This window comes from Acomys minous, assembly GCF_964271855.1.
Source record: "Acomys minous genome assembly, chromosome: 8".
In the NCBI taxonomy this organism is placed as follows: domain Eukaryota; kingdom Metazoa; phylum Chordata; class Mammalia; order Rodentia; family Muridae; genus Acomys; species Acomys minous.
In genome coordinates this window covers 24523535-24595623 of record NC_140489.1, presented here as the reverse complement: position 1 = coordinate 24595623, position 72089 = coordinate 24523535, and positions in this window count along the sequence as shown.

Genomic DNA, 72089 nt, shown 5'->3' with positions numbered 1-72089 from the left:
CTATCTGTGTTTTTTTTCCTCAGAAAATGTGGAATAGTGCTACCTCAAGACCCATCTATACCATTCCTGGGCATATACTTGAAAGATGCTCCACCATCCAACAAGGACACTTGCTCAATTATTTTCATAACAGCTTTATTTATAATAGCCCAAATCAGGGAACAACCTAGATGTCCTTCAACTGAAGAATAAATAAACTGTGGTACATTTACACAATGGAATTCTATGCAGCTATTAAAAATAAGGAAAGCTTGAGAAACGTGCTGTCAAATTGAAGGAACTACAAACAATCATCCTGAGTGAGGTAACCAGACCCAGAAAGATGTGCATGGTATTATACTCATTTATAAGTGGATATTAACCCAACATAGATGTCCTTTGAAAATCTCCACTCATCATGGGATCAGGGTAGATACTGGAACTTGAAGCAGGATTCTGGGTGAAATGCTGAGAATTGTAGAGAATGGTGGGGTGAGGGAAGGTCCAGGAGGGAGCAGGCACTCCACTGGGACACCATCAAGGCCTGGGGATCTGGACATAGGGGGGGGGGGTGCACAAACTGATGCACCAACAATTGCATGCAGAAAGCCAAGGCATCCCTTTTCTGATGTAGCTAATAAACAGTGGCTTCTCCATGTCCGAGGTGGAGGGGGGAACTTCTGCTGAACCTCTGACATGCACTCTCATGCCCATGATTTGGTCATTGCCCCTTGGCAAGATGGCCTTGCAGGCACACAAAAGAAGGGAATGCAGGGTATCCTAATGAGACCTAATAGCCTGTGGCCAGACAGTGGGGTAGGAAGCCCCTTCCCCTTCAGAGGTCTAAGGGAGGGGAATAGGGCAGAAGAGGAAAGGAAGGGGGAGCAAGAAGATAAGAACAAGGGGGAATAACAGTCAGGATGTAATGTGAATAAATTATAATAAATAAAATATACATGAAAAATAATAAAACATAAACAAAAAATGTCAAGTATAGCTTGTGCTGCCCTTATACACTTAAATGTGTGACCTTCCCCTGGAGCAGAGTCAGCATACCTAGGGTGACTCCATTAGAGGAAACTGACTCTTCTTCATCTCCAAATCAATTGCCAATAGCTTATTAGCTAGGGGTGGGTCTCCTGTTTAACTTTCCCCTGCTACTTCCTCATGCTGGAGTTTTGTTCTGGCTTGAACCTGAGCTAAAAAATTCATTTTACATCCAGATCATAGCCCCTCCCTCCTCTCTTCCCAGGCCCACCCTCCTCTTTCTTCCTCTTAGCCTCTTCCTTAGTCTTCAAAAAGGGGAGCCATCCCCAAGCCACTCAGACACATAAAGTTGGATCAGAACTGAGTGCGTTCTCTTCCACTGAGGGCAAGGCAGCCCCTCCAGAGGGAAGTGTTAGAAAAGAGCAGGCAAAAGTGTCCATGTCACTGACAGCACCTGCTCCCCTTACTAGGAGACTCACATGAGGACTAAATTGCCCATTGACTGAAATACATTTAGATGGTCTTAGCCCATCTCCTCCAAACATTAGGCCAGTGTAGAGAGCCTTGTGGAAAAGGTGGAGGGAAGGATAGAAGGACTAGGAAGGGACAAGAACTTTACAAGACCATGAGAATCAAATAGCCATGTCCCAAGATGGACATATGAAGACTGAAGCACCTTCCTCATAATTCTAACATGCTGATAACTACATAAAAGAAAGCAGGATAGCCTGGCAGTGGTGGCACATGCCTTGGATCCCAGCACTAGGGAGGCACAGGCACGTGGATCTTTGAGTTCCTGGTCAGCCTGTTCTACCAAGTGATTTCCAGAACAGCCAGGGCTACAAGGAGAAACCCTGTGTCAACCTCCCCCACCAAAAAAAAAAAAAAAAAGGAGAGAGAGAGAGAGAGAGAGAGAGAGAGAGAGAGAGAGAGAGAGAGAGAGAGAAAGCATGATATTGATGTCCAGAGAAAAACATAGCAATCCTTCAGATATCCTCAGCAACAATTTTACCAATTCAGTGATCCAATAGGCTAAAACCCATGACCCATATGGACATAACTTAAATGTAAGTCTAGAAGATTCTCCAACTTCTTCTCTATAAATAATGAGTAAATTTTATGCTAATTCCTTTTTTTTCTCAGATAATTCCTCTTTTATTCTACTAAACCCTAGTATCTATTCACATGTATATTGGATACAAGATAAAGAGTCTATGACTTAATTTCAGGTCTGCAGAGATGATAATCATTCAAAAAGTATATAACAACTGGATATAAGATACTCTATCACACAATGGAAGTATAGGCAATAAAAGATTCTCTTAGGGTATCAAGTCTCTTCTTGGTAACCTGCTGTCCTTTGAGTGCCACCAGATCTCCCCCTCCAGGGGACATGGTCAAATGGTCAAATGTGAGGCACCAGAGTACATGAGAAAGTCATATTCCACTCTCCACTCAACTGTGGAGAATGTTCTGACCATTGGCTAGATCTGGGTAGGGGTTTAAAGTTTACCACCTGCATTGTCCTTGATACCCTATGAGCATATACAGGGGGAAGTAATCCCCCTCAAGAACAGTTATAGGGGAGGGTAATAAGGAGAAAATGGGAGGGAGGGAAGAATGGGAGGATACAAGGGATGGGATAACCATTGAGATGTAACAAGAATAAATTAATAAAAAAGAAAAAAAGAAAAAAAAGATTCTCTTAGAAGAACTCTTCTCTTATAAGATGTATAGGGTACATTGAGAATGAGGAACTAGAATTTGTTCAGAAATCAGTGTTGGGTAAGAAATGTGTGTCTTCATGACCAAAATGAGCCCTTCTATAGTATGCTTCCCAAAGTGTGTTCTGGAGAACTTTCACTTGCCAATGCTGTCATATGTACTCTCCTTTAAAAAACTGAGAAATTTTGCAGAGACAAACCCACTTTGTTTTATGGACACCATATTTGCTAAATTTTTTACTATGGATGCTGTGCTTACTAAAAGTCCCACGTGGTTTCAATAATTGACTTTCAAAGCATAGATCAAACTGACATACAAAACTCTGATATATGTGGATCATAACATAATCATGAATACCAACATATTTCCACTTAAAAAGAAACAAAAAACAAAAAATATGAATACAAAACCAGCAAAAAATTAAAGAAACAAAAATGTGATCAGATTAAGAACAGCTATCTTAAAGTTTGAAGTTACTGGCATTTTGCAAAGATCATGTTTGCCAACTTCCACATTGACTTCAAGTTTTCTATGAATCTGACATTTTATCTGTAGAGATAAATGGCAAGGTCATTCTTCCATAACACATTTCTAGTAAAAGCTGCAAGCTAATATGTGCTGACTATCTACTTTTCATTCTCTGGATAGTTTCCTTTGCATCACAAAAATAGCCTAAAGAAATCAGAAATAGAAAATCAATGGGGCCTATGTGAATCTAAAATATGTACAAATGTATTTGGCTTTTGGGGGGACCATGTGCATAGTGCATAGTATACCCTTATTTTTTTTCCTCTCCTGGGGTCTCCATGGTCACAAGATGTACTAATCTTTGAGTTATCAGGACAAATCTCTTCCTGGACATTACTATGTTTATATAATTTGGAATCTTAAGAAAACACTGTCAAGTGATCTTGAAATAATGATCTGGCAATTCTCACCTTGCCAGGCTTATAAATACAATAACTGGAGAAGAAAATAGTGGAGTACAGAGCTGCCAAGCTCTGACTGTTGTGAGCTGGAGGCATTTTCAGGATCACTAACTTCAAGAACTATGTTCAGATGTGTTCGGTTTTTAAGGCCACTGTTCTTCCTCTGGCTTTTATTAAATTGTTTTACAGGTAAATCAAAGTTTCAAAATGGAAACATGAAAAGGAAGGAATGAGGAGAATTTGGTGTAAAATACTTCAACAGTATTCTAAGAAAAATAAAGAAAATAAATGAGGGACTAGGGCTTTTGCACTCAGGCTGAGATGGAGTTTGTCAGTACAGTTGACCAAACTGTACCTGCTGGCTATAATTAGTTCAGGCTGCGTAGAAAATGAAACACTGAATTTTGTATAGTTGTATGTCTTAATTTTTCATGGACCCTCATAACAAACACGTGCCTCCAACCATCCTGAGACTTCTAGGAGCCTTGGAACTGAACAGGAGTGGTGCATCCATGAACACAGTAAAATCACTGGGATCCAGTTCTCCCCTCCCGCAAAATTCAAGTACTTATTTGATGTCACGCTGATTTGGTTCTATATGGCATGTAAGGCTGGACCAAGGTAACAAAGGATTTCAGACAGTGATGAGCTATTAATTTCCCCCACAGGGAAGATCTGAATGAAGAACCAAACCTGAAGGGTCGGGGGTAGGGAAGAAGGTTGAACTAGACCTGACCTTCAAGACAAGTAGAGAATCAAGGGCAGATGTAGAGTTTCCATAGTTTTTTTTAATATATATATATATATATATATATATATATATATATATATATATATATGATTCTCTTAAAGAAAGTAGGCCAAAAAAGAAAGAAAGAAAGAAAGAAGAAAAGAAAGAAGAAAGAAAGAAAAAAAGAAATGAAAAGAAACTTCTGATTTTACATGAGTAGCCCAAAGCACAGCCTGTGCCATTTCATCAGGCTTCTCTCTCCCAAATACATGGAAGAATATCACTTTCTCCTTTGTAATGTGTAGGCATAAGGTTATCTTGTAGTTTAAATTGATTTCCTGTCTAAATATTGGATAAACTCTGCTCCCCAATTGTCTATCTGATATGCCAATAAAGCAGCTTACAGCCAGTGATTAGTAGGAGAGAGAATAGGGCTGGATTTCCTGACAGCCAGGAGCCTGGGCGGGAGGTGGGCGCGGTTTGGGGGGATGGGGGATGGGGGGGTGGTCAACCATGGTAGAGGTCCAAGAGAGAAAAAGAAGAAGGAGCTAGAACTGAGGAAAGCTACAAAGTGCAAGTATTGCTAGAGTGTTTTCTGGGAGTAAGACAAAATAGCACAGAGGGCTAAGACCTGACATAAACTGCTCCAGATTGTGTTGTGAAGCCTTGTATTATAAAAGAGTCTCAATTATTTGTGTGATAACTGGGTTAAGAAACAAGCTAAAGAGAAACAAACACTGTTTTATAAAAACAAATTCAACAAATGGCACCCCATGTTGGGATCCAATTGTTGGTGTATTTTTAAAATGTATTTTTATTTTGGGTTCCTTTTTTCTCTTTCTCCCTTTTCCCTTTCTCCCTAGCCCCTTACAACACCCCAACACCAGGTAGGGAAGGAAGAAGGTTACCGGGGGGAGATGACAGTTTTCCTTAGCTGAAACAATAGGAAAAGAGGATTAAAGAATACAGTAACAAAACCGTACGGATACCACTTCTGATGAACGATTCTCCTGGTATAATTAGGATTTCTTCTGCTGGAACCTGGAGTAACCAGAACCTGAACCTCAGCAGGATCCAGAACCCCGAAGCATTTCCTCAAGTGATTCTCTCTAGGAGCATCTGGAAGTGGAAGGATGAACAGCCAAAACTATTCCAAGTCTCCAAAGGCCCCACCTCCAGTTTTAGGCTCATTTATATATCTCCTCCCAGAGTCCGTTCACGCGATCTTTTCAGCTGGCAACACTCAAGCTCTCGCAGGAGGAGGAGGAGGTGGGTTTTCTTCTAGTGGATTAACTTCATCTGTTCTCACAAGATCATTCTGATCCCACACTTGGGGATATCAATAAACAGGTCTATCTCTCCTTCAAGTGTCCTCTCTAAGAAGACAAACACAGACTTCATGGTTATGTGACAAACCTTTCCCCACGAACCATGGAGGTCTCTTTGAAGCAGTTCTTTTGAATATTTTCAGAGGCTTTTAATGGGCTATCCATCACATTACATGTTCATTAAAATATATTTTATTGGATTGTATCTTTGTCTCCAAATTTTACTTCTTCATGATTCGTTCTATGATTACTGAACTCTCAGATGGAATTTGAACTATTACAACTATTAGGAGTTCAATGTGTGCAGAGATTCACAATACAGGACTGAATTGGGAAAGGCAGAAGCTGACTGAAAAGCCGTGAATGCTAGGATAAGCACCCAGGACCAAAACATCAAGAGAAGACTGGAACCCACCAGGAAAAAAGAGAATCTCTGTCTACAGATAGAACTTCCTATCTTTCTAGAATATTTCATGCTTTTATGATCTCGGAGCTTATCAGGTCTGATTCACCAGGGCATAGATCCTTTTGCCATCTTAATAACACCTGGGAAATATGGTTATAGAATCCTTGAACTAATGTTTTATTTCTTGTCTTTGAATAACTGGGAATTATGCTAACACATAAATTATTTGTACCTATGTGCAGTCTCAGGGATAACTTTGGGAGAATCCAAAATAATACAAGATCCTTGATAAATCCTATTTTCCCCACTACACTTATCATTTTCTGAGAATTTATTTTCATGTTCAAATAGTTTCATTTAGATAAACGAAATTTTTTATAGTCTATTTCCTGATATCTTTCCCATTCTATTGAGTTTTCTGACCTCACGCTTTTTTTTTCCCTTTGCATACTGATTTACTATCTACTATCCTTCATTTTCAAATGCCTGTAATAGCTGACATTGGTCCAACAAACATTAGTCATACTGGTGGTAATAGTCATATCCAGTATGTTAATGCACTTCCATTTCTGGGCTACTCTTGTAGCTCTCTCTCTCTCAGATGTTCACAGCGTATTTATCATTCATTTTGCTTCTAATCATGAACTTACATAGTTGAGACTTCATGGAGAAATGACAATGAGCAAGAGCCTTGTGCATAGAGTCCCTACTGCCATAACTCCTCATTCTCTGAAGCATTCAGGGAAAAAGAAGCATCTTGTGCCATTACTCACTGTCACTCCATTTATATTGTGTAAATATAATTTAGTACAGGCTACTTGGAAAGGTGGATATAAAGTGGGTTTTATGACATAACTTAACGTAGTTGAGGAAATTTTTCATTTAATTTTTCTTTATTATCTCAATATCAAAAGAATTTCTTGATTAAGTACTTGAAAGCATATCATATGAATTAATTAATCAAAAGCACTGAATTTCAAACATTAGAGGGGAATTTTATCTGGCTCTTGACATGAACAAACATTTTTTTACTTTTTTTTTTCTTCTTTATTAATTTATTCTTGTTACATCTCAATGGTTATACCATCCCTTTTATCCTCTCATTCTTCCCTCCCTCCCATTTTCCCCTATGACTGTTCCTGAGGGGGATTACCTCCCCTGTATATGTTCATAGGGTATTGCATAAAAAAAGTCATCAAGCTGTCTGAAGGCTTGGAATTTATCTCATGATTCGTCTAAAAAAAAAAAAATTCAGGAAAATATTTTATTGTGACCTCCTTCAGCTCCAGTGGAGGATCTCCAAAAAACAGACATGGGAAAGTAAATTCAAAAATCTAATATTTTATAGTAAAAAGATTCATTCTGCCCTTTGCCCTGCTAAGTAACATAATTTCATAATGATCTCACTTGCTGCAGAGAGTCATCCTGACATCTTTATTATATTTGCCCTTATCTGGCATAGGCTCTGTTCAGGCCAGCAATGTCTCCATTTAATGCTTCAGTTAAACATATCCAATTAAAATATACTGGCCTTTTTAAAGGAGGCCATTTCACATGTTCCTAACCAGAAAGCATGCATTGGATGACATTTCACTTGTCTTGCTGTGGTTGGGGGAAAATTTAGGGAAATTTGAACAGAGATATATCCTAAGCTTAAATCTTTAAGTTTGTTTTGTTGCTACTGCCATCCTGGGTTACTTTTACTAAATAAAAGTAATTATTTAGTATATAAAAATGAGGAAAGTTACTTAATGTATAGCTATTCACCAATTCGTTATAAAGTGACCTTGTAAGGGGAATTATAAGGTTCAGTACCTGCTACCACCTGCTGCTAGGTGATTTGTTGCTCACTCTCAAATTATGTCTTCATATTCTAATTCTCCCTACATCAAAATATGACGATTTTAGGAAATAGAGTAACTACAGAAGGAATTACTATAAAGTTGTGTTAAAATGGGGTTCTTCCATATTTATTATGAGTACTGTTCTTGTAAGAAGTTCAGTATCCGAGAACAGAAATCCAGACAGAATGTAATGTAATGAAGAAAAAAATAGAGTTAGGTACTTACAAATCTCGGAAGGCTTAGGCTGCCAGTAAACCATCAGAATATGAGGAAGTACCAAGGTATAGATTCCTTTCAGGTTTTGATATAGCAAGACCCCATCAACCCTGTGACTTCCAGCCTCTAGAAATGTGTTGTCTGATGGTATAGGCCACATATCTGGGGCCACTTAGTTTCAGGTATTCTGATAAACTAATGTGATACTTCTCACAAGGTAAAGTAAGCATGTACTCTGAAAGACCACCAACAAGAAGACAGCAGGTACAAGAGGAAAGTAAGTTGATACAACAGCTGGCCAACTGATAGCAATTTGAAATGCAGGCATGGAGTTTTTCCAGTATCCACAGGAGAAGATGTTGCAAAGGTTCAGCCATGGTCATTCCGGAAGAGGACCTGGGAGGAACAGGGATGTGTAACAAGGAGTTGTGAAGCCCTTAAGCACCATTGCTATGAGGTCTTTCACTAGCGCTGTGCGTTGGCCTCAGCAGGCCTCTTCAAGAAAGGATGCTCATACAACACTTAACACCCAAGTGGAGACTTGGAATGCATGGTCATTCTCTGTCTCTCTCTCTGCCTAGCAACTCCATTCTGTCTTTTTCCTACAACCCTCACTTCCTTCACCTCTTCCTCCTTCTCACCAGTCCTGTTCTCCCTTTTTTTTTTTTTCCTCTTCTCTCTCCTGGGCAAAACACAAAAACCAATGCACTTTACACATTGCATTCAAAACCTTGATCTAAACCCTAATCCTCAGCTTACACTTGGTTTCAGCTTTTCCTACTTAGCTTGATAAATCTGTTTAAAAAAAAAAGCGTTTCCTAAAATGATCCTAACTGAAACTTGAGGGGCCTTAGGCCTATTTAAGAAAAGGGGCAAAAAAAAAAAAAAAAAAAAAGTCAAATTTGGATGAAACATAAATTTAAAACATGAGACCAGATGAACTATGAACACCTTAAACAAATGTATTATTAAAGGATATTGCTTAACGTTCAAATTTGCTAAAACAAGCTCAGCAAGTGTTTTTTCTTCCTCTTTAAATAACTTTTCTGAATCAATGAAAACCACACTTGAGCTGTTTCCTATGAACGAGTTCAATTTGTAAACACAGGGAAAGGACTAAAAACAACAAAAGCATCCTATTAAAAATCAGCCTATTTGGCAGAATGCCTTTTTAGCTCTTTCAGCAGATTTAAAACTCTTGGCCAAGAGTATGAATTTCTGGTAGTTTTATCTTTCATCGCAATTGTCAGGTGACCTTCATCTCTGTGCCCAGAATTCAGTTCTCTGCCGATTTACAAGGTCTAAGTCAGCCCTTGAACTTGGTCGTGAAAGGACATTTGACACAGAGCGTCATGGAGAGACTAACATGCCTCTTTTTATCGAAATGTTTACTGGAAAGGATACGTAATGCTTCTTCTCCCAACTACTCACACGTTCATTTCAACCATGTTTTTCTAGCCTCCTTCTCCCTGACCTTGAAAGACAGGCATATTAGCTAAGTTTGTCAGACGAGTGTTAGGTCCCCGAGAGAAAACCCAGGAAGCGTTGACCTCATGCTAACAGTATGCAAGGCCAGCACAGAACTCTCTATCAGTCAGCGCCTGGGAAGGCCAGGCAGAGTCCTAGCTGCCTTCCTGAGTGAGCTTGATAATAAAGTTTATCCCGTCATGAAGGAGAACATTGGTCAGAGTCCAGTTGCATGGTTTATGTTGAGAGTGAACTTTTCGACACTGCAAACCTGCCATATCAAATTAAGCAGAATAAAGCCGGCTGTTTGCCCGATTATTTATAACATCACAGGAAACTTGGAATGACTTATTAAAGAATGGAAATATTTCTCTTTCCTTAGAAAGAAGCTTGCCTTTGCCAAGATATACAGCAACTGGCTGGGGATGGGAACGATGCTGAAGAGTTCCCGGTTCCAAGGTTATTAAAACATACCTGGGCTCACTGAAAGCCTCAAAGCAGGTGATGACGAACAGTCTCCGGGCATTCTGGACCGCCACAGTGAGCTGCTTACGCAGCTGTCGCGCTCTACCCATAAAAGCCAAACGTAACAGGAGTATCTGATTCTGCTGACCATGTTGCTGACCATAGGCTTTGGTTAAAGGTGTTTATCACCTGAATAAGCCCAAAGAAGTGCACTTGAAAGGGTGACTGCAAGGAGCTTCACCTTCCTTTGCTCATTTGCTAACTGCTTGGGAACAGGAATCACTTGCAAACGCTCAGCTAGTCATGGGCCCGGGAAACAAACGCTGTACAGACGAAAACTTTGTTTTTCATTTTAAGTTTCCTTTTTGATTCTCTACAATATGAAGCCATAGTAAACAAGTGAAGAATGTGCTAATATAGGAAGCTTTTAGGCACTCAGAATATAATCACCCAGAAATATTAATCCCTATTATTTTGATATACACAGAGTGTATTTAACTGGGTCAAAGAAAATCAACACATTTAGTATTCTTGCTGTTTATTACCTAACTGCTTTCTACAGCTCACACAAGTTAAACAGAGCCATCTGTGACAAATCTGAATTGTAACATTAAGTTTTAAATCAAGACTTCATATCATATTCTCCTCTGAACAATTTTCTAGTGTCTCTTCCTTTACAACACCCAAACAACTCTGTGAGACAAATTGTAATTAGTCCCTCAATGCTAGTTGAGTGACATGGCACATTACAAAAACATGCATATTTTTGCATATTTATCTGCTCTCAATATTATCAATTCATAAACATATAACCATTTTGGCTATTCTGTTTGTGAAATGCTACAATGGCGTTTAAAATTGAATAAAGATACTTTTAAAAAGATACATTAAAACACCAAAATACATGTTTGGTGTTTGAATGCTCAAAATATTGGTTATCAAACAGGCTGCACGAGGTTGTATTGAAAGCATATTAAGGTATCATATGTAACTCAGTACACAATGAGCTGCTGAGTCTTTTCTTCTACCATACACATTTTTATAAAAGAAAATATCTTTCATAAAGAGAAACTAGTTTCTGATTTCACACCTTGCTTTTTTTTTGAAACACACTGGATTTTAGCTCAAATTAATATATTTGTATATGAGCTATATTTTGTGTAGAGACAGTCTTGAATTCTACATAGTTTAAAAACAATATGGCAAGTAAAAACATTAGCATAGATCTATATTCTTCTGTTTCATTTCCCCCCTAAAGCAGCATTAAATAAAATAAATTTAAGATTGATGGAGAATTGATTAAAAAATAAGGTATAAAACCTTACTTAAAAGCTATTTCTACTTATAGCATTTTCTCCACATATTACCATAGAGTTACAGTGCTGTAATAGTTCTCTAACAGGCAAGCAATTAAGCACCTGCTGTTACTCCACAGGATATAGACTTCCTCACATGAACAACAACTTTATAAATAAACAAATCGAAATGAATGCAAGCAATGAGGAAGTCAAGTAGTGCTACAACTTTAAGTCTTAAAAACCTGATAGTGAATAGTCAAATGCTTTGGTTAGAGCTCAGAAAGTAAAACAACAAAAAAGCATCTTTTTTTGTTATTCTATACAACTGATCTTTAAAAAGTAAAGACATAGAAATAAGACTAGGAATTAAGGCCCCTCTAAACAAGTTTTCTTCCTCCATACACTCTAAAAGCACTGAGAAGATGTTTTTGTATAACCATCTAATTGAGAGCCACACAATAATTCTTCACATCCTGATTGTATCCCCCTCCTTCAGATTCCCCCCTCCCTCATCCCTTCTCCTTCCCTCCCTTAGTGTGCTTCTGGTTTGCTTCCTTCAGCATTCAGTGATTACATCCAAATTTCATAAATATGATGTTTGTCAATAGGTCTGAGCATCAATATTGTGTTGAGACACCACTATTTTCTATTCCTTTAACTGTGGTTATTTATTATCTACTATATAAGTCCAGTGAACTTTATTCTGTGATATTTGTATCTTTAAGCATCCTAATGTCCCCTGAAAGCCATTTCAAGGTCTCCTTAAAAGCATCTCTATTTTCCATTCTTACCCATCTCTGTAGAAAAGTCAAATGAGCACGTGCTTTTCCGAGTTGCAGTGTGTTGTGAATGACCAAAGACTGTGGCTTTCTTCCTTACCATCATTATTTCCCTTTTGCATGTTGATGAATTTGTAAGCCTTTCACAGAGTGTCTGCTGGCAGTAATTCTGCTCAACATGGATGGGTACATTAAAGCAGGAATGGAAAACTCCCTTAGAGTTGATATCTACATGTTTTTCAAAGTCAAATGCTTCCAGGTTTGTTTTACAAACTCAAGGACTTACAGCTTTACATACCCAGTAACAGAGGCATATTGATCCATCTTTTAAAAGCTAGAGAAAAATACATCTGGGTGCAGAGGTCAAATGTTTGTTGCTCTAGGCTTTGCCTGTCTGCCAGCATGCAGAGTTTGGGTATGTAGAACCTGTAAAATTAACCCTCTGTTCGTTCTTAGAAATTCTTCAACAGGCATTTGCAGCTCTTGCTGTGAGAACTTCAGATCTTCCTGAGTTCTGCAGTTTCAACAGTTTTTGCTCCTGATCAAATCCAAGAAAACTTCAACCATCTTCCATCTTCTAATGGGTGAGTCTAAGATTAAAATCCCAGGAACAATACTCTATTTGGGGAAGTCAGTTCAGGCTATTCAATCTGTGATAAAGACCACAAGAAGAAGAAGAAGAAGAAGAAGAAGAAGAAGAAGAAGAAGAAGAAGAAGAAGAAGAAGAAGAAGAAGAAGAAGAAGAGACTACTTAGAAAAATTATTCACCAGAACCTAATAATGAATTTCTAGGAGAGAACACAGGATAGATATCTCCTTGGCTGATGAATCAATAGCTCCTTTATATGACTAAAAAAGCAACATTACATGATTCTATTCATATTGTCACTCCACCAATCACAATCCTATATGATTTCCAGTTTGATCAACCACAAGACTTGCAAATGCAACCACTATAACATGAAGTTCCCTATGTAACAGTCATACTCTTTCCCTACCATTTTGTGGTGGGAACAGCTACACAGATAGAACGCTAACCTCAGATGTTCACTGGGGCTAATCTTCGTCTTGCCTGCATTCAAGTCTTACAAGGTTGAAGAGGAGTGGATCTAATGAATATAGAGTCATGGCTTCACCAACAGATATGGTTGGAATGATCCTTTCAGGAAGAGTGTTGTTTCTTTAGAGTCAAGAGTACTTCAAAAGCATAAAAAGCACATCTTGACTCACAGCAACCCACTGACAGATCCAAGGCATAAGATAAAGTTCTACGTGTACTCATTATGTCCAGCCATAGATTTCAGCTTCTACAAGTTTTATTCATCCATTCATAAACACAGAAACAAACAAATAAACAAATAGGTTTATGAGATTTCTGGAAAAGTGATACTTTTAAAACACAATTTCACATTTTTCATTGTGAGATAATTTTCCATTGATTATTGCCTCATAATAATTAAACTTATAGGAAATAATTTTAGAAAGTTGAATCCCTTTAATTTGTCTCATTCTCCCCTAGATACTTTTAATCTCTGTGTATGTGGGAAAAAAGGGTATGAATGTGTGGGCATGTGTATGTGTGCAGATGCCCATAAAGCCCAGAAGAGGGAATCATATGTTACAGTGTTAGAGTTACAGATGATTGTGAGCAGCCCCACAGGGATGCTGAAAACTGAGCTGAGGTCTGTTTTGCCCATTTATAATTAACAAGAGAAAAGTCAAACAATTATTCCTTGCCAGATTTCTCAGATTCCCAGTACAGATTAGCTCTATCACTTTGGATATCATTGAAATTTAGGTATGATTATAACTAATACAGTCTCCTACGTGTCTAACAGTCCTCTGCCAAGAGTAAAAAATACTCTTGTCCTCTGAGCAATAACTCCAGCCCTGCCTCTGCTTCCTGCCTGTTTAATCTGTTGTCACAGTGAATCCTAAGAGAACAAAGAAGAACTCTGCTTCTAACACCTACAAATTCATAAATAAATTCAAAGTCAAATCACCCTTTTTGTTTCCCATGATAGTAGTTAATATCATTGTTAATAACTTTTCAGAATTACATATATATTTAATGATATAGGGATTTTTGTGTGTTGACATTATATTATTTACATATAAGTAATAATAATAAAATCCTCCAAATAATATGTACACAATAATTATGTAAACTATATTTTGACCTACTGGTATAGATAGTGATTTACTTTGCATCATTCAGTTTTATAGATTTGATGGCCTCCTCTTACGTCCTTGAATGTTCCTTGTTTTTACACAATTTTGTAACATAATCAGTACTTAGGAATTTAGTCATACTCATAATAAAATGGAGTTATAGTTGGATATTGACTACTACCTCAAGGCCTCTTGTTAAAGCCTTGGAGTACATTGAGTGTTTTGGGTCATTGTGGACATACTCTTGAAAGGAATTGCAGGAAGTAATCTCCACTCCCCTTTGAAAAACTAGCAACCATGTACCTTTACTGTCCTACATGTTCTAGCCATGATGTTTCAACCCAACCCTAGAGCAACAATGTCAATTGGTCAAAGGCTGAAAATTTTAAAACCATGAGTTAAAATAAATGTTTAGTCTTTCTGGTTTGCTATCTTTGGTTTTGTACAGTTATGGAAAGATGGCTTAAACAGCTGATAGCTGTCCAACTCACAGCCTCATATAAACTGTATTAACTTTCTAGCCTCCATTTTGTTCATGGAGAAATTGGGAGGGAAATCGTGATTATCACAGAAGTGAATGTGTGGCATCAGCGCAGAGATCTGGGCACTGAGTCTGAGAAGGAGTATATAACTTTAATATTCACCTACTGCTTCAGTGTTGTTTGTATTTTTGTTTTAGCTCTTGGTTTTTTTTTTTTAAAAAGGACAGTAGTTAATAGAATTTAATAGATAATCCTGTGTGATCAGAAGAGCATGGAAAGAAGGCACTTTAACAACACTGGATGAATAAGGACAGTTATAACCTCATTAATTTAGAAAATATAAAGTGATTTAAGTCATAATAGAAGTTCAAGGTGTCTTATTTGTGTTATTTTACAATTTTATGAAACTACACTAAAATAAGGATGAAACTTTAGAAAATACAACTGAAGAGTCCCTATCAAGATCTTATATTTCAAAACAATAGCATTTGCGGCAAGGAATGTGAATTGAAATTGACTTTCATATATTTTAAGTTATTCAACTTCCCACAGATCATTGTTGCCACTGGTAACAATAGCTATATACCCACTATGAGGATTTATGAACCGAAACCCACTCCTTAGACTATCATCTGGCATGGAGTTATAATACAGTGTGTCACTATAATTAAAGGTGTCTGGAATGATAGATAATGATTTCTAGGGAACAATTTATAGTAACTCAGAAGAAATTGCACCAAACTGTTTTGTTTTGTTTTTATAAAGAATCAAAAAGCTCTTAAATCACTTGGCTTTCCCCAAATATATGTATAAAGTCTATTCAATAAATCTTCACTGAATTCCTTGCCCCTAAAGAATGAATTCCATCATTTATTTCATCTAAGAAAGCAATATTTGTGAAGGAATGGAGGTAAAATTTTATATCACAAAACAGTAAAAACTCACATTAAAATGAGATTAGTGGTTGGCTGTTATGGTCCTTACTTAATAACTTAGTCATATAGTACATACAACCTATGTCTTATAAAATATTTACTTTTATACAAGATATTACATTTTACTAATTTTTATTAAATATAGTTTCTGTTAAAATGTAAAGTTATTTAAGTAAATCTGGTTTAGGTTTGTGTAATTCTGACCTCCTGAAATGTAGCAATAGAAGGAAAAGTGATCTGGCAATCTGATTAATTTCAAAAGATTTTATTTTTAAAAGTCTAAATTATGCACAGAAATATATGAATAACACATGTCTCTATCACATATTTTCTTTTCTCTCTCTCTCTCTCTCTCTCTCTCTATCTATCTATATATATAGATATAGATATAGATAGATATGAAAAGAACTATTTTATATATTTAAATAGCCTGTGTGCTACTTAATTTAACAGCCTGTTTGTGGGAGACAAGTCCTTCCTGCTATATTTCCGCAGTCTTTATCATCAGAGGAGTACACAGGACTTGCTGTTAGCATGAGTCTGAGCGCATCTTCTTCCCACAGATAACAATTACAGTTTAGGTTGACTGGCCTCATAGCTGGCTGTACTATTTCCCAAAGGAACTCCGTGAAAGCAGGCAAGATTAATAAGGGAATGTGAAGCTCGTGCTCTGCTATATACATCCAAGAACTTGCCAAGTTTAAAGTCAAATTAAGAGCTGACATTAAACCTTGAAAAGTTGGTTGTAAAGAATAGGATAGCAACTAAAATTTACAGCAGAATAAAATGTTAAAGGCCCCAAATAAATGTCCAAGGAGAACATACACTCTAAGAAAGAGAAGACTTATTCCAAGGTTATCTTAGATTCACAGAAATGCTTCTAGAAAGGTCCTACATAAAAAGTGAAGAAAGAGAGGTAGTTAGCAATTCATAAAGGACATTTTATTCTTCTTAGGTAACACTAAGAATTTAAATAACTTGTCAAGTATAATATACTAATTATGAGATTCTGGGAGTTATTTCAGTAGACATAAAATTAAGATTCATAAAAAGTAACAAGATACTTTACCCCAAACCAAACCACAACTCTCAACATAAGAAGTTCTTCAGATAAGCCATTCCATGCTGTTCACAATAACCCAAGCCTTTAGTATCTAGATACAGCATTATTTACTTACTATTACCTAGTACATAGTTAGATGATAATAACAAAAGCCACGTGCAAACAGGAGAGTATGGTTACTTTGCTTTTTTCCTTTCTTTTCTTTTCTTTTCTTTTTTTTTTTTGTGGTATTTTGGGAAAACATATTTTAATAGGCGAAGACTTCAAAAATTAAGTGTACCTCTTTTAATTGTCACAACTCAGAAAAGTATCTCTTCAAATCAAATTCCAAAGCAATTTTATTCTCACCTATCGTTAAAATTAGGCTGGATATGGAATATTTTTACATGAAACAAAAATATTTTCTATTCCTGTATAAAAGTATCTGCTTCTGATGTTTTGCAAAACTGCAGGAGGAAAAAGAAATCCGAAACATTTGTATTTTAAAGATGTCTAAATGAATATTTTTGAATTATATAAGTTAATTTGAAAAGCAAGAAATATTTTAATTAGTAAGTTTCAACCACTTTCTGTAAATACTGTTAGCTTCCTTAGGTCCTGGGGCACTCCAGCGTGTCAGCTATGTAGGAACAGTAGAGAAGAAGTGCAAGTCAGTGGAACCTGGCTGTGCTGAAGACAGAAATCTTTTATTTACCTCACTTACTTAAATACTTGCTTGTATTTGTTGTATAGCATTTGATAATTCAAGTGCAGTACATTATTAGCTGTGTTCATCCTTAGGGAAAATGGATGATACTGAAACTCTCACTATGCATGATTTGAAGATGAAGAACCTGAGGCATAGAGCATGGTATGGCAACACGCCAAAATCATGAAGCCCTCAGTTCTAGAGAACTGTCTTCCACACTCTGAACCATTAAACATAACAGGAAGTGCATGTAGAGTGCTAAATGGCACTCCTAGAAGTTGTAATAGATGCCTCAAAAAACATTTTTTTAGAAAAATGAAAGGAACAAAACAAGGAAACAGAGACAAATGCTCCAAGCTTCTGAAGGGCAACATTTATCTGTACTCAAAGGAAATCCAACCCAGCCCATTTCCTATGACACATACTTCATTCAAACATTACTGGGAAGTCTTCCATTGGCTCCACTATAAAAAGATTATTTCTTTCTCAAGCTATGTGACATGGTACATTGGCTAAGGCTTCTCTTTAAATGCCTATCTTTCATCGATTCAAGAAATAGGCTGTGGACAATGACCTTACATATACCAGTCTCCACTGTAATGTATGATAAAGTCTGGGTAAATCTTCCCATCCCCATTATACTTTCCTGCCTACATAGACAGAATCTGTCACACAGAAGGGAGCCTAGGAACAGAAATCTACCAAGTACTTGGAAAAATATGGGGAGAGATATATGGAAAGGTTGGAGAATTGGAATACTGTGCAAAAACAGCCAGTAACTTATGACTCATTTTGAAGTACTCATGGCATAGAAATCACAGCAGCAGAAGCTCGAGGGAGCAGGTCAACTTCTGACGTCAGTCAGGAAAACGACCTAGACTCTCTGCCTAGAAGTAGTAGATAGGTAGCACAGTCTCCTTTAGGGTCCCATAACATAGGGAATAAGGACTATGTCCGACATGGATGCTGATCCCCACATGTTGATCATTTCTCCCCGGCAGAGTGGCCTTGCCAGGCCACAGAGGAAGAGGATACAGGCAGTCTAGATGAGAGCTGGTAGGTTGATATCAGATGTTAGGGGAAGAGGGCTCCCTTTCCTAAGGACTAAGACATGGAGGGTGGGATCCAGAGGCAAGGAGGGAGGGGGCTATAAATAGGATATAAAGTGAACAAATTAAAAATTAAAAAAAAATAACAAAGCGAACAAATAAGAGAAAATGAGATCAAGATTGTCATTCATGGGAATGGAATAGTAGACAGAACTTCCAGATCCAATAAATGAGATGGAGACAATTCACCCCAGGCACTCCCAGAGGCCAATAGCCCACATGATTTTACAATCAATTAATTTGGCAATCAACAGCTGCCATTACAATATCTTATCACTCAATGATATAAAAAGTCCCAAGCACAGTATCTTGGAAAGTGCAGGTTGATGGGAGAACATCTTTAATACAAATCAATAATATTAACCTTTATATTTACCTCTCTCCTGAGGAAAGAGATCCACTCATGTTTCCCCTTTCAGTTATGAGATGGACCTCACAGGAAGGTTTCGGTCCTGTGGAATTTGGGAGCTAATCAGTCTTTACACTTCATCCCAGATGGAGAAGCACCCAAGAAACTGACTAAAGCAGTTTCCTTCAATACAGTAATGGACACTTGCTTCAGTTATGATTCTGAGGAAGGTAGAACAGAGAGAAGAGGAAGAGAGCAAGGGAGAGTGAGCCCAGCAAAAACAAGAGAGTATTTAGAAGTCTTCTTCAAGTGTACTTGAGCTGCCTAGAGATTCAGTAGGACTGTGTCAGAGGAAGGCTGAGGAGGAAATGATCACAGAGGCAAGGTCAATAGGGGCATACTTACGTAACAGGCACAGGATGTGTGCAAAGTGGCAGTAAAAGGCCTCCATAGAAATAATGAAACACTGCACATTGTTAGCTTTGAGCTCTGACTATCAAAAAAGACACTGCTGTGTGACAAAACTTTTCTCAGAGACTCAACACACATGTCCACTCATCCCAGATAAGGAGCCTAAAATAGATCAAGGTATGGATACCACCAAAGTGTAATTTGGTGAACCAATCAATTGTATTATTGTTACTTAAGGGAATATGATTAAGGGGTTACTTAAGGTAGCAGAAATGGCCCAAAGACAGCTGCATCACCAAATCCCACCCCAGCATGGATGAGAGCTCAGAAAGATTGGAAATTAGAGCATACCACAGAGCCTGTAGGCAGCTTACCAGGTTAGAGAGTGCCCTTTCCAAGGGACTGAGTTGATCTAAACCTCTTTCAGGTAGTTAGACTGGTTTCCACTAACAGTTGCTGATCTGTTCTCAGAGTCTTCTTTGCAGCTTGGCTTACCTGAGCATCTGCTTTGTGGTTTTATTGTTTACTCTTGGAGGGAGGGGACTAGTAGCTCTGGAATCCTAGCACTTTAATAGGTAATAGATACTTGCTCTCATTGTAAGTTTTGTTGTTGTTGTTGTTGTTGTTTTATTTATTTTTTGGTTTTTTAGAACAAGAATGGCAGTCAGGATCCAAAGAAAACCATGAAGTCATCCCACAACAAACCTCACACACAAGAGTTATTGAAAAGAACAGAATGGGCCTGCCTCTGAACAGGAAGAGAGACAGCAGAGGACTGGGTGGAGGAGAGGGCTCACATACCCAGGGAGCTAATATAAAACAGCGTGGCCAGTAGTATTTATGCCTTGGCTGTAAACTTTGAAACATTGTTTGGTATTCAGCTCTGAGTCAAGGGATCAGGAACTTCCCAAGTCCTGGAGCTTGGAGGCAGTCCAGGGACAGCACGATTTCACGCTGACCTGTTATCCTACACCCATCCCCAACTTAGAAGCTATCTCTGATAGCCACTTGAAAAAATTTAGTTTTCTCTGTATGAGTCTAACTGTGGAAAAAAACTGCTCTTATGGATAGGCTTCTGACGCAGCAGCAGATGCCAACAAAACAAGACCTCAAAGGAAGCTTTGGGGGTTTGTATCATAATGTTCTTTCTTTCTCTCTGTCTCTGTCCCCTTCCCATCCTCTGCACACCCCCCCCCTTGACTTTTTTCTATTTTGTCCAATTCCGTGTGTTTGATTTTACTTCATTTTATTTCAGGATTATCAGAAAAGGGGTGGATTGATGAGAGGGAAGGTGGGGACAAACTGGGAAGGGTAGAGGGAGAGAAAAATAGTAATCAGGATATATATTGTGTGAAAAAATAATCAGTTTTCAGTAAAAGAAAAAAAGAAGGCAGGCACAAATATACCTTGTTCTATTTTCCTCTTTTTATGTTCTTAAATTTAAAATAAAAGTACATCTAAACATTTTATGATTTATTCTCTTAAGTATGAAATAACAGCACATTTACAGAGAGACATTCAGAGAACATAAATTCATTTTCCCTCAAACATATGTGTTTGAGATGTTGACATGATGCCAAGTACTTTTAAATCATTTGATTTGAATATAAAAACAGATATTATCCTACACAATCATACAATTCCTGTCTAAATCAGAACACCACTATTTTAAAAAATGTAATGAAATGAGATGGAGCCCTCTCTCTGTCCCTTTATCAAACCACCTTAGTCACTTTTTACCAAGAATTACTTACACAGCTTTTTTGTCTTTTCTGACCTGAGAATCTTTCATCACAGAGCACTTATGTCAGTGAATACAACTTATCTTGAGTTTGTGTTGTTTATGTTCGTCTGTTTTGAGTTGGAATCTCTGTCAGAACTGTGTTTGACGTTATGTTTTCTTCAACTCAGAGCCCCCTTGCCTAATATCTTCAAGGCCCATGAGTACACACCTATGTGCCAGCACTGTCCATTAAATATGGTTCTTCTGAAATTTGTAATTAATAGGTTTTTATTCAAGGAAATTTGACACTATGTAAATATTCCAATGTTCAACAAAGTTACTTAATTGTCCATATATTTATTATTCATTGTATTCTGTGTATTTCCTATGATTAGCAGGGATGCTATCGTGATTTGTTCCAGTGCATAATTCCTACCAGAGCTTGTCTATAGCAGCAGTCTACACCAGCTCCTATGCTGTCTTGTTGCAGACAGCATCTTCCATGAAAATATCTTAAATTCTGAAATGCTTTAGACTCATTCTATATTTTCTCTTTTTCCATGAAACCAGTCTTCACAGATGGTAATGCTATTTCCTTATCAAGGTCTAGGCGATTGGTATGTTCACTGTCTTTGGAATGTGACTTCTTTTTGCCTGTCTCCATGATCATAGACATTGGTATGAAGTAAATGAAATTATAGACTACAGTGAACATATAGACTAGAGTGAACTACAGCATTCATTCATCTTCAGTGTCTCAAAAGGTCTACACAGTAACTTGTTGCCCAACTCAATAGTCAGGTTTTGAGGTGGAATGGCTCAACAGGAATCTCTAAATCAAATCGCTCTATATATACATATATATCATATATATATATATATATATATATATATATATATATATATATATATACATGCATACTTAATGTCTTCGGTAATTGTTATGGAAATGAAAAGCTAACTAACATTATTCATGTCCAGATTTAAAAAAAAACAGGAGAGTGTACTTATTCTTTTTCTCCCTTTCTCAAATATGAAATAACTAGTCTTGGTTTGGGCTTTCAGAACTGTGACAACTGTCTATTGTTTAAACAAGTCTATAGTGATATAAGACAGACAGAAATATATGGCACATATTCAAAAAGAATAAAGATTCATCTTTATGCCACCATTTATTTTTGCACTACTACATCCCTATTTAAACCATGTGATTACAGTTGCATTGGAAGTTGCAACCCAACCCAACAAAGTCAACTAGCTTTGAAGTCCTACAACATTTTAAGATCACTCTCTTGGGAAGGGACACTTCTTACTTTGTAGGACTTCAAAATGCCTTGAGAACAGTCTCAGCATTTATATATTCCTTATGCTATAAGGAATCCTAATGCCTAGGTCAGATCACAATTGCTACTACCCCTGTTGTAAAGACACATGGCCAGTCTTTGCAAGAGGTTTGGGTTTTACCTACATCTGTAAGGTCTATCATACCTGCAAATGCCCTTATCATTACAGACCAAATCCAACACCAGGAAGTCCTCACCTTCACCAAGTGGAGGCCATTCTCAATCTCTTTGTGCTTCAGTGTTTAAAGATGCTGGTCCTCTCCATTCTAGTGACCTCCTCCAAGCATTCCTCACCCAGATGGATCTGATTGCCTTTGAAAATACACAGAGGAGACTTGATACCCTATGAGCATTCTCCCCCTCAGTCACAGTCATAGGGGAGGGGAGTAAGAGGAAAATGAGAGGGAGGGAGGAATGGGAGGATACAAGGGAGGGGATAGTCATTGAGATGTAATATGAATAAATTAATAAAAGAAAAGAAAAGAAAAGAAAATGCATAGATAGCTATGGTAATAAAAGCAAGTGAGTAAAAGAGAAGCCCAACCAACAAATTAGAAATTAATTCTCTAATGCAATCAAAATAAATTTCCATGGTTTCTTGTTTTATAATTTTCATGGCTAGAAAAATAATAAAAAAAATATACTCACAATGAACAAAGCAGAAAAAAATAAAGATCTTGGAAACAAATTTAATTCCAAAGTAAATTTGCAAATTTTTCCCTCAATCTTCTTAGGCTATAGTTAGCACATGGTCAGGACTCTGCTGGATATGAAACTGTCTTCTCTTAGAAATCAGGAGAACACTGGTTTAAAAGACCTACCAAATTCTCTGGCCATAGAAAGTCAGCTGTGTTCCAAGGAGTTTGTTTTAAAAGTGTTAGAGTTTTGCAATAGCAGAAGACTTTTCCTCATCAACATTCTTTGAGGGTCAAAAAAAAAGGCATTTGTTTTCTTCCTCTCAATTACGTTTTTGTAAGGAGGTGTATGTTCCAGAAACAATTCATCCTTGGACTTACTCACTAAAGGATGCATTAGACGGAACACTATGACCCAGAGCACGGGGCACTTTGCATTTCCATGAGAAACCTTTTAAGCACTGCATTTCTACACTTACTTATTGCTTTAACTCCCTATCTTTCTTGGAACAAGACATGATCTCTGCATCCCAGACTCTCCATCACTTATGAGACTTTGTTCATGTGGTTTCATCTAAAATCCTAATGCAAGAAAGAAATGTTTTCTTTGTTTTGCCTCCTTTTCTATTTTAAAATTATACTATCCCTTCAAAGTATGGGATTCAATTTGGGGCCAGATAACAGCTTCTTTCAAAGAGAAATTTTAGTAAAGAGATCATCAATGACTTTTTTAATTTTATCCTTAAAGACACACATTTGTTTGTCGATATTATAAGCATCAAAAGCAAGCCAAATAAAACTGTTGTTTTAAAGAACAGGGTAAAACCTCAGTTATTGTTTAATACAACTGTTTTGTTAATAAATAAGAACTTTCCATCTATGAAACTGTTTACATGGAGAAAAATGAGAGTGCAATAGGCACAAGAGTTATTGAGCAGAGAATCAAACACAAAGCAGGTGGAGTGGAGAAGTAGTAGGAGGCATCACCTGTAGCAGACATCAGTGCTTCCACCCATAAGCAAAGACCTTCTGGAGTCAGATCTGCTGCCCTTTTGCTGGAAACCACACAAAGACGTTTTTGTGAAAACAAATACTGTTTGTCTACTTACTCACTACTAGCTCTCCATTTAAGCAATCAGGTCAAGGACAAGAACTACACCAGCTTTCTCTCTACCGTACTCCTCAATATTTAATAGGACATTAGCATTGGCAAGCCAACAAACTGCTATGATGCATCATTTAAGGATAGGTTTTCAATCTGAGAAATTTGAGAAACCAAACAAAATGCCATGAAGTCAGGCATTCAAAAGAACGTTCGTATTTATTATAACAAGTTAGTGTTTTATGTTAACAGAAAGAAACAGGTATTTGTCTTTTACCTACTCAGTCTCCTTTCACTTCCAATATGATGACAAATTGGCGTATTTCATGAAATCCAAAATATCAAAAGTATTGTCTCCTGAGACGCTCAAAGACAAACTAAGTAATTAGCAACCTTGAGTGCTTCTAGGACTGCTGGTGTATATTTCACCCAGTGACAGTTTTGGTGGACTAAGACACTCTTTCTGGCCTGTAAGTGGATGATGCATTTGATACCTGAGTGTCTATTCTTAATTATTGAGATTCTTACTGTTCATAGTTGCAGCCCACATCTATCAAAGTCATTGGTGAAACTTCACTGTTACAGTGAACAAAACCCTATGAACCCAGAATCAACTGAATTTATAAAGATGGATCATTTCCAAATACTTCTCTACTTTAGAAACCCAAGGAGATTTTTAAAGATCGCTAGTCCTGGGTGTCCACCTGCAATCATTATACAAAGTTCTCTCTATCATGATGTTACATACTTCTTCCTCAATCTCAACCATGTCTATTTATTTCTGTATCTTTATATTTTTCTCTATTTCCACATCTGTGTATACCTATTTCTCTCTATATTTTATGTTGTCTCTATCAAGTTTTCTGCCTCTTTTTCTTCACATCCATTTCCTCGTAGTCTGATCTTTAAGAGATTTGGTTCCACTTTGAATGGATGTACAATCAGGCTGCATAGATTCCCTTTCTCCACCTTCCTCATTACTCCATCCTTTGCTTTAAATATCTTTTTCTGCAGATACAATTCTTTTTTAAAAGATTTATTAATTATTATGTATACAATGCTTTGCCTGCATGTATCCCTGAAGACCAGAAGAGGGCATCAGATCATTTTATAGATGGTTGTGAGCCACCAAGTGGTTGCTGGGAATTGAACTCAGGGCCTCTGGAAGAGCAATCAGTGCTCTTAACCTCTGAGCCATCTCTCCAGCCCTGCAGATACAATTCTTTTGCTTTCACAGCTCAAGCTGAAAATCACCTCACATACTCCAAGGGGTCGTGATAACCAAAGTTTGATAGTGTGGTCCATACGCTGTGCAGCTTCATGCTTGAGGCACTGAGAAATATGGTGACATGTCTAGTGTCACCACTCCTAAATTCATGCTTGTTCCTAAGGTAGTCTGAGAGATGGCTCCAATGGTGAGAGAAATTGCTGTGGTAGGTTTTTGTTTTGTTTTGTTTTCTTTTCTTTTTGCATTAGATGTTGATTAACACAGATACTAACATCTGGCCAACATGTAGAGACTAAGAGACTATAAAGTTCTCTGTGCAAAATGGGACATTTGTCACACTCCCTACCCCAAGACAGGAAGATAATCAGGAAAGAGGAGGGTCCCAAAGCATCTAAAGCCAAAGGGAGCGAATGTGTAAAATAAAAGAGTATTTGCTTCCCATGATAAAGTTTTTGCCTACAGGAACTCACACCAGTTGTGACTGCAGGACTATGACCAGTAAAGGATCAAAGCAGCCAAAACCAGCATAGACTGAGGAGGGAACTAACAGAGACCCATCTTGAGCTGAGGAGGCTGCTAGAGGAGGAAAAATCAACTTTTCTCACATTTGTTTCTGCTTTTCCTCTCAATTTCCACTAATAAAAATCCTTAAAATGTTTGAGTAAGTCACCTTTACCAGGTACCTACACCAATGGCACAGAAGCATCTTTGGGTGAACATCTACTGACCTGTACATATAGGAACTACGGATGTCTCTCAAAACAAGGGCCACCAACCCCAAGAGAGAAAAGGCTTTTAATCTTTGAAATAACCAGTGTCCAGGCTTTTCTTCGCAGTTGGACAAGTGCCACATCTAAAAACAGGCTGTGCCAGCATCACCCTCCCTGCCTTTCACATACTTCATTTCCTTTACTGGGTTTCTTAACAGTTTACTGTTGGGCTTCTTTCACATCAGTTGGTACTTTATATTTGACTCATGAGGTTATATTTATTACAATAGTTAAAAAAAACACAAAAGGCACCTTCAGAAATACATATACCTTATATGTTAGGTTTTTAAAGTTGAACTTAAACAAAAGGATATCTGGATATCACCAGTACTTTATTTAGTTCTGTGCATGCTCATTTCTGTTGAGAAGGTGTGGCTTCTGTTTTCACTCCTCAGGGCCACACTTTCCTTATATAACCTTGTGTCTTCATGAAAACAGCTTCTGAGAGTGCACATCTGTACTGTTTTTATCAGCAGCTCATAGTAGGCTCAGAAGGAGAGAGAGAGATAGAGAGAGAGAGAGAGAGAGAGAGAGAGAGAGAGAGAGAGAGAGACAGAGAGAGAGAGAGAGAGAGAGACAGAGACAGAGACAGAGACAGAGACAGAGAGAGAGAGAGACAGAGAGAGAGAGAGACAGAGAGAGAGAGAGAGAGAACCCCTCCCAATTCCAACCCCTCCCAATTCCCAGGCTGAGCACTGTATTGCTAGCAACTGTTTAACAAATATCCACATCTTTCAACATGAAACAAGAACCATGACTATTAAAGTTTTTTATTTTTTATTTGTTGAGAATATTATATATTTTCCCTCCCCTTCCCTTCCTCTAACTCTTTCTCTAGATCTCTCCTTACTGTTGTTCAACCTCGTATCATTTTTGCAATATTTCTATACATTCATATTTCTAAATACTTAAATATAACCTGCTCAGTCTGTATAATGATAATTTGTGTATATTTTCATGACTGCATCGTGGGTGTGAGAAAACAAATTGGTGTGGTATTCTCTGCAGAAACTGAATATAACCATTGTGAACTCCTTAAATGTTTCTGACTTTGATCCTCATACATTGTTTGAAATTTCATTCATACCTTGATGACAGTGTCAATTTAGATAACCTTCCAGCACTCAAAAGAGCATGGATTTATACAGCAGATATTATGACTTTTGATATAATTTCTTGCAGCCTTCCACAACCAGAAAACTGCTTCATAATGCTTTGGCAGCAGTCCTCAACTCATTGCTGTTATTTCAGAAAGCAGAGCCGTAGGATAATGGAACTCAATGTCTCCTTAAGAAACAAATTTCATCAATTTAATTATTAATAGGAAAAGCTAAGGGTTCTAACTTGTGTTTCAAACACAAATATACATCACATACTCACACATGGAGACATGCACACACACTTACATAGGTGCACACACAACTCACGGCTGGCAGAGGTAGGATAAGGCCAATGATATTTTACTTACTTCCAAAATACTCATTCCTCCTGCCTAAACTACGCTGCCTCTTCATTTCTGGAGTCCTAGTTAATTCCACATATATCCAGCGGAGGAGAAAATGAGGCAATTTGTCGCTTGCCTTCCCTAGATTTATAACATAAACACACAGAGGTTGTGGTTGAATCTGTGCGGTGGATAAAAACTTCCAGGGGATTTTACTCCATGATTAATGTGTATCGAACAAATTCCAGTGAGTGAAAGGGTGTTTATATCATGAAACACCTGAATTTATTTTCTTAATGGAACCACTCTCTTGGCAGAGTGCCCTCTGAAGAGCCAGTGGATCAGCATCACCTGCACCATGACGCTTCTCAGGGGGCAGCTACAGCTGACCACAAGACAGAAGCATAATATTTAAATGTTTCAAGAAGCACTGTTGGTTCACTGTATATCTTTCTGGGTTCTGCATCTATAGACCCAAAACAACCATGGATCAAAATGGAAAAAAGACACCTGTCTACACTGAACATTCCCAGATAGTTTCCTTTCTTATTATTTCTTAAATAATACATGTAGCACATATTTACATCACTTTTGCATTTTGTTAGCTTCTATAAGTAATCTACAGATGATTTAAAAATACAGGAAATTGTTTAGTACTTAGATGTAATTATATAGCCATCTTGAATAAAGTAATTAGCATCTTATGGTTTGAGTGTTGATGGAGGTCATAGAAACTATCCCTACAGATAAGGAGAAACAACTGTATTGTTGAAAACATCAGCCTTGACAAATTGTGCAGAGCTGGGATTTTCAGAACCTACTGAAACTATCTGGCATTGCTTCTAGCTCATGTCTGCTACTAACTCAAGGTTCTCCTTATTTGTCTCCACCTTCTCCCATGTTTCCCCTTTCTTTTCCTTTGTAACATCTACTACTTCCATGGCTATTCTACATTAGGAACTTCATTCTCCTCTCTCCCTTGTCCTTTGTTTCAGTTTTTCTTGGTTTCCCACATGAAATACCAACAAATATCTATAAGTTACGATCACCATGAGAGAAAGAGACAGAGCTTTTCTACTTCTTTTTACTAGGGCAGTATTTTCTCTAAGTAGTGATATTTGTCAATAATAATAATAATGTAGCATGAAAATTCAGATGATTTGATTTAAAGATCAATGGCAGGAATTACATGGTAAATGGTTTATCCTAATGCACTGAAAAGGAGAAACCTGAGTTTTCCATACTATATTTAGGATGCTCAGTGTATGACCAGAAATTCTCATTTTACCTGAAAGGGGGAGGGTGGGCTTGTTCCACCTTTGAAATATAATGTTAGTTATAAATAATAAAAGCCTCAAATAATATCGTAATTCAGGGTCGTGGGATTTCAGGGGTGACTGACATTTATCCTAATCTAGAATACATAGATAATGAGAAATTTGAGCTCTGGAGAAGAAATGCCGTAGAGATCTTTACTTTTAGAAAGCTTTATCTAGCTTCTGGAAGTCATGGTGGCACATGGCTCTGCAGTGTTTCAAGAAGGTTGACAGGGATGTTAGCCAGAGAAAGGAGCCATTTTGCTAGGAAGTTTGAATTCCATGCAGTAATAGACCTCAAAATTTTATGTTTAATAAGTATCTGGCTTTTTTGGCTATATGTCTTTATTAAAATAAAACTGAAATATATGACATGAAGCTCAACAAAAATGAATATTTATAACTGAGTAAAAATACATTTTCAGCTTTGGTACCTGTTGGATAAGCATGGAAAATATCTGCAAGGTTGCTAGTCATGGGACATGTGAAAGTCTCAGTATGCTTCAGAGTCTCTAATTCACAGATGGAAGGAAAGCCTGTGGAGATATTAAATGACGGGTCCCTTGTGTCAGAGCAGTGAATAGCAATATTAAGATTTCTTGCCTCAGGCCAGTGTTTTGCTTCATTCATGTGTTTACCTCTGTGGGATTTGAGGAGCTGAGAGCGAACAATTTTTCATACATACCCAACCCTGGCATTCTCTCTAGGTATAAAATAATGTACAGGCCTTTGCAGATTATATTCTGTAAGTACAGCACAGTTGCTGGCATCATGGGAGTTCAAAACATATCTACAAATTACCCAGGGTGTATTCTTTGTTGCTCAGTGACCCAAAGAAGGCTTATTTAAATATCCAAAGGCTCTACAGAGACAAATGACTCTGAGCCTCATGGGTTTTCACCATGCAGGAGGCCAGATAAAACAGGTGTGTGCTGCAAGTTACATTTTAGAAAACAGTGTGTTAGCAGGATTACATTCTGCTGTGTCCAGAAGGAAGAAGTAGATTTTAGATATAACTGCACAGTAAGAGATGAAAAGGCTTTTAGTAAACAGAAGTCAGAGGAGAAGCCAAATCCTATAACCTAGTCATCATCAGCTTCACAAGGCTGTGCACTGGGAGCCTCAGACAGGGTGAACATTTGTAGCCAACATGGTGTTCAACACATGGGTATCCCAAGTTACTATGCTGAGAATAAAACCCTGAAGATCATTGACAACTTCATGGTTGGTACCTGGGGTAACCAGACACATATTTATCAGTGGCTCCAAACAATTTCCAAAATCACAGTTTGACTTATTACTTTGCTTTTGCCTTCTGCATGAGTACCTGAGTTATTTCCAAATTCCACCCCATATCCACTATCACTTTAAAAACAGCATTGTTCATACAATTAATCCAAAGTATTCACAATATGCCTGCACAGTTTCTACATTCAGCTGTATGCACGGAGTGTGGCTCCAATAGTCTGCATTCTATTTGATTAGAATTACTTTGGGTCATTGGCTTGCTCCTCTCTAAACAGTGTCTGGTGGAGAACAGGCCTTCAGTGAAGTCATGGGACTTTATCGTTTGCTAAAGTATAAAGGGAATTTTGTGCACAATAGAGTTGCTAGAATTCAACTCAATTATCTTTTTCAGGGGAGGCTGATGCTCAGAATGTAAACATTCCTAGGGAAAGCCCCTTTGTATAGAAATTGGCTCTCTTCTTTCTTTCTTTCTTTCTTTCTTTCTTTTTTTTTTCCTTTCTTTTTTTTTCTTTTTTTCTTTTTCCTTGCTTGCTTGCTTGTTTTCCTAATTGATCCTATAGAGTGTCTGAAACTAACCTATGTTGGGGCATGCCAAGAGTTTCCTTCCTTCCTAGAACTCTTGCTGAAGTCATACCTGCCTGTTGTCTCAAAATATGACCTGTTTTGCGAATAGAGATTCAATATATAATAATTTCAAGTTAAGGTGATGTGGTTAGCCTAGCTTGTAACATAATGAAAGATGTGGAGTTAACTCTGCGTGTGCATCGTAACACTTAAGGCAGATACTGGAGAACGCTTCAATAAATACAATCCAAGGAGTGCCCACAATTTCCAGTAGACATCTACAACCTGTGAGAGGATGGGTTCGTTTTCACTGATAGACCTCACAAGTTATTAGCGTCACTGATCCTGTCACGTGACACTTCTGATCTGGAAAATTCTGAGACAGCAGAAGTCTGTTGTTGTCAGCTCCTCACCCTGAGGTTTACTTTTCTTATACAGAAAAGGAATTCATTTACATGTTCTTTATGTAAAATATTATTTAATTTTTATTTCTTTACCATTTTTGAAAAAAGGAATGTTCTACCTTTAGCTGTGCAGTCATGGTGTGAATGGGAAGCTCAGAGGATTCACCTCTCTGATTTACTCTAACTAAGACAGCAGATACGTAGGAGCAATATTATGCCTCTCAGCCTGCCCAGATCTGTTAATGCCAGTGTGGTCTATACTGGAAACATGCAAATTGTAAAAACATCCCACTAACCATGTGTAGCGCTGTCCCTGTTCACATAATATTGTTCACAATTAAAGCAAACATACACCAATCTACATCAGACTGTTAGACTGATAATATATATATTATATTATATATATATATTATATTATATATATATATAATATATATATATATATATATATATATATATATATATATCAGCAAATGCAGTAGAGGGGAGGGATTATAATCTGTAAGGGTGACTTGACTTGACTGGATGTGGTATGACTTTCTGAGTAGGTGTTGCTGAGTTAAGCCTAAATAAAAAGAAACAAGTTAAGGTGTTACTCAAAGCTGATGAAGCACTAATCAGAAAGATCCAGGAGCATCGAGAAGAAAGAAAAGGCTACAAAAAAAAAGAAGTCAGTGTCAACGATAAGCAAGGAGAAAAAAATAGAATTGGGTTAGAAAAATTGATACCTCAGGACCACATGGCATTCTAGAGGCTTTGCAGATCTACCTGGCTTTCATTAAGGCCAAAAGTAGGCCCTTGGGGAAACTGATATTGGAAAGAGTTAAAGTCTTATTGATATCAGTTACTTTGTCGACAGCAGCTTCTTTGAGGCAAACAAATTCCCAGACAACACACTCTCTTAAACTTTCCCTTAAGCTCTTGGCTTCATTTCTATCTCTCTTATAGTCGCTTTATCTTTCAGTGTTACTCTTTCAGTTTTTAATTTAGTTTTCTTCATTGCATTTTTTCTTGTCTTCACTTAGCAGTAAAACACACACCACACACACACACACACACAGAGAGAGAGAGAGAGAGAGAGAGAGAGAGAGAGAGAGAGAGAGATGCACACACACACACACACACACACACACACACACACACACAACTGGAGAGACTAATTTAACTCCACTAGGGGTCACTTCTGACCCACTGATGAATCCTTAACCCTAGCATTTTGCTTAACCTATGCAGTTAATCAGGAAAGATTTTTCTTCAGGCCCTGTCTTTTTCTAACTTTGTGACCCCACTACCACTACCATCACAATGCATCAGGTCAAAGGCATCCACATCCTCTCTGGTAAAAAGCCATGTCAGCAACCAGCCTGGTTATTAAAACAGGCATGCCCCAGGTGCTTTCCTTTGTTCAGAGTAGACAGGCAGTCTTGGGCTGGGAATCTGGCACTTTGACGAATGTGGCATGATTCTATAAAGTAGAACGTCAAAGGAAAGGCCATGACTATGCCAGGAAGGCCAGGATGTCTGTCTGCTTCTTGGTAGTAGGACCCCAAGTGTCCACATCCCGGCTTTCAGGAGCTTCCTTCAATTGTCTGAACACATATTCCTTACCTACATTAAGACACACATATGTGACCTTTGCCTTCTGCTAAAAAGTGAATCTTTCTGTGATTTATTTCCAATCTGGTCACTTGAAAACTGACAGTTTTACTAATCTGAGAAAATATAGAGGCATCAGGGACAAGTAAGATCCTTTGGTACTCTTTTTCATGTACATTTATGTGCATATATTAAAAACGCCCCCCATGCTAGCTTCAGGAACACATATATCTGTCTTCATGCCCGAAGTGAAAAGGTGAGGCTAACCTTTATATACATTTCACTCCATAAATTTCAGATTCTTTGTAAAGTTCAGGATGACAGTAATTTTGCTTAGTTGAATTACTAATTTAAAACTGGAAACATACAAGATTTTCTCTTTCAAAATTTTTCCTTGCATGTCAAAAGTATTTTTAATTAAATTTTATTGTGAAAATTTTGACCAAATTAACATTGTATAAACTAACAATTAGATTAGGAGACAGAAATGGACACGCATAGAATTGAATGTCTACTGTTTTATTGTCTTTTTACCATAAACTTTTGTACCTAGTCTCCCAAAATTTTGATTTAATGTTTATCTCATCCAATGGGTTTCACATCTACTAAGGTCAACAACCTTAGACTTTGTATGTCTAGCATGTAACAAATCAAGGACTTTATCTAATTTTAAATCAGTTTTAGTGGCCTTTAGATTAGTTTCTGTAAGCTTTCTCAGTGTAGGCTCAGATGGTAAATACTTAGGATGTACAATTCACACTTTCTCTATAACAACTGCTTGTGGTACAAGACAATTGATAGACAATTCATAAATCCATGAGTGATACCATGTTGCAAAAAATCTTCATTTATAGAACATGAACTCTGCGTGCCTTATAATATTCATGGGTCATAAAATGGCAGTGGTTTATTTTTTAATTATTTAAGTTTGGGGGGAAATTCTTAGTAGACTTGTTCTAACAAAACCCATGTCAAAGGATAGTTAGTCTGTGGAATATAGCTGTAGACTGTTATAAGTAAAATTATGAACAAAACTGTTGTTACCTTCAATGTAGATGTCAACGAAATGGACACCTTAAAGTATTCACAGTTCTTTATCACTGTAAATCATGGTTCTTTGGGATCTACTGTCACTATGTCTCTAAAAGAATAATAAGGAGCAAATATTAATTGTATGAATGTACTTAAGGAACAGTAGCTAAAAATTTTAATGTAAGTTTTAAAATAATTGTAATGAGACATTAATTTCTGTATAGAAAGTTTTATTGAAAGATTCTATAAGATTTTAAGAACCCTTAGAAAAAAGTAAATAAATAAATGATGATGATAATGATGATGATGAAGAAGAAGAAGAAGAAGAAGAAGAAGAAGAAGAAGAAGAAGAAGAAGAAGAAGAAGAAGAAGAAGAAGAAGAAGCAGCGAGATGTATCCTAGGTTAGCTAGACATAATTATAAAATCCAAAATAACTTGCCTTGTGGGCACAGGTAAGATTTTCCCAGGAAATCAACACCCTTCTTCTAAGCATATAAGTGAATATAATGCAAAATAAATTGCAATGTTACAAAGATTCAAAATATAACAAAGAAATGAGGTGTACCAATAGGTAATTTTAACAAAGCTATTGTTCAGATTAGAACAGTAGTGTAATACATAAAACATCACATACAAGACCAATTTTTTTCAGGATAAGCACTTGTATCATGATTATGTGAAGAGCAGCTACTGGGCATCAGGAAAAGTGAATTAAGAAGCAAGAAACCAAAAATTATGCATATATAAACACACACATACACACACACACACACACACACACACACACACACACACACACACCACACATATATGTTTAAAATATATGATGACCATGTGAGTATTCTTCTAGATCAATAGCAACTGTGCTTTCAATAGCGATGGCGGGAATGAAATCATATTTGCTGGATATTGAATATTAATGAAAAAATTAAGCAACTGATTCTTTCTGGGTGTCAACAATTTGGTCCTTCTGTGTGTAAAAGAAGTTGGAGTACCCTATTGGCCAGTTCAAATTGCATCCAAAGTCAAGGCCTCTCCTAACTTTTACTTCTCCAATGCATTTTCTTTAATCGCCTATTCATAAAATAAATTTCCAAACACAGTAACTTTTTTTAATTCTTCAATATAGATAATTTTCAAGTGGTATTTTTGGTTGCTCAAACTTGTGGGTGACTCTCAGCATGTACCTTCCCTGTGTTTCCATACTAGGCTATGCCTGGTTGAAGTTAATTTTGAAGGAATGAATATTTATCTTTGTCACAACTTTAATAGTGACCATTTTCTATGAACTTCAGATGCAGTCCTCCTATTGTTGGCTCAGGGAACTTGGTTTCCAACTTTTCACATTTCCAATGCAAAACCAAATAGGTTTTTAGTACTAAGTACTATTGAAAAGGTGGACAGAATAGATGCCTTCTAATTTGAGTTAGGAAGCATTTGATAATTATGGGAATTGTCCAACATAGATTCCTCAGATTATTGCATTTCTTTCATTCCCTTTTTATTCTGACAACATTCATCTTTGTGAGGTATTTTCTTAAGCAGCATTCATGAATGCAGAAGGTGTAAGAAGTTAGGTCTGTTTGTAAAATCAATTTGATGGTAACTCAGGACATATCAGCATATCAACAGCTTTCACACCACTTGTATTTTTAGAGGTAATATTCTGAGTATAATAAAGGTTAAACATGCCAGTAGATTTACATTTCATGCATTCTAGAGATTAGAATTTATTTTAATGAGACAGGAAATCATATGACCAAAATTTAGGGTAACTATGGGTCTATGTATGTTAATGTGAACAGTTAACATTTATGAGATGCTAATCTTGTACCATGTACTAAGAGTGAATGATTTATTTTCCTCAATAGTCTGACAGGTAAGTACTATTATCATGCTCACCTAGATGAATGAGTAAATAGGAGAGGCAAAATATCAGTTAAACACAATTTATTTTTAAAAACGAGTGACGCTGCAATAACAATAACTAAGAGGCCATGAACTTGAAGGAAACTGAGGAAAAGACTATGAGAAAGTTTGGAGGGAGGAAACAGAAGGGAAAAATATAATTCTAGTATAACCTTCAATTTTTAAAATGTATATATTTTACAAGCATTATAAGCAGAAAAATAGATTTTATACAGGTAGACTTTATTTTATTGACTGATACAAGATATTCTTTAGGAAGTAAATAAACTTAAATGTTGGATGACAAGCTTTGTTGATTATAACTTCTAAAAAAGCACCATAAAACATTTAGAAATGAATGATGAATGTATTAAAACTAGATGCATTGTATAAATAAATATAACAATCATATACCTATCAAAAATTATAAAACATAACATAAAATATAGTTACTATACTATAATTATTGGTATTATTATTTACAAATATATTGTATAATAAATATTATATAAATAAAGTCCTAGGAATAAGAATTTTTATATAGGTTCAATCATGTTTGAAAATAATGAATTTTGTGTTCCCAAATAATGGTGCCTAGTCATTGAACTATGTCCATAGAGCCCAAAATGTTGGCTAATGCTGTGCCAGTGCTAAAAATACATATACTGGATAATTGTTTCAGGGAATTTATTTATTTACTTACTTCTTTTTTTTTAACCATTTGTTTATATGAACTGTCTCTCTTTTGCCTTATACTTCCATTAATACTTAGTATGTAACATACAATAATATTTTATTGTGATATGTGGTAATGACACTTTTATATTAATTTTAAAGATGCTTTACATACATTTCTTTCAAATCAAACCTGCATCTAATATAAAAGCATTGGGATGTTGCATACATATTCTTATTGTACGATTATTTTATTTTATTTTATTTTATTTTATTTTATTTTATTTTATTTTATGTAGATAGCTGCTTTGTCTGTAAACCATGTCTGTGTCTGATGCTGGTAGAAGCCAGAACAGGGCATGGATACCCTGCAGCTGGAATTACAGATACTTGTAAGTCCAAAAATATGTGCTGGAAATTGAACCTTGCTCTTTTGGAAAACCAGCAAGTATTCTTACCACCCAGCCATGTCTTTGCCTCCATGTCAACTGTGTATCTTTAAAGTTTATTTTTTTTATTATAAGTTGCTCACATTGCATCTCAATTGTTATCTCCTTTCTTATCTTCACTCACTATCTGGTCACAGTCCATCAAGTCTCATCAGGATAGCCTGCATCCCCTTCCTCTGTGTGCCAGCAAGGCTGCACTACTAAGGTGAAGTGACCCAACCATGGGCACCAGAGTGCATGTCAGAGGTTCAGCAGCAGTCTCGGCTTCTCCTGCTACGTGGAGAATGAGCTGTCCATTGGCTGTATGTGAGCAAGGCGTCTCTGCCCTTGGTAGGTGTCCTTGGTTGGTGTCCAGATATACCTGCCTTGATGGATTCCTTGTGGAGTTCCTGACATGTCCTGGTCCTTCCATCCCCTCACTCTTTCATATAACTCTCAGCTATCAGACCAAAGTCCAGCTTTGAGCCCCAGTATCTGTCGTGATCCCCGACTGGGTAGTCTCAGAGGACATCTATTTTGGGCTAATATCCACTTATAAGTGAGTATAAACCAGACATGTCTTTCTGGGTCTGGGTTACCTCACTCAGTATGATTGTCTCTAGTTCCATCCATTTGCCAGAAAATTTCAAGTTTCATTGTTAAAAAATGGGTAGTACTCCATTGAGTAAATGTACCACAGTTTCTTTATCCATTCTCGTTTGAGGGGCATCTAGGTTGTTTCCGATTCTGGCCACTATGAATAAAGCTGCTATGAACATAGTTGAGCAAATGTCTTTGTTGTATGGCGGAGCATATATCAGGTGTATGCCCAGGAATGGAAAAATGAAATCAGTTTTCCAGTTTTCTAGGTATATTTTAGGGAGGGTTAAGCTACCAAAGTTATGTTAAAAATATGCTTTCATGTTTTATTTTATTTGATTTGTTTATTTTAGTCTTCACATGTAAAATTTTAATAGAGCCAGAAAATACTATCTGAGGGCTGTTAAGATACATAGATTCATAATAACTTTAAAAATGTGTCTGCTTGTATATATGGTTGTGAGCCTAGCCTTTAATGGCTGAGCCATTGTCCTCTTGACAGGGAGGCCTGGTGGCACTCAGAGGAAGGATAGCAGGCTACCAAGAAGAAACTTGATACCCTATGAGCATATACAGGGGGAGGAGGTCCCCCTCAGTCACAGTCATAGGGGAGTGGAGTAGGGAGAATATGGGAGGGAGGGGGGAATTGGAGGATAGAAGGGATGGGATAACAATTTAGATGCAATATGAATAAATTAATAAAATATTAAAAATAAATAAATTTTTAAAATATCCAACCAAAAAAAGATGTCTGCTTGTGGCAGGAGAGAAAGAGCTCTCTCAGGAAAGTGACCACATTTCAAATAATTGGAACTGAAGTTTAACCTTAGAGCTGACCTGTGTAAAAACAGCAGCTTGTAGTACACGTGTATAATTTTTGGGGTGAAGAAACTATACAGGTTATGTATAGATGCTCAGGCTCATTTACCAGCCACCCTGGCCTGAGAACCCATACGCCAATGAGAAATTATCTGACAAAATTAAGGTGGATAACTCTAAAGAAGAGCACTTGAAGTTATCCTCAGGCATCAGTAGCCCTATAAACACATATTAGAACACACACATACACACACACACACACACACACACACACACACATTGACTCTCACACACAAGCCTAAGAAACAAAGAAATACATGGCCTGCTAATTAATATCAATATCTGCATTATTTTGAAAGATCCTTTTTAAGTTTCAATCACATGTTTTTGGTTGCTATTATAAAGATAATTTAAAATTTTGTCTTACTCTTATAGAAATAATAATTCCTACTAAACAACTCAAGATAGTAAAGTAGTCTCAAGCTCACATTAAATTACATCCTAGTAGAATGTTTCTCATGTCACTGCTGGGCTTGAATTTACCAATGTTTTACATTACATAAATGCATACATTCAAATTAGTACTGATACAAATGGATGGAACTAGAAACAATCAAACTGAGTGAATTAACCCAGAAGCAGAAAGACTAACATGATATATACTCACTTATAATTGGACACTAGCCCAAAAGGGATGTCCCATCAAAGTCTTCACTTACCAGGAGATTGGGATAGATGTGAGGACATCTTATTGGGACCCTAGGTGAGAGAAGTATGGGAGACAAGGAAAATAGAAAGACCCTAATGGTCCTAGAAACCTACACCTAGAACATCATGATGGGTGGATCTGGACTCAGGGGGTTCTGCTCAACTGCACCAACCATGGACAATACATGCAGTAGACACTGAACCCCTACTCAGATCTAGCCAATGGACAGGAGCGGGACTGACTCAGACATGAACTCTGGTGCCCCATATTTGATCACTTCCCCATGGTGAGGAGGCCTAGTGGAACTCAGAGAAAGGATAAGCAGGCTACCAAAATGAGCCTTGATAGATAGCCTATGACTATATAGTAGGGGAGGAGGTCCCCCCCCTCCTCGGTTCATAGACCTAAGGAAAAGGAATAGGGTGAAAACGGGAGGGAGGGAGGAACAGGTTGATACAAATGAGGGGAAAACAATGGAGATGTATTCTGAATAAATTAATTAAATAATTAAAAAAAGAAAAAAATTTGTTCTTACATTCACAAAGTACACATATTTATAAATATTGTTTCTAAGCTACATTTGAGTCTTCATTCTGGCCTCAAAGAACAGGTTTCCAAAACTAGAGAGCTGGCGAATAAAGGAAAGCTTGACAGTCTGTTTTATGATTGGATGTGACATAATAATAGATATAATGAATGAAAGTGATGTTATCAGAAGGCCTGACTTAGTGTTTGGTACCTTGAGATGCCAGATGACTTTTGTATCTCTTCTTTCATCACAGAATATAGAGCCAGTAATGTGGTTCTTTGTGGGAATTCTCAGTGTCCCGGGTATGGGTACCTCACTATATAGTAGAAACAGCACAACAGGAGAGTCACAGGACTAAAGGGACAGGAAGGAAGACCAGTGTACCCTGAGAACTCCTAAAAATAGTCACAGTTCTGGCTCCACAGTCTACAAAGGAAGCAGAAATATGGTAGTCACCAGGCAAATCAAGGTACCAAGCTCTAAGCCAGGAATTTCTGGTAACAGATGGTGTCCTATTGCTACATATTTTCCAGTTATTATGTCAACTAGTATAACTAAATGAAATGCAGTGTGTGTGTATGTGGGTATTGGACTGGGGTGTGTGTGTGTGTGTGTGTGTGTGTGTGTGTGTGTGTGTGTGTGTGTGTGTGTGTAAAATGATCAATGAGTGCTGAAAAGCTACATTTTACCATGAAAGAACTAGCACTATTTAGCACCACAGGTGTGTGGACATCAGAGAATAAAGATCACAAGGATGGAGCCCAAATTGGCAGGCAGGTGCCTTTCTGCACTGAGCCATACTGCTAGGAAGAATTTCAAAATTCTTTTTCTTCATTGGTTGTATTCTTAAATAGAATAAGAAGAGTCTAGGAATGTGAATCGTATTAAACTTTTAATTTTTTTTTCTGGTTTTGAGCAAATATTTTCTAAGCCTGTGATCTGGGATTCTTCTTCATTCCTCTGTTCCTATTACTCTTAGGTTTGATCATTTTATAGTGTTCCAGATTTTGTGGATGTTTTACGTTTTATGTTGTTGTAATCTTTGTTTGTTTGTTTGTTTTTGTTTATTTTGTTTGTAACATTTTTCGATGAATACATCTATTTCTTCTAGTGTATCTTCAACACCTGAAATTCTTCCATCTTGTAATCTGTTGGTGAAATTCCTCTGTAGTTCCTTTTTGAATTTCTAATTTTCATTTCAGAGTTCCCTCTGTTTGTCTTTTATTTATTGATTCTATTTCCAATTTCAGCTCTTGAACTGTTTTATTCATTTTCTTGGAATTATTTTTAAATTTTTTCTTCTTTATTATTTTTTGGTTCTTTACATATACATTTATAATATTACACATATATACAATAAACTACCTACAGCAACAATAACCATCAAATAGTCTGGATTATATAAAAGTTACTTACATAGTGTTTTGGATATTTGTATTTGGTAGCCTTGAAGAAAACATATTTCTTATCCTCATGCATCTAAAATTCTAAATGTAAATCTATATCAATTCTTTAAAGGAATTACTTATTTCTTCCAGTTTTTGTTTTTGTTTTCCTAGATGTCTTTAATACATATAGTATTTCCTCCTTAATTTCCTCTGGTATCTTCATAAAGTTGGTTTTAAGACATTTTTCTTATGCTTCAGCTGCATGGGAATGTTCAGATTCTATTGTGATAGGAGAGATGGTCTCTGGAGATTGTGTTTTACATGGATATCTAGGCATTTCAGTTGGGCTGGTTAAAGTTCTATACATTGATCTCTGGACTGGTCTTTATTGGGTGGGTGCCTTGTTCCTTGGTTTCTGTTTTCTATCTGGGTTTTCAGAGAGTGTGATGTTTGTGGGTTGCCTGTATTCCTGGCCTGCTCAACTGCTGTGTTTCTAGGGAATGACAGTTTTTTGTTGTTTTTTTTTTGTTTATTTGTTTTAGAGGTTGGGATAAAGAAATGAGTAGAGAAAGACAGTTTTTGGGAAAAAAAAATTTAAGGATTGGTGATGCAGTCAGAGAGCAAAGAGAGACTGCAACGGGTTTCTTGATACTGAGCTGGGGATGAGACTGGTATTGGGGTCTGGATCTCAGGAGCAGCAGTTCAGGTATGAGCCAGCCTTCAGCCAACTTGTTGCCCCACTAAGAGAAGCTCTGGGCTTAACAGAGAGTGCCTGCTGGCCTTGGGGTTTGAGACAAAGCAAGAAATGGGTGGGATGAAGGTTAGAAGGAGGAAGATCTGTGGCATCTAGGGGAGATGGGAGAAAGGGAGGGAAAGTTGCTGTGAAGAGTGTTTGCTGAAAAGGAGGGTATAAGAAATAGCCTCCCTGTAATCTTTCTTTCTTTCCTTCTTTCTTTCTTTCCTTCCTTTCTTCTTTCTTTCTTTTTAAATTGTAGCCACCCACCCTAGTCGCCTCCAGATCCCACCTTCCCTCTCTTTTCCCTCCTCTCCCCTCCCCCAGTCTTCAGAAAGAGGGAGCCCTCCACTCCTAGAATCTGACCTCAGGCTATCAAGTATCATCTGAACTGCCTGCATCTTCTTCTCTTGTGACTGGGCAAGGCCACCACACCAGGGAAAGTGATCAATGATTGGGCACCAGAGTCCATGTCAGAGGAAGCCCTTACTCTGCATATTATGGGACACTGTGCTGCCTATCACCTACAACTGGGCAGGGGGACTAGGTCCTCACCATGAATGGTCCTTGGTTGGTGTTTCAGTCTCTGCAGCACTCCCACCTCCAAGCATGCCTGGATTTGTTGGCTCTATTGGTCGTGGAACTCCTGTCTCCTCCAGGTCATTCTATCCCCCAGCTCTTCCATATGCCTACCCATGATCCACCCCAAAATTAGGCTGTGAAGCTGTGACTCTGCTTCAATCTCCAGCTGGGTGGAGTCTTTCAGAGGACCTCTATGGTAGGCTCTCTTCCTCTTCATTCTCTTCAACCACTTAAGTTGTCCATTCTATTTGCTCTTCTGAGTGAGGATTAAGCATTCTCCCTATGGTCTTCCTTGTTATTTAGCTTCTTTAAATCTGTGTGTTGTAGTGTGGTTATACTGCATTATGTGGTTAATATTCACTTATAAGTGAGTATATACCATGCATGTCTTTATGGGTCTGAATTACCTCACTCAGGGTGATCATTTCTAGTTCCATCCATTTGCCTGTAAACTTATTTATTTCCTTGTTTTTATTGCTGAGTAGTTTTGCATTGTGTAAAAAAACCACAGTTTCTTTATCAATTTTTCCAAAGAAGGACATCTAGGCTGTTTCCAGATTCTGGCTTTTAGAAACAAACCTTCTATGAACATAGTAGAGCAAATGTCCTTGTTATATGGTGGACCATCTTTCAGGTATATGCCCAGGAATGCTATAGCTGTGTCTTCAGGTATCACTATGCCCAATTTTCTGAGAAAGCACCAGATTGATTTCCAAAGTGGTTGTACAAGTTTGCACTCCCACCAGCAATGAAAGTGTGTTCCCATTTCTGCACATCCTTGCCAGCATGTGCTGTCATTTGAGATTTTTTTCCCTTTTTTTCTCCTTTATTAATTTATTCTTGTTACATCTCAATGGTTATCCCATCCCTTGTATCCTCCCATTCTTCCCTCCCTCCCATTTTCCCCTTATTCCCCTCCCCTATGACTGTTCCTGAGGGGGATTACCTCCCCCTGTATATGCTCATAGGGTATCAAGTCTCTTCTTGGTAACCTGCTGTCCTTCCTCTGAGTGCCACCAGGTCTCCCCCTCCAGGGGACATGGTCATTTAAGATTTTTATTTAATATTTTTATTATGTTTCTTCTTTAATATATACACTTATATTATTACACATGGGTAAAAGAAACTGCATACAGCAGGAAGAACCATGAGACAGTCAGGAATTATATAAATGTTACATCCATAGTAATTTGGCTATTTGTATTTGGCAAACTTGAAGTAAATATTTTTCCTACATTGTTAGGTCAAAATTTTGGAATGGAGATTAATATCTATCATATCTCATCTTTCTTAACTTAAAATATCTTGCTGTGGGCTGTCTCTGTAGGGTATAGGTCCTTGGGGTCGGGAGTTCTCGAAGCATTGGTGGACAAAGATAGGCAAATGACAGACAAACTGGGGTTAATGTTTGCATCTGGGTTTATTTTGTAGGCAAGTGCACTAGGTTTTTATACACATTTTGATATAAGGGTGTTTTTTTTTTTTTGGTGTGTGTGGTTACATTTTTTCATACAATTCAAAATCTAGGCTGCAGTGTAATAATGTTGTCATCAATCTTGAATAATCATTCCTAAGTCATTAGATTGGTATCTGTGCATGTGCCCTCTTTATCAAAAGTCAATGTTCTCTCATTATGCCAAACATCTGTGAGTCAAGACAGTTTTTTTTTTCTTAGCTCTCCTGTCACTATCTGGAGCTTATTCACACACTTTATTTGTAAGTCATAATATGAACTATGATTAATTCTTAGCCATGTTTTTATTAACAAGTGGAATGGAACATAGTGGTAAACTTGCCTGAATGACCTTTGGCTGAAGTTTCAATTAAGGGTCTCCTAGCAACACAGTTACGTCTGAAAAGTTCTTGATAAGAAAGTAAAAACAAAAGCAGAAAGAGAAAACAGTCAGGATGTTCCAAAACAATGAAGAAGAAAGAAGAAGAAGAAGAAGAAGAAGAAGAAGAAGAAGAAGAAGAAGAAGAAGAAGAAGAAGAAGAAGAAGAACAAGAACAAGAAGAAGAACAAGAAGAAGAATAAGAAGAAGAACAAGAAGAACAAGAACAAGAAGAAGAACAAGAAGAAGAAGAAGAAGAAGAAGAACAAGAAGAAGAACAAGAAGAACAAGAACAAGAAGAAGAACAAGAAGAAGAACAAGAAGAAGAACAAGAAGAACAAGAACAAGAAGAAGAACAAGAAGAAGAAGAAGAAGAACAAGAAGAAGAACAAGAAGAACAAGAACAAGAAGAAGAACAAGAAGAAGAAGAAGAGGAGGAGGAGCTGTAATCAGTTACTCATGGCAGGGAAAACATACTCATTTCCAGGAAGCTCTCCCTTGGGTAGGGGTCTTCACCTCGGATTCTGTGGTAACATTTGTCACAAAGATTCCACTGGAAGGATTAGGACAACATCTATCTTGAAATACATCCTAACCCCTAACCTACTTAGCTTAATTGAAAGACTAATTTATCTGATCCTCAAAGCCATTAGAGACTTGAGAAGGGATAAAACTTAAATACTTGAGTGAACCTGGCATGCAGATTAGCAGCTTCCAAATGAAAAAATGACTGACACACTTTACTGCCTGAACAGTCACTTGAGGTTTTTTTTTTATCTTAGCTATTCTGACATGTGTAAGGTTGATCTCAGAGTTGTTTTGATGTGCATTTCCTTGATTACTAGAGACCTCAAGGATTTCTTTAAGTGTTTCTCAGGCCATTAGATATTTCTTTTTTTTGAAAATTCTCTGTTTAGTTCTGTACCCCATTTTTAATTGGATTATTTGGTTTGGTGGTATTTAATTTCTCAAGTTCTTCATGTATTTTGCATATTATCCCTCTGTCAGATGTCAGGTTGGTGAAGATCTTTTCCCAGTCTGTAGGCTGTCATTTTGTTCTGTTGACAATGTTCAGATGCTATTGTTTCATGAGGTTCCATTTTCTAATTGTTGATCTTAGGGCCTGAGCTGTTGGCATTCTGATCAGGAAGTTGTCTCCTGTGCCAATGAGCTCAAGGCTCTTCCCCACTTTCTCTTCTAACAGATTTAGTGTGTCTAGTTTTATGTTGAGGTCTGTAATACACTTGGTCTTTAGTTTTGTATAGGGTGATAAATAAGGGTCTAATTGCATTTTCTACATGTAGACATTCAGTTAGACTAGCACCATTTGTTGTTGATACAATCTTTTTTCCATTGTATGGTTGTGGCTTATATGTCAAAAAGAAAGTGTCCATAGGTATGTGGGTTTATTTCTGGGTCTTCTATTTGAGTCCATTGGTCAATAAGTCTGTTTCTATGCCAGGACCACACAGTTTTTATTACTGTTTATCTGCAGTATAGCTTGAGATCAAGGATGGAGATATTTCTAGAAGATCTTTTATTGTGTAGGATTGTCTTAGCTATTTGGGGATTTTGCTTTTCCATATGAAATTGAGAATTATTATTTCAAATTCTGTAAAGAATTGTTTTGGCATTTTGATGAAAATGACATTGAACATGTAGATTGTTTTTGATAAGATGGCCATTTTTACTATGTAATCCTATTGATCCATGAGCATGGGAGTTCTTTGTGACTTCTACAATTTCTTTCTTCAGAGACTGAAGATTTTTTTCATACAAGTCTTTCACTTGCTGATTAGAGTTACATCAAGATACTTATGCATTTTTGTGGCTATTGTGGAGGGTATTGTTTCCCTAATTTTTTCAGCCAGTTTGTCTTTTGTGTAAAGGAAGGATACTGATTTTTAAAGTTGATTTTGTATCTAGCCACTTTCCTGAAGGTATTTATCAGCCCTAGGAGATGCTTGATAGAATTTTTGGGGTCACTTATGTATACTGTTATATCATCTGTGAATAGTGATAATTTGACTTATGGCTTTCCAATTTGTATCCAATTGATCTGCTTTAACTGTCTTATTGCTCTAGCTAGGACTTCAAGTAATATACTGAAGAGATAAGGAAAGAGTGGACACCTTTGTTGTGTCCCTGATTTCAGTGGAATTGACTTAAGTTTCTTTCCATTTACTGTGTTTAGGTCTGTTCCTTTTATCTCAGATCTCTTTAAGATTTTTAACATAAATGGGTGTTCGATTTGTGAAATGTTTTTTTCAGCATCTAAGGAGATGATTATGGGTAGTGAGTCTCTTTTTGGTGACCTGTTATCCTTCCTCTGAGTGCCACCAGGCCTCCCCATTAAGGGGACATGGTAAAAAATGGGGCACCAGAGTTCGTATGAAAGTCAGACCTCACTCTCCACTCAATGGTGTAGAATGTCCTGTCCATTGGCTAGGTCAGTGTAGGGGTTTGAAGTTACTGCCTATATTTCCTTGGCTGGTGCCATAGTTTGAGCAGGACCTAGATCTGCCCATCATAATGTTCTTCTTGTACTCGATACCCTATGAGCATATACAGGGGAAGAGGTCCCCCTCAGTCACAGACATAGAGGAAGGGAGTAGGAGGAAGTGGGCAGGAGGGAGGAATGGGAGGATACAAGGGATGGGCTAACAATTGAGATGTACTATGAATAAATTAATAAAATATTTTTTAAAAGGAGATGATTATGTGATGGTTTTTTTTCTTTGAGTTTGTTTATATGATTGATTACATTGATGGATTTCCCTATATCGAACCACACCTGCTTGGTTTTCCTGCAGGCATGGCTTTCTGGGGGCCGGGAAGAAGCAAGGAATAAGGGAAAGGAAGCTAGAAAGGGAAGATCTGTAGGATCCATAGAACAAAGTAGGGAGATAGCAGAGAAGGCTGCCACAGGTGTTCTGCTGCTGCAAGGCTGGAGAGAAAACTGGGTAGTTGAATCTGGAGGTGCTGAGAGAGAAGAGAGAGAAGGTCTGCAAGCAGCCTACCTGGTTTTCAGGCAGATTACTTCTTGATTTTGACTAGCCCCCAAACTACCATGCGAAAGTGTAGATGAAAATGTCAGTTAGCTAAAAGTCTGGAAATTCAAGTGCCACGTGCCAAAGTTCTGATGCCAATACTTAGAGTTAAACTTGGCTTTGCATCCTGCAGAGAAGAGGATAATCATGAAAAAGTGCAGCATTTTATAAGCGGAGCTGCTTTCTATTTGAACTTATCTATAAAATGGCCTTTAAAGGGATATTTTTTTAAACAAAAATTGAAAGTGATTTTCCCTCCTTTGTTATGCCCAATTTCAAGTTATATTTTCATTTGTGATTGCTCACTGTTGCTACATGCTTATAAAGAGTAACAAGTAGCAAGTGTCACCTGGGAGCAGTTTCCCTGGAACCGCTCCTCACAGGTTTTGTTCCTCTTGGGTCACAGACACTGGTCCCTACCTTTGTTTTCTGGTGTTCTTGATCACACAGCCTCAGGCTTCTATGAAAACCAGACTTGGCTAAAATAACAGTGGCATTACCTGTAATGCTAGAAGTTTTTAAAAGTAGTTTTTGCCGTTAAAAATATTCCATGCCAGGCAATGGCAATTATTGCTGTGTTTATTTTACCCTTGAGAAAAATGTAACCAAATTAACCTAAGTAATGTCTTGGAAATTGCTCATATCTGAGTGCTGCCTTGTTCCGGATAGCATTTGTATCCTTCAATAACTTCTTCTATCCTTTGTTGTGTGGAAACTCACTTCGAAGAAAAGTCAAATTTCAATCTTGCACACTAAATTCAAAGCTCTATTGAAAACAAATGTGACCATTTACTAGAATAACAGTCTGCTATTATTTTTTCCATATGTATTTTCCTCTCTAATTTTCCCCTATTCTTCTATTCCTAAAGCCCGGAATTTTCTTGGCCTGACTTTATTAAGCATATAAAAAGACTGCCTGTGTTTCTAGAAATGAAAATTTAGGAAGTTGCACAGGTGGCTGAGACAGTGCCAGGAAGGTAAGAATATAGGGCTGGCCTCCATAACTGGAATAATTGACTTTATGTCATGATGGCATCTATGAAATATCAGTGTGTTCACTTAAGAAGACAGGGACATATATAGTTGTTAAAAAATAAATTGCCTTTGAATTATTTTTATCAGTAGAGAAAAGCGTTTAAACAAAATTATGTAAAAAGAATATTAGTATTAAAGACCAACTTCTAAATATTGGTCTTCAAAGACTTAATTTTTCTTCTTCTCTTCTGCTTTGCCTCCTAGACCTCTCCTCATTTCTCTTACTGTTCTTCCTCCTTCTCCCTTTCTTTTCTTCTTCTCCTTCCTTTTCTTCCTTTTCTTTTTGTTCTCATTTTTCTTCTTCTCCTTAGTCTTCTATGTTTTTTTTGTTCTCCACCTCCTTCTTATTCTTTGGCTCCTTCTGACCTTGTCTATGTAGCTTAGGCTGGTCCCCAATTTATTCTGTATATCCAACAGCAATGACCTTGAACGTCTGATCCTTCTGCTTCCACCTTTGGAGTGAACCACCATTCCTCTTTCTGTGCAGTGCTAAGGGTCAAATTAAGGGATCCATGAAAGATAGGTTAGGATTCAACCAACTGAGCTATATCCACAGCTCTGTAGATGGATTTTCCTCTGCCACAATGTACCAGATCACTAATTTTTGCAGAACTGCTCCTGTCCTCGCATGACATTCATTGGTAGGTGGAGTATAGTATTTGCTAAATGATGTGGGTTACCTTAAAGAATGTGTACAGGACAATATTATTCTAAATGTCTGAGAAAATCCTTCAAAAACAATATTCCAGGAAATAAGCATAAAATATACTTTGTATACTAACAGCCCAATTGTAGGCAGAATTTTTAAAAAGTTATCTCTGCCTTTCCTGAAGTACCTCATTTGTTCTTTGGTTTCACTTCTAAAAATCCTAGTCATAAATTTGGGAAATTGGATTATTCTGAATGTATACAAATTTCATTGCTTCTAAGATAAAATTGACCCAAATGTCTACTTATTTTTTTTTTGATCTCCTGTCTCACCTTTGTCTATTTACTGTTCAGGGATATCAATGCCAAAGATTTCAGTCTGGTTTCCACACGCTACTAACCGGATCCTTGAATTCATCTGTGATTACTGTATAACTTAGGGTAGCCAAGGATAGATATGGAAGCCGAACTGCCCTCACACTCATTTTAGCTTCCCAATTCTTAGTAGTCTTCATAGTGGCTGCATCATTAAACACAATGCCAACTTCTCCCAGAACTGTCAACAGTTCCACAGGAAGAATTTGACCTCAAGGACACACCATCCACCTATGATGGGATGTTGAAGGGCCCAATCCTGGGCAGGTATCTACTGGTGATTTTTGTTGAAGATTGTGGTAATAATGTCATATCTGTTTTGTGGTTTTGTTTTGGTTTGGTTTTTTCTAGACAGGGTTTCTCTTATACTCCTGGATGTCCTGGACTCTATTTATAGACCAGGCTGTCCTCAAACTCAAAGAAGTTTGCCTGCCTCTAGGATTAAAGGCATGTACCACCGTGCCCAGCTTGATAATGCCATCTCTGTATGGTAGAATTTAATTGAACTTTGCCCTGTTCTTAGTCTCTTAAATTCTTTTCACCAAATCTGCCACAATATCCTGAGTGGGAGGAGGTATTACATAAATATCCCATTTATGTCCTCAATAATCATATTCTCAGCTCTTTGACAAGACAGGGCTCTCTGCATTAACATTTGTAATAATTAAAGCATCTGCCTGATTCTGAGAGTGACATTGGTTTGGCCATATGAGCCTAAATCTTCAGAAGGCAGTTTGAAAACATGCCAATATAGAGAAATAATGACAACGTTTCTCTCCATGGAACCCTGACTTCCGCAGCTCTAAGGCTTTTCTATGGGTAGGTTTTACTTCCATGGGTGTATAGCCTCCTGTAAAGTTGCCCTTGGATGTAATTACAAACTTATTCCCCAAATAACTGTGCCACTATTACACACATGGGCATATCTTGCCTGAAGCATCATTATTGTTGCACTCATGGTTAACAGCTGTGTATTTTTTTTTCCGTCCAGGAAGTCTGATAAGCACCTATCAGGCACTATGAATAGACTAAGAACACTATGGACAATAGCCAGCAAGGAGAGAATTTTCTGTTCAGATTCAACTTCTCTGTGCCTGACAAACATATAATGTTTTCTTACCACTGAGTTTGTTGGTTTGTAACCTAGATCAATTGCAGTAGCCTATTTTCTTCTTAGTCTTTTTTTTACCTCTCTGGCAAAAGCCTCAAGATGGGGTTACCCCACACCTGACACTGAGGTTTCTATTTAAAAGCCTGTGACCTCAGGAAGCACCAATTTACAACATGAAGGGTAACTATAATGGAATGGAATGTTTTTGTTTTTGTCTGTTTGTTTGATTGGTTGGTTCATTGGTTCATTTTTTTAAGACAGGGTTTCTCTGTGTCATCTTGGATGTCCTGGACTCCCATTGTAGACCAGGCTGGCCTTGAACTCACAGAGATCCACCTGCCTCTGATGCCCCAAGGGCTGGGGTTTCAGGTGTGCAGCACCACACTCAGCTTTGAAAATTAGTTTTTAGCAACAAAATGAAACTAAATAAAACGAGCCTCTAAAATATCCAAGATATATTTTTATAACTTACACCATTTCGAACTATATATTAATTACTGAAATGGAGTCATTGTAATTACCATGAATTCTAAAGTCATAAAGTAGATAAAAAAATGAGCAGTAGTTAGAGAAAATAAAGGGACTGAGGGCTCCAGGAAAAATGTACATTGACTTCACAGGTGTACCCTAATATGCTTAAATCTTATAAAGTGCTAAGTTATGTTTATTTTATATTTCCTCTTCAGAAAGCACATTGTTTGGTAGGTCCTGAAAATAAAACACTCATTACTGCCTATCCCTTTGAAGAAAAAGAACAAGCAACAGTGGCTTCCAAATCAAATGAAACCACCACCCAAAAGTGTTACATCCAGGGGCACATTACAGGACTCTGAGGCACTGAAATGTCTGTGTAAATAAATTTGCCTGAAGGTTTCATAAACCAATGAAATTCTCTATTGGATATGAAGGAAGATTTATAAAACATAAAGTTTGTGCTTTGAAGATGAAATATGACCAGATTTAGCTACTCATGTCATCATACTCAGAGAGAAGCTCTCAAATGCTGCTCAGAGTCATGAGCATTCATGGGAAGCCAGACATGCTGTGAATACAGTGTGCATGCCATGCATATGACGTCTTTCTCTCTAGTCATATCTACTGACAAGTAAGTTTCCATCTCCTGTAGAAACTTATTCCTCAGGCTGTGCTGCAGGAGTCCCTGGGCTCATTCCTCTGCTCTAAGGAGTCTCAGCAAAGCAAAATAGATGATCATGAAATCTTTTTTAAAAATTTTTTTCCTTTATTAATTTATTCTTGTTACATCTCAATGGTTATCCCATCCCTTGTATCCTGCCATTCTTCCCTCCCTCCCATTTTCCCCTTATTCCCCTATGACTGTTCCTGAGGGAGATTACCTCCCCCTGTATATGCTCATAAGGTATCAAGTCTCTTCTTGGTAACCTGCTGTCCTTCCTCTGAGTGCCACCACATGTCCCCCTCCAGGGGACATGGTCAAAGGTGAGGCACCAGAGTATGTGAGAAAGTCATACCCCACTCTCCACTCTACTGTGGAGAATGTTCTGTCCATTGGCTAGATCTGGGTAGAGGTTTGAAGTTTACAGCCTGTATTGTCTTTGGCTGGTGCCCTAGTTTGAGCGGGACCCCTGTGCCCAAATCTGCCTATCATAATGTTCTACTTGTAGGCTTCTGGGACCCTCTGGATCCTTCTACTTTGCCATTCTCCCATGCTTCTCTCATGTAGAGTCCCAATAGAATGTCCTCCCCACTGTCTCAGTTTCCTGGTAAGTGAAGGCTTTCGTGGGACATGCCCCTTGGGCTAGTATGCAAATATAAGTGAGTATATACCATTTGAGTCTACAAAATCTTGATATATTCTATATTATGAATTATAAGGTAATGCTTTCTAGATACATTAAGATTGCTTACATTTTGTCCAAAACTAGATATTAAATTCCTAAGGTGGTGGAAGTAAACTAACAGAAAGCCACCTTTCAATTGGAGAATGAACTATGAGAGTGGATGAACTATACATTGCTCCTACTTAAGAGTGTAGAGAGAGCCCAGTGCTCACATAATTTAGAGTAGTAGGATGCGAGAGTCTATCACTCAACTAAAGAAACACAATTAATAATTCAACACTAATAAAAACAGGTGCATTGTTATTTGAAAGCAACTGAAATACAAGAAAATTTCAGTGATAGGTGAATTTTGACAGAAGATGGTAGAAAGAGCAAGAGAGAGAAAGAGGAGAAGGAGAGAGAGGAGAGAGGGTGACAGCAGAAGGGAGGGAGGGGAAAGAAGTAGCAAGGGTATTTATGATTCATGTAAAAGGTGGATTTATAGAAAAATGAATTCTGCTTGGTACTGAGGAGAAAATGATTGAGAAATAAAATGTTTAAAGGAAACAATATTTAACACTGATGTAAGAAATACACAACCAAGTCAGTGTAAGCACAACGGCTATGAGCAGTGTCTTTCACTGGCTAGAAGTTGATACACTGCAAATAATTAACCTCAAGTTTGCATCTTCAGTCACTCTATGAAATAGTCAAATTTTTATTTGTGGGTCAGGGGTGTGGTTAATTGGTAGGGCATATGGGTTCAATCTCCTGCAATAAACCCTAAGTGTCTTATTAGAACACAGCTTAGTTTCTTCCTTTTACATATATGTATATATTATATAGAAGCTATATATAACTTAATAGTATATTTTATTTATTTTGCGAAGTGGGTGGCATGTGCCCAAATCAAATTATTCACAAAATTACACCATGGGTGGGATTTGACCTGTGTACAGAAAGGTAACACACTTTGTTCTAGACTTTTGTCCCCAATACATCCTGTCATTGGAACATCGTTTCACACCTCTGAACACCCTTTCTCTTAAGAAGCTTGAACATCTTTTCTTATTTGTGGAGAGCAGATGGCAAGGTGATATGACCACGTCATTAAAGACTGCTGGGCTGCACGTGACTAACTTCTGTTTCTCTTGTCAGAGGATGCTCTTTGTTCATATCTATGCCTTGTGTTGTTTTAAATGACAAGATAAACATAACCTCAGTGTAAAATGTTATCATTCCTGAATACAAGGCAATTAGAAAAGAAAAAAATATAGCCAAATTAGGAGTATGGAAAGTAGGATTCGCAAGTGTAGAAATTAACTCTCAGAGGGGCACTTACAAAATCAGTGTAATAGCGCTTCTCTTGACCTTATGCAAAAATCCTTTGGCTGGATTTTTCCCAAAGCCAAACTTGAGAATTATAGGGAAAACTAGCTACAGCTGCACTAACTGGCTGTCATTTTTGAAGAGAGAATACGCCAACAAAATGATCTTTGTGTCTGTGTGCAGTTAGAAGGGGCAAAATGGGAACTGTGCTGAAAGACCTTGGCAGCTTGCAGCCACACAGCTCAAGGGAGATAATTCTAACTATAAGAATGACATTTGGTGTCCTGCGTGTATCCTGAACTACATCTCTTGAATTTATCCAGTGAATTCTAGTTTATTTGTGACACAAGAAGCACAGTGCTTTAGGTATAGAAAGGGACTATTCAGTTAACAGAAAAAAGTTAACAGTAATGTGTATGTGTGTTTGTTTGTTTGTGTGTGTGTGTATGTGTGTGTGTGTGTGTGTGTGTGTATTGGTTTCATCAGCCAAATCTATCCTAGAACGTTCTATATAAATAAGAATAATTATTCAGCCTGGTGATTAACTCCTGATACTTCTTCTCTGCCTGTAAGTGCTCAGACTAAATGTTTAAGGTTAAAATAAGCCTGCTCTACTTCCCCTACAATATGTATATTTAACAAGATATCAATTTCTATAAAGTGTTATAAAATCTGTGGTCATATATATATATATATATAATCAAGTGGTTTAGCTTATATATGGGTATATACTGTCAAATTATTTATGCTAAAAATTAAAGGTTATATACATAATTTTTTTGTCCTGTTTTACAACTTAGATCCAAATTTTGTAAAGTTACATGATCATTGTATTATAACAATAGATGAACTAGCAGAAGGCCCCAAGCTTCCATAATTATCAGTCCTGAATGGCTGTAAGTAAATACTAAACATTACATCCATTAGCAATGTTTCAATAAAAATTAGTACTGAGAAGTTGTTCAGAACACTTTGCATGGACCCTATTTCCCCAATCTGTGAAATGTATGATAATATAACATCTTGGAATAGGGATGGACTAACCATAATTGCTGAAAATCTGTGTTAGTCTCCTCTAGAAACGTAGGGTTCAGTAGTCTAATCCAACCGATCACATCGCCTTAAGGTGATAAAACCCTGTGGGTGTCATCTTGTCAGAAATCCTTGCTGTTGCTGGAGTAAAACACATGCAATTGAGCTTCTGCTACCCTGGATTGATATCTGGTTCAAATACTGCAGCTGCCTAAACAAGATATGAGCAATGGCACCAGTTGATACACCCACATGGATAGGCTAAGTCCTCTGAAAGATTCCACCCACCAATGAATCAAAACAGATGCTGAGATGCACAGCCATACATTGGGCAGAGTACAGGGAACCTTGTGGAAAAGTATGTGTGTAGGGGGAAAAGGATAGAAAGACCAGGAGGGGACAGAAACTCCACAAGAAGACCAAAAGAGCCAACTAACCAGGGCCAAGAGGGCTTGTGGAGACTGAAGCACCAACCAAAGACCATTCATGGACTGCACCTAGGTCCACTACACATATGTACCTAATGAGCAGCTTGGTCTTCACATGGTTCCTCTAGAAGAGTAGCAGGGGCTATCTCTGAAAAGGATTTTCTTCCATGCCTTTCCTGGACTGATCCAAGTTTGGACTTTAGTATTATATTTTTTTAGATTTAGTTTTTATATATTTTATTAATTTATTCATATTACATCTCAATTGTTATCCCATCCCTGCTATCCTCCCATTCCTCCCTCCCTCCCATTTTCCCCTTACTCCATTCCCCTATGACTGTTCCTGAGGGGGATTTCCTCCCCCTGTGTATGCTCATAGGGTATCAAGTCTCTACTTGGTAACCTGCTATCCTTCCTCTGAGTGCCACCAGGTCTCCCCCTCCAGAGGACATGGTCAAATATGGGGCACCAGAGTTCATGTGAAAGTCAGTTCCCACTCTCCACTCAACTGTGAAGAATGTCCTGTCCTTTGGGTAGATCTGGGTAGGGGTTCAAAGTTTATGGCCTGTATTTTCCTTGGCTGGTGCCATAGTTTGAGCAGGACCCCTGGGCCCATATCTGCCCATCATAATGTTCTTTTATTTTTTTTTTTTGAGAGGTATAGGTAAAATTTATTACTCACACACCAGAAGTCCCAATTGTTGATGTGTCAGGGTCTCTCAGCACTCGGGAGGCAAAGGACCATGATGTTCTTCTTGTAGGTTTCTAGGACCCTCTGGATCCTTCTGTTTCCCCATTCTATCTTGCTTCTCTCACCCAGAGTCCCAAGAGGATGTCCTCCCCTCTGTCCTACTCTCCTGATAAGTGAAGACTTTCATGGGACATGCCCCTTGGGCTGGTGTCCAGATATAAGTGAGTATATACCATTTGACTCTGCTTCTGGGTTAACTCACTCGTTATGATCATTGATAGTTTAATCCATTTAATCCATCCCATGCATGCATGGGAATTCCTTGTTTTTAATAGCTAAGTAGTATTCCATAGTATAAATGTACCACAGTTTCTTTATCCATTCTTCTACTGAGGGACACTTAGGCTGTTTCCACGTTCTGGCAATTATGAATAAGGCTGCTATGAACATGGTTGAGCAAATCTTCTTATTTTTATGCTATTCTTGAACATCTGCCTTTGTTTGTGCCTCCCAAAATTTGGAATTAAACCTAATTAGTAATTAGGTTTAGATCCAGTTACATAGTATTTAATTGTGTATATCTTTATAAATTGATATAAAATATTTTAAATCTTTATATTTATTATAAGTGATACTATAATATAACCTCTATTTTCATATTTTAGCTCATTCATTTCATTTAATTTATTTTAAAACATTGTTAGAGTTTTATGACAGAAAATTGCATACATTATTTAAAATTTTGTCAGATAATATTTTCAAACTCAGAAAACCAATTCAAAGAGTGATAAAGGAATGATTTGGAAGTAGAAAAGAAAAAATAGAAATGCTGTAACTAAATTATAACCTCAAAAATAATATTAAGAGGTATCTTGCAAGTTATGGGTAGAGTTTTTCATTAACTTAGAACTTATTAATTAGGCTGAATTGGCCAGCCACCAAATACTGGCGACCATCCTCCCTCTGCCTCCACATAGCTTGATGATAAGAACACAACATCCCTCCCTTTTTGTGGGGGTTACACTAGATCCCCGAGCTTGTGTGGCAAAGGCTTTAAAAGCCTCTATACGTCTTACTTATTTCCGAGAACCCACAGAGGCTTATGGATTTCTGTTTATTATTCTGCAAAACTGCTCAACTGCTTCCATTATCATGCATCATGCTTTCAGCCTGAGATCACGTCTTCCTGCCTTGTAATTCCCTTGAAGCCAGTGTTGTCTTCTGAATTGTTCCTGAAGGTGAGCTTGTGTCTACCAGAAACGTTTCACAGCAGAACATCTTACCCTGTTGAACTGCACATTGCATAGCAGCCTGGGGGGATGATGATGTCAGGATTATATATTAGGCTATTTCATATTATCACCTTGGGAGTTTTGAGATTCTTCTGCTATTTTTCTAAGAAACCAGCAGTTAACACGAGACCCTTCATAAACAACAATGGTTTATTTTTCAATTTTCCTTCCTGAAATCAATTCAATATTAATTTTAGAAAATTATTAATCTGGCTATTCAGTCTTTAATAAGTAAATACAGAACTAGGATCAAAATCAACGTATATGAGAATATTAATTAGGAAAATATGAATATATCACCACACAAGAAGTACAACAAACTGAGTATGGCCCAGCTTAGTCTTCTGGTCTCAGGATTTGTTTCAGTTTGAATTGACTCTCATACCTTCATTCTCAATAAAGTTGGGTTGAAGACTTATCACTTATTAGTTCTTTTCGACATTTGTTTTAAAATGATGTCTTGGAAGATTTTTATAAATCTAAAATGAGTTTATTATTTTGGGTCCTAACCAATATGAGGTTGAAAATAGTGGAGAAATTTGGAACAGGCTGACAAAATGGAGAGTGCCATGGCAAGACAAGGAAGACTCGTAAGGAGGAGTCACACTGTCACCAAGAAAAACAAACACTTGGGGCTGCAGAGTGAAAGAAGAGATGAAAGAGTTCCTCAACTAAACATCAGAGTATACCCAACTGGTTGCTTTAGCTACTCAGGTAGTTGCACTTTATCTTCATACCCACAAAATAGCTACTTAGGGACTACTTCTGCGAGTGTGGAGAATTCCATGACAAAAAGAGGCAAAAATCTGGGGATTTATATCAACTCTTAGAGCAGAATTGCACATCTTTTTTTTTTCTGGGTGTGTGCTTTTCTCCTAAAATAATTTAAGTACACATGATAATCATGATCGGATTGATTCTCTGAATGTGTTTCTTTGCCTTGCCAGATTCAAACAGTCACAAGAAACTTGTGCCAGTTTTGAATATATAGAGATTTTTTTGCTTGTGAGTATTATATATGTGAATTTGGTATGATAATTATTCACTTACTGATTACATTTTACTATTTGTTATAAGTAATCTTATAGTCATTCACAATATGAGAGGAGATATGTATGGTAATAGACAAATAATAAATAATCTTACCTGATGGACTTAATCAATCATCATTTCTTTATTCTTGGAGATCCTGAAACAAATTCTTAAAAGATACTAAAGTATGATTATATATCCCCAACATGTTGAAAAACCCATGTCATAATACATTGGAACATTAATGATTTTGATGTAACCTGTCATGACCATGAATCCTGTAAGTAAAGTATCAATTTTATTGGATTCTGATTGATATTTTCTCTTAAACACAAAAAGAAAGAAAAGAGAAAGGCATATGGCAATATCACAGTTATTGTCTTCTCGTGTGATTAAAGTATATATTCTATTTATTGTGCTCCTCTCATTCATAGTTCATACACACACACACACACACACACACCAAAAATATGGATCTACAAGAAAACTATTTACCATGTAATACTAACAAGCTAAAGTATTATCTCCCTGAAAAAATAGAGGCTAAAAATTATATACAATAGGAAGAATCATCATTTCTCTGATGAAACCATTATACAGTGAACATTTTATAAGAAAGCTGATAGTCCCTTCCTGAATATCAATAAGCTATAAAAACTCTGATGAGAAACTACTAGTTAATCACATACACATATCTAAAGAAATACATGAGCATATAAAATCCATTATGTATTTTTTTACAAACGGAAATGTAATACTATCTTTTATTTTGGATCAAAAGCATAAAATAAGATTATTTCTGATTTTGCACAGTCATTGTGTAATAATTCTACCTCATGTCTATTTCTTGCAAGAGTTGAGTTAATCCTTCCCATCCCTAAGTGAATTCCCATGAGGACCTCCAGGCAGCAAAGCAGGCTACTATTTATCCTTTTCTTTTTTATTTTGCAATGCTAGTCAATTTTATTTCAAGAGTACCTTTGCTAGTATGTATTCCATTCCTATACTTTATTGGCATTCTGTATGAATTCAATTAACAGCAGATAAAATGTACATTGAATAGCACTGAAACATTTGTGTGTATTATTGCTTCATTTTTCTCTATAGGGCTTTCAGGAGTAAGTCCTTTGTATTTGTCTTAACAAAAATGCTAGTATTTACAAGGTTTCCAGGTATAAAATGAGATAGGTAACATTAAAAACACCATAGCATTTAGAGAAGCCAGATAAGACTGATGTGGCTACACTACATTATTAAAACAGAATGTTATAATTGTTGCCTACTGTTGAGCTCTGCACTTTTAACTGGTCCTCATTGGGACAGGATGTTGCTTATGCTTTGGCAGTAAGAAGCCCACAGCAAGGGCTCCACGCTGGTGCTATATAAGTGAGTGCTACTACTTTCAGAGTCACATCTGGCAGCCACTGGCTGAGGGAATACACCATAGGGACTCTCTTTGGCTGCCAGCTCCACTTGGAGGATGCCGGTGGTCAGAGGAGAGAGCTAGACTCCACTCCCAGAAGCAGCTGTCAGCAATAGAGAGCAGTCAAATGCAATCCTTTCCAGCTAATTCCCTTATCGGGGATTTCCTTTCAATCCAATGATACATTCTATCTCAAAATTTAAAATGGCGTGGCACTTTGCAATGTTGGTAGCATGCCATTTCTGTTTTTCTAAAGTCAAAAGCTCTCCAGGGCTGCCAAGATATCCTTGGAGAAAGCTAAGCTTCTATTTTGTTTTCATTGCTTTTATATTTGTTCACATGGTGCGTACTCATTCTTCTTCATTTTATTTTTGTTGTTTGTTGGATTGTGTTTGTTTTGTTGTTATTTTTTTCTGGTTTTTGTTTTGTTTTATTTTACCCTTTATTTGGACTTTGTGAATTTCAGTCATGCACCCTAATCATACTTTCTCCCCCTCTCCTCATAATGATCCTCCACCTTTGCAAGCTCCCCCTCCCCAACAGAGAAAATAAATCTCATTGTGAAAGCTATAGTACATCATAGTGTGTCCTACAGTATACCCTTTCGTCCACACTTCTTTGCTTGGGAATGTTCATTGCAACAAGACTTTGGCCTGGGATGAGGTCTCTGCTCTGCTACAGAATCAGTACTGGAACCTCACTGGGACTCCTCTTGGTTATCTTCTTATCCTTGAGTCATAGAGATCCTGTAGTTTTAGATCTGTAGGACCAGCCCCTTCACACACTCTAGCTGTACATTGGTGAGAGCAGATGTTGGGGTTGGGAGAGTGCTCGTTCTTATACTAGGTGATGATCATCACAGTGAAATGACCCCCGCCTAGGGTTTTTGTAAGTACCTATCAATCTCTCTGGATAATATAAATTATTCATTTGATGCTTTTTCCCCCACATTTTGTGCCACGATTCTAGTACATCTTTTTAAAAATATCAGTTTTTAAAATATCAACTTAATGTTTGTTTTAGTTCATATTTGTGTGTTTTCTTTATTTCTTTGTAGAGCTCAGTCCTACAAAGTACATCATACAATAGCATAGTTAACTGAGACTTGGTACTTTATGGATATAAGCAGGGCTAAATCTAAGAAAGGGATTGTCTCTAAGAGAACATGTTTGCTTGTTTTCCTTTGAGAAGCCAAAATAACCTAGCAAAGGAAAACTCAGTGCGTTCCTTTAATCTTTGATTGTACCTGCTTTTGTAGAAAGGTCAAGATGTTTCTAGAACAGGACATGTATGCTTCCAAGAAGCTTTAGGAAACTGTGAAGCACAAACTGGAGTAAACAACAAGTTGGGCGTGTTGTTCCTCAAAATGGTTTAATCTCCTGAGGGCTTAATTAAAACATGGTTATTTGTAGAAGCAATTGAAGTGTCCTCAATAGGGCACAGTAAAAAGTAAATATTGCCTATGTGCATGCCAGGAAACCATGAACAAAATGTCTCTGCATGATATAAAGTTAAAATTCAATACTAATTATACTGTAGAAAACACAAACTAATCCATATAATATGGTGTCTCTCTTAATGAATTTAAATAGCTTTGGCAGATTTCTGAATAATGGGAGTTGCTATGTACAATTCTTTACTCATCAATTCGCTGATGCATCTGAAATAGGGATGAGTCAAATGAACCCACTAACAACTGGGATCTTAATGAAGAAGGAAGGAAATTCTGGTTTTAGAAAATGTGTCGTATTTTGCATGCTTTGCATTTCATAATTACTTTATGACATTACTTAAAGAAATAATATTATTTTCTTTAGTAAGTATGACTATTTGTATATATACAGTTTTACTCATAGTTTATACAGCAATATATAAAAAACTTCAAATAAAATAAAGTTATACAGAAATAAATTTCCATTTCTGAAAATAAAGTTCAAAACTCATCAGAAATATCTTACTTCAAGTAGAATACAGTTTAAGTGCTAATATAGTGTCAGTATACCATCAAATATCTGGCTTTAACTCATTGTTGGAAGTCTAATAGGTCAACTCTAATTCAGTCCCTTTTTTTGTCCTTCCAATTACTTGTAGAGGAAATTGATTAAAATGTGCTTAAAGTATAACATGTTAGGACCAACATATTAATAATTAACCCAGATATAACAAGAAAGAAGAAGATAGAGGGAAGGAGAAAAGAAGGAAGGGAGGAAACAGAAGGAGGGAGGAAAAAAGAACACAGGCTAGGTATATTATAAAAATTATCACTGAAAATACTAATCATTTTTATCAGTGATGTTAGGATTATTAAAGTTAACGTCTTTGTCCTCTTTTCCAAGGAAAAAGATCCACTCGTGTTCCTCCTTTAAGTTATGAGATGGACCTCACAGAAAGGTTTGGTCCTGCGGAATTTGAGAGCCAATCAAACTTTACATTTCATCCCAGATGGAGAAGCACCCAAGATGCTGACTAAAGCAGTTTCCTTCAATACAGTAATGGACACTTGCTTCAGTTATGATTCTGAGGAAGGTAGAACAGAGAGAAGAGGAGGAGAGCAAGGGTTAGTGAGCCCAGCAGAAACAAGTGAGTATTTATGAGTCTTCTTTAAGTGTACTTGAGCTGCCTAGAGATTCAGTAGGACTGCGTCAGAGAAAGGCTAAGGAGGAAATGATCACAGAGGCAAGGTCAATAGTGGCATACTTACGTAACAGGCACAGGATGTGTGCAAAGTGGCAGTAAAAGGCCTCCATAGAAATAATGAAACACTGCACATTGTTAGCTTTGAGCTCTGACTATCAAAAAGGACACTGTTGTGTGACAAAACTTTTCTCAGAGACTCAACACACATGTCCACTCATCCCAGATAAGGAGCCTACAACAGACCATGGTATGTATACCACTAAAGTGTAATTTGGTGAACCAATGAATTGTGTTGTGGTTACCTAAGGGAGTATGGGTAAGGAGTTACTTAAGATAAGAGAAATGGTCCAAAGACAGCTGCATCACCAAATCCCACCTCAGCATCGATGACAGCTCAGAATGTTTGGAAACTTAGAGTACATGCAGAGCCTGCAGGCAACTCACCAGGTTAGAGAGTGCCCTTTCCAAGGGAATGAGTTGATCTAAACCTCTTTCAGGTTGTTAGACTGGTTTCCACTTCTAACAGTCCTCTGATCTGCTCTCAGGGACTTCTTTGCAGCTTGGTTTACCTGAACATCTACTTTGACATTTTCCTTGTTTAATCTTGAAGGGAAAGGATTAGTGAATCTGATCAGTTTCAGGAATTTTCTAAAGCTATTTTGAGTTATCATCCACATAAAATCAATTATAAACAGGTATTAAATATACATTATACATTAAATGCCTGCTTATTTTTAGCTATTACTTAGGTATATTAGGTGTGTCGTGTGTTTCTGTGTATGTATGTGGTGTGCCCACATATGTTGCATTCAAAGATAACTTGAGAAAATCAATTCTTTCCTCCATGGGTTGTCAGGCTTAGTGGCATGTATCTTTACCTGCTAAGACATCATTCCATCATGGAAATGCAATTTCTTATAATTACACTTTTCTGAACTCAACATACATGTCATAAGACACCTAGAATCAATACCTACTCTGAATAAAGACATCAGAGTATAATCACTGCATTTCTATATCTAGTTAGGTACATTATATGTCTAATTAAAATGTAGAAATGTAATTATATTTATAGTATGATGCTTACAGATGTTGTCCCACAAAATACAGGCTTTTGCTACTTTTCTTTTTTGTTGTGCAGTTAATTGGTAAGGCCTTGTTGCTGAACACACAATACTCATTTATTGAAAAAGAATTTTTAAAAAATCAAAGTTTGTACTGAGCTGTAGGAGTCCTCCTCGTCTGCTAGCTCTCGTGGTTCATGATGTGCTGGGGTGAAAAGGTTTCAACATTAAAACTCACCTGTGAAATTTACTAACTAGGATACCAACCTGCTAAGCAAGGTATCCCCAGTGCTGCAAAGAGCGGCATGGCTATTTATAGGTAAACAGCCACTCTAGGATTGAATCTGAGGCCCACCCTGTAACAGGGAATCTATTCCTGGCTGCATAAACCCAGTCGAAAACCCATAGCATTGGCCTTAAGGGAAAACTTACTAGTGTTGTTTACTTAAATTTTCCTGGTGCCAATGTGCTTTCTAAATAGTTTATAGTCATAAGTAGGCACAACTGCCAACATTAATCAGGAAACATTCTCTTTGCCATGGATGTCAGTGAATATAAAGTCCCCTTGATGCCTAAGATACTGAGAGTAAGTGATGGTTGAATGCTCACCCTAAACAGGACATTTTATCACTCCGACAAATGCTCGGAATCAGGCTGACGAGGGGGGTATAAAAAAGAATGTAAGCATTGGAAGATAGGGAGAAGAGAGCCAGAATGATGGAATGATGTTTTCTGCTTGTAGCACAGTTAACACAGCAGCTATGGCTCCCTGACAAGAGTTTATAGAAGACTAGTCAGTTGTTTACTAGGGAGGAGCTCACAGATTGTTCATCCTCTCCACTGAACTATACTGAAGGGTCCTTGGCAAGGAGCAGTGCTTATCCTAAGTATGTACCCACCAAGGAGTCCATCAGGTCCAGTGAATAAAATCAAATAACTTATTATGCAAATGATCCTTGTTCAGTTCAGTGGGTTAAGCTCAGCTGTGGATGTAAAAACAGTACTTGTAGCAAAGCCAAGGAAGGGGATGGATGAGAAGTCATGGAGAGTAGAAAGTATGGTAATTATAATACAAATCTTTTAATACATGTATATACAAATTCTATAAAAGTCATTTAAAATAATCATGCCATAGGGTAAGGCTCATGCATAAAGTGATTTTAGAACAAGCATAAGGTTCTGAGTTCATTTCCCTAGAACCTATGTAAAAGTTGATTGTGGCCACAAGTATCTGTTAACCAGTCCTGAAATTGAGAGTGATGGTAAGTTCTGGAAGAGAGAGATGGATCTGTGGGAATTGTTGGCCAGCCAGGTGGCCAATTCCAAATTCAGTGAAATACGCTGTCTGATTCTGGTATTACAGAGGATTTCTGCAAAAAAAAAAAAAAAAAGTGTCTTCTGGACACAACAAAGCTGTAACCTTCATAAACCTACAGCATTTGTGGTTGCCTGCACAAGACATGCACAAGATCAATGGATTTCCAGTCAGACTGGAAAAAGGAGCTGATCATTACTCCTTTACTAGCAGAGAAAGTTTTGGCAGTGGATGCCAAATGGAAGCCGTAGAATCAATTTTCTTCAGGAGTGTGGCCTGGAGTATGTTGACATGCACATTGTGTGGCTTTATGCTCATGGAAATCTGGGTAACTGCATTTGGATTCATTTGGCTATTTTAAAAAAGAAGAAGACAAAGTTGGTTTGTGTATACTGAGGTATGAGCTTGGAATAGTTGCAAAGGTTGTGAGGTTGGGAAATGATTTGAACACAATTCATACATTTTTAAATTTCCAAATAATGAAAAGAGATAGCAAAATGAATAAAATAGCCAGTTAATACAGAATATACATATCAAATGAAAGAAGGAAGCAATGTTGAGGTCAGGGTGAGGTTCGAGCTTAAGATTCTTTGGTGATGTGTAATTGTAGCAAACTGTGAAATGGAAGCAAAAAATAAAAGATATGAATATTAGAATACATTTGTTGAAGCACTTATAAAGGATATCTTTATATCAACCTCTGGTCTCCACATCAACATGAATGGAGAAGCATACATATGTGCACTCATACATACACACACACACATACACACACACACACACACACACACTGAGAGAGAAAGACCGCACTATAAGAACAATATGTGATTCAAGCATTTATATTACTGAGAAATTTATTGCACCATTTAATAATTATTATTGTCTATTCCTTTTGCAATTCTTTTCTCTCATCAAAACACTTTGACTGATTATGGTGGTCCAATACCAGAATTTAAAATAAAATAAGAATAAGACTTATGCCTGGATCCAGGGCAGCATTGCTGCACCAAATCATTCGTAATGGCTCAAAAGTCATCATGGCTCAAAAAGCAGATATAAGAATGACTACCACTTGAGTGAAAATGTACCAGATAACATCCCCGAGAGGACGTGAGAATGTGGTAAGCCCAAGGCAGTGCACACTGACAATTGAATTTCTACACAGATAAAATGATGTTTTATTACTTTCATTTTTGTTGTAAACGTAAGGGGAAAAGTTAACAAACATATTCAAACTTTTGAGACTACATGGAAGCATACCATAAAAATCAAGTCCAACTTGATTAGGTTTACAATCATGGTTATGCTTAAAATATTACTTAATCAATTTCTACAGTTTAATTTCTTAGTGTGTAATACTTTGGACACTGAGTGTTCTTCCAAATCCGACATTCGTGTTTGCCTTCTGGGAACCGTATCAACTTTTATGTAGCAGTGCCTCATAACTGATTTAGATAGAACAAGGGAGACCATTTCTCAGAGTAACAGAACACACCACAAGACACGGCCGTTTTTTCTCCACTGAAACAAGCAGTCCTGGTATATGTTTTCTTCAGAAACATGTAATGTGTTACTGCAGCGATTTTTCTTTTCTTTCTATTTTCTTTTTTGTCGGTCCAAATAAAAAACTGAATTTGCTCTGAAGTACCTTAATTTCTAGGAGTACTGGCTGACCTTCTGAGACATGAATTAGAAGGGGCTAGCTGTTAAGTATTTATTCACAAAGTGTGTCCAGAGAGCAATCAACAAGAAGTTACTGCGTCAGTCACCCTAGTCTGGGATCTACGCATACACTAGCTCTGAGAGCACAATGTGATTGTCCTGTCGAGGACCATGGCGATCCTCAGTTCTCTCTCGAACTTTAAATACAGCTTCAAGCAAAATCAAAATTTGAAGAGGCTTTTGTTTGTACTTAGAATAGAATTTCACTCTGAATAATGACACTTAACGCACTGAATATCTTTTCTCTGGAGACCTGTATAATGTATAAGACAGAAACAAAACAAAAACAACAAGCATGCATAAAACAAAACAAAGCAAGAAAGAAGTTACAGTGATTGCAAAGACAGGTTGGCTGTGGTGTCTTAAAAGATAGATTTCAGGATGTTTTGGGTTTCAGATACCTGTGCATTTGAAGTGAATTTCTTACATTCTATGCTTCATCCATCTGTTCATCGTTTAACATTTTACACACTACTTTTAATGACGCTGGTGTTTATGACCTGCCTGTTTAATAGCACATGATTCTTATTATTCCAAAATCCAACTAGGAAATCAATTAACAATACAGGACCCTAGAAATGTACATTTCTGAGATAAGCCTCCAGATAATACAAACACATGTATATATCATATGTAACATACCCAGTTCTTATCTGAAAAGGGAAACACAGGAAAGGATTAGCATCAAGCCGGACACATAGCAGCACTAATTAAGTGGAGATCCCAGCTCCTGTCTTCTCCTAATTTGCAACCTCTCTTCTGAACAATGTTTAATACAATTGTCCTTTAGTATCCATAGGGAGTTGGTTACAAGGTGTCCATGCATCCATAAAGATATCAAGATCCACAGATGCTTATATCCACTATTTAGAGTAGTGATAAGTCTGTGCATAAATATGAATATATACATATATTTATCAGTCTCTCTGCTTCTCTCTGTCTCTGTCTGTCTGTCTGTCTGTCTGTCTGTCTGTCTGTCTGTCTGTCTCTCTCTCTCTCTCTCTCTCTCTCTCTCTCTCTCTCTGTGTGTGTGTGTGTGTGTGTGTGTGTGTGTGTGTGTGTTTCTGTATCCTGTAGATCATCTTTAAGTTATTTATAATGCCTAACTGGCTCATCAGAACTTATACTATAGTGTAAGGAGAAATTGACTCAAAAAGATATCATCCATGTTCATTGTAAATGAAAACACAGCACATCAGCAACAATGTAATATTTTCCAAGCATGTTCTCAATCCAGATTTGGTTGATTGACTCTCTGGATATAATTTATGAATAGAGAAGTGTCACTGTTAATTCATAACGACAGTATTTTCTAACCCGCTAGCAATCAATCAAGACAAAGACACCGGTTAGATTTTAAAATAGCCTCAGTTAACCTGGGCAGGGCAGATATTAATCCCCTAAACTACTTCCTATAGTGGGACAGGTATGGGTTACCTGCCCCAATCCTATGCCATCTGTTTCTAATAATTTCTGTCAAGCTACCTCCTATCTATAATCCCGAATTCTTGCTAATTATCATTATCTGAGCTAAGTCTTCATCCATGCTGGCCATGTGCTTCTCTGCCACTTAACCCATGATGGACTCCTTTTTCCTCTTCTCTTTTGGTCGCTCTCCATCCCAAGATTCTCTCTGTTTCCCCAAGCCTGGAAACCTTAGCCACGTCTATCCCATTTTCCCTGTCAGGTGTGAAGGCTTTGGTCAAACAGGTTAGGCTCTCAGGCAGCTTGGAGCACAGAGACAGCAAGGAGTAATTAGCATCAAAATACATCAGACCAATCTCCAACACAGAAGCCCAGTTGCATAGAGAAATTATGAATTTAGAGGTAAATTTACATTTAAAATAGATTTAGAAAATAGTGACCAATATGGTATTTAATCAAAATAATGCTTTTATATTATTTATTTCTCTTTTGTCAATTTATTGTTGCTTTTGATTATTCCTTAGTTGATATATTCTGATGATTTTAAATATCAGGCAACAATGGCTATAATATTTAACTTTCTTGCATTAAAAACATAAGATACTAGTTTTCTGTCTTGATTTAATACATGGCAAGATAACAGGAAAAAGATAGGAAGGAAGATATCTCAAGGAAAATACATTTTCTGCCAAATGGAACATAAAGGCTATTATCACATATCCACAATTGCACTTAAAGTTCCTGGAATGTATTCAGCAGTAAGTAAAATTGTATAATGTGTATTGGAAAATATACTTTAAGTTTTTAACTAAGTCTCAATCTTTTAAATGAATGCATCAGAAAGAAAAATAAAACATACTTGAATCTGTTCCTAGGTATAACTAAGACTATTTTAAGGTATAAATAATAAGCCTTCCTCTCTTCTTGGTCCAAGTAGTTGAATAAAAGGAAATCTTATACAATCTAATTATTCATTTGCAATTTACATCAATTCAAAGACATTAACTCAAAACAGGAATTAGGACCACAGGCTGCCCACCAAAAAAGGTTCAATAATTCAAGGAGGCTTATGTTTATGTTTTAGATTCTCGTGGTATATTTTTATAAAAATTTTGAGATGTATGAAGCCAATGCCAACCAGACAGTGTGATTATGTTTAAAAGGATTATATTTGAAGCTCAGAATTTCCCTCATTTTTGGATAGCTCCTTCTCTTCCATAATTACGGAGATATACACAAACACACACACACACACACACACACACACACACACACACACACACACACACACATACACACACACACACACACACACACCTTCACGCATAAAGTAAACAGACTGAACTCTTACTATACCAAAGCACAGGAAAAGACAGGTTAATAAATCAGAAAGGAGTGGCTCAAATACTTTCTCCTTCTAAATCTGGGCTAATTTTCTATATCAATAAAGACAGCATTCATTTGGCAGTCTATAAACTTAACAGTAACTCTTCCTGGGGGATATTTTGCTTTGGTATGCATTTCCTCTATCTGATGGTCCTGACTTTAGGAAATTCCAGATTGACTATATCATGACTATTTTCCCTGTTGTATTAATTTAGGTTCAAAGTTCACTCTAATTAGCTGCTAAAATACAAAGGATGAACTTTTTAAAGTTGATATTTCCAAAGCATATAAGCTTCTACAAAACATATAAGCCTCAAGACTGTGCTCTATCCTAAAGACATCTTGCTTCCTCAAAGTACATCGGGAAGAAACTATTCAAAGTGTGTCTTGAATAGATGTTTAATGGCTCACTGCTGTAATCTCTGTAATCCTAACATTAGGAGGCTGAGAATGAAGTTTTACATTCCCAGTAAGTACATGCACCAAAGTATCCAGGCAATATGGCAAAGCTCAGTCTGAAAATTAAACATACAAACAAGGTTTACAATGTTTTTCTATTTCAAAAGCACGTTGTGATTTTATATATTGTCATAGCATGTTTAAAAGGACCTCACACCAAGGATCAACTTCTAGAAATTGATGCCCAGAAAGCAGTAGGTGAAATGAAGGAATACACGAAAGACACAGTATGTCACCTGCTCCCCTGGGAGCAATGTATGCTCCTGCTGTTAAAAGAGTCAATCTTACCTAACCTCCATCATCCTCCTTTCTGAGGAGGCCTGTGTCTGGCCTGAGCAACATTCTACTTACAAGCCCTCTCTGCTGTTAACGCCATCTTCCTGACCTACTCAAGACACAGACAGCAGTAAAACAGCAGAGTCAGCAAAGCCAGCAGAGATCCACCTGGGACAAGGCCAACAGAGGGTTCACAAGGCCTGTTAACACCAGAGTCAACCAGATGGCTAGAGGTCAGTGTAAGAGCACAAGCAACAAAATCCAGGGCAATATGAAACCAAAAGAAACTGATGGATAGATCATCTAGACAGAAAGTAAATGGAGAAATAAGGAAACAGATTTCATGAACCAAATGTACCTAAAAGATATCTACAGAACGTTTCACCCAATCACAAAAAATATACCTTCTTCTCTACACCTCACACAACGTTGTCCCAAATCAGCCATATATTTGGTCACAAAGAAAGCCTTAAAAGAAACAAGAAAATTTACGTAACCATTAGTATCTTATAAGACCACCTTGAATTAAAGCTGGAATTCAACAACAACAGAAACAACAAAAAGCCTACAAACTCGCAGAAACTAAATAACTCCATACTCAATGACAACTGGGTCAGGGATGAAATAAAGAAAGAAATTTAAAATTTCCTAGAATTCAATGAAAACGAAGGCACAACATACCCAAATCTATGAGACACAATGAAAGCAGTGCTAAGAGGGAAAAATCATAGCACTAAAGACCTTCATAAATAATTGGAAAGATCCCATACTAGCAACTTAACAGCACACCTGAAAGTTCTAAAACATAAAGAATCAGACACATCAAAGAGGTGTAGACTACAGGAAATAAAGTCAAAGCTGAAATCAATAAATTAGAGACAAAGAGAAGAATACAGTCAATGAAACCAAGGGCTGTTCTTTGAGAAAATCATCAAGATAAACAAACCCTTAGCCAAAATAATCCAAATAAACAAAATCAGAAATGAAAAGGGGTACATAACAACAGAAATGGAGGAACTCCAAAGAGTCATTAGGTCTTACTCCAAAAGCTTGTATTCCACAAAATTGGAAAAATCTAAAGAAAATGGACAAATTTCTTGATAAATTTCCCTTACCAAAGTTGAATCAAGATCAGGTAAACAATTCAAACAGTTCTATAACCCCTAAGAAAACAGAAGCAGTTATCAAAATTTTCCCAACCCAGGGCCAGATGGTTTTAGTGCAGAATTCTACCAGACTTTCAAAGAAGAGCTAATACCATTACTCATCAAACTATTCCTCAAAATAAGTATTACCAAACTCATTATATGAAGCCAAAGCCACCCTAATAACTAAACCACAGAAAACTCATCAAAGAAAGAATGTTTCAGACCAAATTTCACTCATGAATATTGATGCAAAAATACTCAAAAATGCTCATAAACCGAATCCAAGGCACATTAAACACATCATCCACCATGATTAAGTAGGATTCATCCCAGTGATGTTTCAACACATGAATATCTATCAATGTAATTCACCTTAAAAACAAGCTGAAAAATCAATTCACCATCTCAGTAGATGCAGAATAAGCCTTTGACATAACCCAACACCCATTCATGGTGAAAGTCTTGGAGAGATCAATGATACAAGGCACACACTAAATCTAATAAGGGCTGTGTACAGCAAGATTATAGCCAACATCAAAGTAAATGGAGAGAAACTCAGAGCAATTTCACTAAAATCAGGGACAAGACAAGGCTGCCCACTCTCTTCATATCTCATTAATATAGTATTTGAAGTTCTAGCTAGAGCAATAAGACCACTAAATGAGATCAGAGGAACACAAATTGGAGAGAGAGAAGTCAAAGAATCACTATTTGCAGATACTATGATAGTATAAATAAATGATCCCCAAAATTCCACCAGAGAAGACCTACAACTTATAAACACCTTCAACAAAATTAATTGAAGAAAATCAGTAGCCCTCCTGTTTACAAATGACAAATGAGCTAAGAGAGAAGTAAGAGAAGCTACAGAGAATTCTCAACAAAGGAATCACCTACGACTGAGAAGCACTTAAAGACAATGTTCAACATCCTTAGTTATTAGGCAAATGCAAATCAAAACTAGTTTGAGATTCCATCATACACCCTTCAGAATGGTTAAGATCAATAAAACAAGTGACAGCTCATACTGGCGAGCAGGTGGAATAAGGAAAACTCTTAACTCATTGCTGGTGAGCTGCTGGCTGGTGGGAGTGAGTTAAACCTCATCCAAAACACACATATGGTATGTATTTCCTTATATGTGGATATTAGTAATAAGGCAATGGTACTCAATCTATGATCCATAGAACAAGAGAGGCTAGGTACAGAGTAAGAAACTAGAGGAGGAACTGATATCTCTGAAGGAACAGGAAACAGAATAGATAGTTATGGTTAGGCTTGGGAGAGACTAAAACAGGAGGATTAAGGAAGATGGCCCAGGAAAAGAGAGATGAGGGAGGGGACATGCAAAGAGACACCTAAAATTAAGGACCACTTGAATGGTACTATGGAATACTAATACTGTAGAAACTTCCTTAAATATGTATATTTACATATATAT